General features: G+C 43.6%; 1 protein-coding gene across 1 annotated transcript; it reads left to right on the top strand.

Moving 5' to 3' along the window:
* The first annotated feature begins 44,646 nt into the window (after window positions 1-44,646).
* SLC35B4 (solute carrier family 35 member B4) lies at window positions 44,647-71,770 on the top strand. The gene is made up of 10 exons (XM_070616611.1): window positions 44,647-46,756; window positions 53,066-53,179; window positions 55,949-56,051; window positions 57,193-57,242; window positions 59,515-59,596; window positions 59,824-59,884; window positions 61,696-61,805; window positions 63,151-63,226; window positions 65,845-65,920; window positions 66,835-71,770. Exons 1-10 carry the CDS (start codon window positions 46,680-46,682, stop codon window positions 67,079-67,081), a joined length of 996 nt encoding a protein of 331 aa, XP_070472712.1. The 5' UTR covers window positions 44,647-46,679; the 3' UTR covers window positions 67,082-71,770.
* The last annotated feature ends 319 nt before the right edge of the window (window positions 71,771-72,089 follow it).

Genomic DNA, 72,089 nt, shown 5'->3' with positions numbered 1-72,089 from the left:
GTTTGGTGGACACTTCCCATGTTGGGTGATGGCTAACTGCCTCAAGCACCTGTTTCTCCAGCCTCATAATAGGAGCATGCTTAGCTTGCTCATGGGGAAGCCGGAAGTGCCAGGGAAGTAGAGTCTCAGAAGCAACTTTCAAGCCAGTAAGATGGAATTTGATGGATCAAAACCTCAGCTTCCTCTTGCCTCAGTGGGATGGTCCTGAAGTCTTATTCATGACTGCATCACTATTCATTGGCAAACTTCATTGGAATGCTTTCATTATACTTGATAAATCCATCTTCACTCTCAGCTTTATTTTATTTTATTGAGCAATGAAGTCTAACTTCAGGTTGAACTTTCTCATGCATAATCTCAGGATAAATGTAAAGGATATTTGTAAAGTTTGAATAAAATTCTGCTTACTCATTTTTAGTTAAGTGTAAAGAAAACTGATTGTATGTTTAAAAATTGAAATTGTTTATTTTGTGATTGATTCCAAGAAAGAAAAAAAACTTGAGTGTTCCTCAAGTCTCTCGGAGGACCCCAGAGGGACCGAGTCCAAGCCGCCCACAGTGACAACCCTCTCATGAACATACCCTTCATTGGCTTTCCGTCCTCCCCTCTCACTTTTCCTCTTGTTCTCCATGCTTCCTGGGATCGCTTCCCGAATAAATTACTTATACCCAGTTCCGCACTCAAGGTTTGCTTTTGAGGGAACTCAAACCAAGACATCATGTCTTCTCAAAACAATAACAGCTCATTCACATCCCATCACGGCACCCACCACCCTAAATCAATTTCTCACAAGTCCCTACAGAGAAATGTCTGCTCCAGTCACACCCCTTCCTAGCTGTTCCCTGATGTCCACCTCGTCCCATTTCACATCTGTCGTAACAGTCTTGCCTTCTCTTGAAGAGTGTCCTAGTCTTTCTTTCTGCCTAAGTCCTTCAAGACCCATAAGGCCAGTCCTCGACATTTCAGACAAACTAAGTGATTTGCCAACATTGTAAACTTCTGGTGGGTTCTTGTCATCTACTTTTCCTCATGACCATCTCTCTGTTTGTTTCATTAGATACAAGTCCATGCCAACGATCCTATCAGAAGACGCAAAAATGAAATTCACCCTTGAGTTACCCTGATGACCAGTGGCCCCTCTATATACTTCAAATGACAAAGGCTAGTAGCAAGAACACCTGCCCAGGTATAGCATGATTAAAACAAGGAAGATCATGCAGGCAGTGTGCATGACTTTCTTAGAGGAACCAATAGTGGGTTCCCATTTTCTATCTTAAAAAACTGTAAATTTTGGGGCTGGCCCCGTGGCCGAGTGGTTGGGTTCACGCGCTCTGCTGCAGGCAGCCCAGTGTTTCGTTGGTTCGAATCCTGGGTGCGGACATGGCACTGCTCATCAAACCACGCTGAGACGGCGTCCCACATGCCACAACTAGAAGGACCCACAACGAAGAATATACAACTATGTACCAGGGGGCTTTGGGGAGAAAAAGGAAAAAATAAAAAAATAAAATCTTAAAAAAACAAAAAACAAAAAAAACTGTAAATTTTACACTTATAGAACAAATAGAATTGTGACTTATGCTTCACAATTTATGTAATTGATTTCTTGGATTTTTGACAGCTCTATCACGCTTTCAACAAACATCTCTTTCCTCACTGGGAGGTTGGTCATATGGTGTTGGGAGGGGGTATTTCAGGGAGCCCTGATTATTTTCCTTTCTTTCAACTGCAAGGCAATTACTGCCTAAATCATTTATTTGGCACTTAGCAGAGGCCACCTTGCGTTTTTAATTCCTTTTTCTACCCATGGAAGGCCAGCTTCCCCAGGCAGGCAACTTACCTTGGACTTCTCCCAGGATCTGATAATTGTCAGTCATCTAAAAATAGTAAAATAATTTTTTCTTTTTATTGATGAGAATGTTGACGGTTTTCTGAAATATATTATAAAATTCTCTGCCTTCTCGAAGAAAGATTTTGGCAGAACTGGATCTCAGCGATTGCACCATACACCATTACAGTTCTACACTGGGTTTAGATTTTCTGTCTTGTCCTCAGTATCAGGCGATTAGCCAGCTCCCCCTCTCCCATGGCACCCACCTCAAATGCCTCCCTCTCCCACACTACAAGCCCAGTTGCCAGATCATAATCTGCTGCAGACTAGGAATCCAACAACCCAGATGGCATTTGGCTTGGAGTGAAGAAGAGACCAGGGGTCTGCCTTTGTCCGGCAGCTCCGTGATGGACATATCCAGTGCTCAGAGACCATTCCCCTCCTATCTCCAGGCTGGTGCTGTCAGTTGTAGAAGGCCAAGATTCCTATGGACACAAGGTCTTGGGCAGGTCTGGGTAGTGCCTGGCCCATGTTAAATGATACAGAGGAAGGAATCGTTGACACCCTAAAAGCGAGCGTGAAAACCTTTTGTGCATGGCTGTGACTCATGCAACTTCACTCCAACCCTAGTTTTCCATGATTCTGGGACTGGAAAAAAATAAGGCAACTCACTTCCTCAGAATTCAAAAACACCTATTGAGTCATCTATTGAGCCAGCTTTGCTCACACAGGTCAACCTTCCTCAGCGCTCCCCTCTATCAGTTAACTTTGCTTTGGCCCGTGGCTGGAAACCTCATCCCTTCCAGGCAACCTTGGGCAGCCATCCTGGATCCACCACAGAAACTAAATGCAACCTATGTCCGACTCAAGGTGATATGGCAGCAGTAAAGTTCACGTTCAGATGGGAAATATATATATAAAATGCTTTTTAAAAAATACTCCTATCTCTGTCTTTTCTAAAAACAAATTGTATTGGTTGTACAGGCAACCTGCTGTTGTACAAAAACAAAAGGCCTCGTCTAATTGAACAACCAATCTTGTTTCTAATACAAGATCTTGGGAAATTTGAGATAGATTGTTAGTGGGCATTGGGCTTCTCCTTTGTTCCCCCACTGCCTTTAGGATAAAGTTCAATGCCTTCATGTGGTTTACAAGGCCATGCATGTGCTCACCTTGTCTTTCCCTCTCTGTCTCATCTCTTGGTACTCTGCCCTTGAACTTCATGCCTTAGCAATATTACATGACTTGCTATTTCCTGAACTTGGAGAAAGGTCTTCAGGACTGTGTATAAGCAGTTTCATCACAACACTTCATACACACATCCCCTCCTGCAGTATCAAATCCCCACCAGAAAAGCTTGCGCTGGCAGAAAGAAAACCAAGAGCTTTGGTTCGACTTCCATGGAAATCCCAGGAAAGTTCCATTTTCATAGACATGTTAAATGTTGCACACGCCCACTGAGAAACAACCTGAGAAGTCCATGCTGTCAGCATGCTGAGAAGTTTCTGCAGCTGAGTGAGGTCAGCTAAAGAATGCTCCGTGTCAACAGTGGCCCAACCCAGGAGAACCATGGAAATCAGCAGTGAAACCAGCAATTCCTACAGAAAAATTCACCAGCTTTTTGGTAGCCTAAAAGGGTATGCGGGCATAACAGATACTCTGAGAATTCAATGTTAGGCCACGGTCTACTTGAAGATCCCTTGATGATCCTGTGACGACAAGCCAAGCCAATGAGCAATGTGGTGCCTCAGATACACCTTGTGTGGACAAAGGTGAAGCCAATGAGTCCTCACTTATTCCAAACCACCCTGTGTAGGTTCTGGGGCAGGTATTTTTTATTCTCATTTTATAAACGAGTCTCAGAAGATTAAAACAACCTGCCTGAGGTCACCCAGTTAGTAAGAATCAGTGCCAGCATTAAAACCTATGACTTTTCCACTGAAACTACACACACACTCTGAGGAAGATCCTATGTGGAAACCAAGCTTCTGGTGGTACAAATTCTTCTCCAGGGGTGATATTCAAAATATGTAGCTGCCCATATGCCAGAGTATCCACCAATTGGAAGGGAGCCAGCAGTAAATAATGTGAACAACTGCCCGGGTGCGTGTCAGCTGGATATCCGCCCCTCCTCACTCTTCCATGAACAAGATTCAGAACTGTCTGAGTGGTTGCGGAAGAGCACATGGAAGATCATTGTCATCAAAATATTTTTTTATTTCAAACAATATTTTTGGTAATAAAGAAATGTAGGTTAATTGTATAAAATTACAAAATATTTAAACGTATAAAAGAGAAAATAAAATATTGCGTGTAATTCACATACACACACACACACGCATACACTTCTGTCACAGGTAAGATATTGTCTTTTTCACTTATATCATAGACATGTTCTCATGTCATTAAAAAAACCTCTGGTGACTTTATGTTGATGGCTGCTTAATATTTCATTCTAGGGATGTAATATAACTAACTTAATCTTCCTCTTATTGCAGATTTTGAGACTTTCCAAGCTTTCATCTATATAAATAATGCTTTGATAAATATTTTTTGCCTGAAGCTATCTTTGCCCTTAAGTTTATGTCCTTAGGAAAATTCCCAGAACAGTTACTGGTAAAGATAATCACAGAGCCATCTAACATCATGAACTGGACTCTCAGCTACCAATTATTGTCTCCACTCACCTCCTCAATAGGGGAAATTTCCCTTCCACTCAATATAGTTACCACCAATACTAACAATTATCATCATCACTGTTATGCTTGTTGCCTTTATGTGATCTCTTACCCTGGATCTGATCACATTGTGTCGCACCCCTCATTTGTTCCCCCACTGCTTTTAGGATAAAGTTCAATGCCTTCGTGTGGTTTACAAGGTCATGCATGAGCTCACCTTGTCTTTCCCTCTGTCTCATCTCTTGCTATTCTGCCCTTGAACTTCATGCCTTGGCAGTATTACATGACTTGCTATTTCCTGAACTTGGAGAAAGGTCTTCAGGACCATGTATAAGCAGTTTCCCCTGCCTGGGCCACTTCTTCACCTCCAACCCCCAACTTTCCTACTAGTCTCTCCAGTTTATGCTTTGATGTTATTTTCTCTAGGAGATGTCTAAGAAAACTTACCACTGCACTGTACCTCATCCAAAGACTGGGTCACCTGCCCCTCCTCATGTCCCCATTGCTTTGTGTAGTGTCTACCCCATCACTCATTAGACTGTCCTCAGTCCTTGAAGGCAGGGACTGTGTCACACTGACTATTGTATCCCCAGAACCTTTTGCAGGTCTGGCATATGGTAAGCAGGGAATAGATATTCGTTAAATGAACAGAACACAACCTATCTTTAAAGTATGTAGTTTACTGCTCTGATTGAAAGAACCAGAGAAAGTACCCAAGAGCTGAGGAGTTGTGGATCTATGAGGAGCTGCCATTTTCTTGAAGGACTTTTTTCTGATTAGAAAATGATATGCTTCAGCAGAAATGGCAAGAAAGTCAAAGCCAAATTCATAAGGCTCTGGTTGGTGGAAAACCACAAAAAGATGAAGGAAATGCATGCATCCCTCATCCCACAGTAAGTATAGACAGTAGACCTAAATGCTAATCTCAAGTAGGAAATTCCCATGCTCATAGATTAGTAGCACAGGAATGGGTGAACGATTCCAATTTTTAAGAGCCCAGTTACAATATGGAGACATAATCCCATCATGGCCCAGGGAGCAAAAAGAACCATGTCCAGGGGAGGTGGCATCTCAGACCTGTCATAACTGCTTTCCAGACACAAAAGAGAAACGTCTTCTCATGTTTATCAACACTTGTAAATCATCCCCCTAACTTGTCTCATCACCTTTGCAAAGATTGAGATACCAGATTCCAGCACTTTCTAGAATCTTCAGAGGAGATAGGCTTGTGGTGACTTACTCTTCTGTGATCTGCCCGTGGTCTTCTCACCCACTGGGTTGATGTGTCTGTACAAATACCTCAGGGCTGGCCAGCTTCCACGCTATCAGAAGGCTCTACAGTGCAGTGGAAGAATACAAAATTCGACATCAAATGACCCTAATTCTGGTCCAAATTTTGTAATTAATTTGATTGTGTCTATTTCTTTATGAGTCAGTTTCCTCACCTGGAAACTGAGATGTCTTGGAGTCAGGCCACGTTTGAGATCCCTTCCAACTCCCAGATTTTCCTAATTCAACTCCCACATAACCCTGTGCTTGACATCGTTGGGAAATGGTGAAATGTAGAAATAATTTCAGTCCTTAGGCAAACTTATGGGAGAGAAAAGACTACCTGGAGAGGTTCACATATTCTCCTGTTTGTGTAAATGCCAAATAAAGGTTCCACCACACTGTTGGAAACAAAGGAAAGCCTTCAGGAATGGATGAGACTTGAGCTGGTGCTTGAAGTAAACCATTTAGCAAAGGCCCCTAGCAAGGAATAGCCCCTTCCGTGAGCCACAGCCAAATCACAGTGCTTGTGTTATAAAATTCAGCCCTCCACCAGAGCCCTAGAGGCTCTCTCAGAGGGGCGGGTGCTTAGTGCAGCTTGTGGGATGGCATGGGACAGGGTGTATTCATGTCCAAACTACACTTTACTGCCATACTTGCCTGTAATTCCTTATCCGGAGCCTAAGTCTCTCAGTGCTTCTCTCTGTGATACCACTGTTAATAATACTTTAAAAAAATCCTTTTAGCTCAGTATATGTATGGCATACTTGCCATGAGTCTGTGAAAATGGAGTCTTGATCTCTGACCCTTCACCTGGGAGGAAAGAGGGAGAGTGAACTAAAGGTGGCAGGCACAGAGTCCAGATTAGAGATTAGGCCACAGGGCACTCTTGTGACTTGCCCCTCCCCATTCTTTCCCCCGCAACCCTGGCTTCTTGTTATCCAAATGAGTCATCTCCTGCTCCCCTCCCTGGGGAGGTTAGCTGCCCAATGAACCATGGGGTTTTAATGGCTGAGGAATTTTCCTATGGTTCATCATGTCCACTGTTCACATAAGATCATGCTTCTCCCCTGTGTCCACCTTTGGATTTGCAAACGGAAAAGAAAAAAAGGAGCACATAGAAATGGAGGAAAGGAAAAGAGAGGAAAGAAAAGAGGTGCTCTGGAATTGTTTATCTGGCTTGGAAATAGAGGACTTGAATGAAAGCAATGGAAGAATATCTATGTGCCACTCCCACTGACCCCCACGTCCAGTCTCAGGCTTCAAGTCTCCGTGACGCACCTGGTTGCCAGCTGCAGGAGCAGGGTTACCTGTAAATCATGTAATGCAGATTCCCTTTCTTAATTGCATTTTTCATATGCTATTAAAATGAATTTGCGCTTGACCTTATTAAATGACAGGGAACTATCACAGGTCATTATCGAGGGTAACACTGGAATACAACAGCTTACATTTTGTATCTGCCAGAATCATGGCAGGAAACAAATGGCACGTTCTAACGGAGTCTTTGCAGAAAGCGCATTAAAGAGATGCTGTGTGATGGTGTGGGTGGCGTTTAGGGAAGCCCACAAGGGATCGTGCAGGAGACCCCCAAACAAGTCTGCAAGTGGACCAAGCTTCAGTTCTAGGAGACAAACGGTTGCCTGCCAGAAGCTGTGGGCTTCGGAGGAGGAACACAGAGTGGCCGGAATGGAGGGAGCTGGGAAATAACCCTGCCTCCTCTTTCCTCTCACCCTCCAGTTTCCTGTGGGTGACCAAACCCAATGTGAGGCCCAGTGAGAGGGCAAGAGAGCCCCTGGATGCCGTCCATTCAAGTCAGCTTCCCAGCCTCAGAGCAGAGAGGGGAAGTGAGGGGCTGGGTCTGCAGGGGCAAAGAGAAGATCGAGCTTACATTCGTGTAGCACATTGTGATATCCAGAGATATAGATATCTAGATATAGGTAGAGATCTAGTTTCTAATCTCATCTGATACTCACAACAACCCTGCAGGGTTTTCTTGTTTTTCAAATAAGGTAACTTGGGTTCTCAGAGATCAAATCACTGGCCCAATCAGAAGAGGTGGCAACATGAGGGCACCAGTCCAGGGTATTGACCATTATGGGTATCACTCCCTGCCTCGGTCTCTTTTCACACTCTGCCTCCCCTTCTCCTCCCCTACCCAGGGTTGAACTGTCCTTCGAGTCTAGTTCAAACCTGTCCGAGTGAAGCAACTCCATTGATCCCATCCCTCCGACAGCTGAGAGCCCTTGGTGGTGTTTAACTACACACGCCTTAGCAACTATCCATTTACTGACTTTGCATTGTTCTGGGGTTTTCGTCCCTGAGCTCCAGAGTCTATTTTCTTAAGACAAGATCAATAGAAGTTTCCTTCATCAACTCCGACAGCACTTGGCACATTCTACTGCTCAGCAGATGATTAATAAATACTTCCCAAATTTAAATCAGCAGCGTGAGAAGGCAGTCGGGAACACGCATGTGTATGTGAGTGAACATACTTGTGCCAGGCAGGGTTTGATGCAGGAACCAGAACCCACCTACCTGAAAGGGATTGAATATAGGGAACCAGACAGTCCTGAGATCACTGGGCAAACAGAAGTAAGGAGGCCACTCTTAGACTATTGGTTTCACGATCAAATTACTCCAGCTGTGATTCACAGGTCAGGAAGCTGTTATTGCTAACGACGCCAGACAATTACCCCACACCTCTCAACGAGTGACCAGGCACTGGGACGTGGAGATGGAGTCAAGCCACCACAAACATTCACCTCTGACTGACCTTCTTCTAACAGCTACAGTGCAGGCAGATGACCGCTGCCTGCTTCCCCACTATTCATGCAAGTTCAGCTCACTTGCACATGCTAAACTGCATTGAGAACCCTAGCCCTAAGAAAGAATGGGAGGGCAGTTTTTGGCTTCTCCTCCCTTGAAATATTGAAGGGAGCGTAGGAAGGAGTGGGAATGGATTCTGGGTGCCAACAGAGCATGTGCAGCACATGACTATACGTGTGCAGATGTAGAGCATCCATTTGCTGCTGTCATTCAGAAATCAAGACCATAGTCGTGGTTGAATATCTAGGAGCATCAGTGGGCTCGGCGAGGTGAATTCTTTTGAGATATTTTAGATTGAGCACTTTTCCTTGCAAGGAAGCTTGGCCCTGAGCTAACATCTATTATCAATCTTCTTTTTTTTTTTTTTCTCCCCGAAGCCCCAGTACATAGTTGTATATCTTAGTTGTAAGTCATTCTAGTTCTTCTATGTGGGATGCCACCACAGCATGGCTTGATGAGTGGTGTGTGGGTCCATGCCCAGGATCCAAACCAGCAAACCCTGGGCCTCCAAAGCAGAGCATGCAAACCCAACACTCGGCCATGAGGCCAGCCCCTAGATTGAGCACTTTTATTCCAATCAGTGAAATCTGATGGCAGCCTTCAAGACCAGCCTTGGAGAGAAAGGATGTCCAAGAAAGATGATCTGTACCGTGAAGGGGTGTGTGGAGAGGAGAGGCAACCAGCCTTCCATTGGAGCCAGCAGGGGTGCAGCAAGGTGGGGCCAGCATACCAGAGGCTTTTGGTCATGTGAACCTGTGTCTTTTGAGCACCAACTGCTCATTAAAAGCCCCCCTCTCCAGCCCTCTATTACTACCTCACCACCTCACTCCACCCCCACACACCTTGGCTACCATCTTGAGCCTTTCTTGGTAAACAGCTTCCCCTAGTGGTATAGCACAAAAGTTTGTGTTTTCTGTAGCATGGCAACAAATCAGCTTGGTTTGAACTCAACTTTTTTTTTTTTTCCCTGAGGAAGACTGGCCCTGAGCTAACATCCATGCCCATCTTCCATTACTTTATACGTGAGGTGCCTACCAAAGCATGGCTTGCCAAGCAATGCCATGTTGGCACTCGGGATCCGAACCGGTGACCCAGGGGCCGCCGAAGTAGAAGGTGCACACTTAACCGCTGTGCCACCAGACCGCCCCAAACTCAACTTTTACATGGAGGGAAAAACACAAATCTAAACTGAGACAATGAGCAAGTTGGAACTGGAACTCATAATGCTTAGCTCCCGGCAACTGGGGCAGGCTGTACCTCTTCTCCTGATGCGAGGGAGACTCTAGCTGGTCATAACTTAGACAATGGTTCCCAAATGGCGGCTGTTCTGCCCCCCAATGCACATTTGGCCATGTCTGGAGACATTTTTGATTGTCACTACTCAGAAGGGATTGCTACTGGCGTTCGGTGGGTAGAGGCCAAGATGTTCCTTCAACGTCCTACAGCGCACAGGACAGGAGAGGAGTATCTGGTTGAAAATGCCAATAGTGTCTCAGTTGAGAAATTCTGCCTTAGAAGAGGACAGTTTCCCCCCCAGGACCCTCCTCAAGATGTCACCAGGCTCAAACCGTCTGCATTGCTCACAGTTCTAAAAACTGAGACACTGAGAGAGACGCAAAAATGAAAGCATAAAAACTCACAAACCGCACACCTATTAGGATGGCTATTACAAGAAAAAGAAAATAACAAGTGTTGGTGAGGATTGGAGAAATTGAAACCCTTGTATTTTGCTGACGGGAATGCAAAATGCTACAGCCATTGTGGAACACTGTATGCATTTTCCTCAGAAAGTTAAACACAGAATTACCATGTGGCTCAGGAATCAGTACATACCCAAAAGAGCTGAAAACAGGCACTAAACGGATACTTGCACACCAATGTTCATAGAAGCATGACTCACAATAGCCAAAAGTGGAAACAACTAAAAAATCCATCAACAGAAGAATGGGTAAACAAAATGTAGTCTATATATACCATGGAATTGTATTACACTACAGCCTCAGGGAGTAACAAAATTCTGATATATGCTACAACGTGGATGGACCTTGAAAGTATTGCGCTAAGTAAAATAAGTTATATACAAAAGGACAAATACTGTGTGATTCCACTTACATGAGGGACCTACAACAGGCAAATTCATAAACACAGAAAGTAGAATGGGGGGTGACAGGGGCTGGGAGATACGGGAATAGGGAGCTAGTGTTTAATAGGTACAGAGTTTCTGTTTGGGAAGAGGAAATAGATCTAGAAATGGACAGTGCAATGCTCACACAACATTGTGACTGTACCTAATGCCCCTGAATTGTAGACTTGGAAATGGTTTAAATGGTAAATTTTATGTTATATGTATTTTATCACAGTTTAAAAAGCCAAAAGACTTGGGTTCTCAGCTCTTTTAGACCAAACAGTAGCTAAGGTCAGCAGGGTCCCCAGCTTGCCAACAGCCTCTGACATTGACCTACAAAGGCCCAAAGCAGTGTTTGCCAGGACTTATGCCAGGTCATGACATATTAGCTGAGGATTTGCTGCACATGGCTTTGATTACCCCAGGCTTATTGGATTTCATGGGACCGAGGACAGCTGGCAGCAAGGTGGCCGCCTCTTCAGCTCACCAAGAGGGCATCACATGAAAGTCTGAAACGTACTGCAAGAGGGAGCTCCTCAGATGCCCTTTGGCTTCAGTTGCAGAGTTAGCAGGACTGTCTTTCTGTGGGAAAGAAGGTAAGAGAAAGGGGCTGGAACTTGTCTGGGGAATGAGGACGTTACCGAGTCCTTCTGGCTGTCCCTGAGTCTCTGCTGCACGTATGAGATGCCAGCTCCGCTCAAGTTAAGACAAAGCTACTTTCCTTATCTTAGTTCATCTCTCTGTGGCATCTCATTCTGTGCGTATGTGTGTATGCACTCATGGGTGGTTATTTAACATTTTCCTCTAAGCTAGTGATCTCAGTCTTTAGAACAACAGGTTGATGAGTCCAAGGTTGTAGGTTCAATTCCAATTACAAACCAGCTAGCATTAAACAGTGAAAATTGGTTTGGGTCACAAAGAGCACCCTTGCCTTAGCTGGCCTGCTGGCCAGGGAAATAGGTAAAAGAAGGATGACTCTGGGCAAGCCATCCACAGCCAGCCACACCCAAGCTCTCCAGGAAACAGAAGCTTTCTAAAGCAGTGAGTGATGCTGAAAGACGTTAGTAAACGGCATGTGACATATGCTGTCTTTCACCCAGAAGATGCTGCAGACCCCAGAAATACCCCATAGGTGATAATAGTCACTTCCCATCATCTGAATCCCCAAGCAGCATGATTTCACAATTCTGTTTCTAAAGCTGCAGGTGGTGTCCACTGTGTATTCCCCAACAACCTCTTTGGGTCCCCACTGAGAGGAGTCAGCAGCCAGTGAAGGTAGGAACGGGGCGAATGCGGCTCCTCAGCTGTCAGGAGGTATCTATGTGACCAGACCAGCCCCTGCAGAATCCTCAGGCCATCAAGCCACCATCCCCGCTGGGGGCCTGGACCAGCAGTGCTGGAATTATTACGGCACCCCCCTTGGACAACCACAGAAAAGCAGTTTCACAGTGGAACTAGGTATAGGGTCAGGAAAGCCATGGATGGTCTAAAGCCTGGATGTGGGGGTAATGTGACCCCAGACCACACCCTGGGGCCAAGCAGTGCCTCTGTCCATTGCCTGCTTGTGCAGGGTTTATGATACTGTGAGAAACACCAAATTTCTTGAGTCTCTTTAGTATAACTTCCCCACCCAAAACTCAGCGTACTAATTCCCATCTTTGTTTCTGTTTCTGTTATTCTCCCTGAATAGGATGCTGCCTCATCACCACCTCTTTATTCCATTTCCCCAGGTTTTATCCATCGTTATACAACCCGTTATCTAAGCAAGTTAAGTTAAAGCAAGCCATCTTATGAAAGTGTTTTCTTCTGGAGCCTTTTATCTGCAATTCCAAAACCTGCCACCAAGTGGCGGTGGCACCTTGCGCTTTGCTATTCCGGTTCCCACCGGGAACTAACGTTTACTGGGGACCCAACACGTGGCAGGCAGTGCACGAGTCATCCCCGCGTGACCTCAGTTTATCCTACAATGACCCTAGGTATTACCATCCCCATTTTACAGACGAGGAGACTGAAATTCTGAAAGGTTAAATAACCCGTCCAAGTTCACCCCGCTCATTAAAAGCGGAGCTGACGTTTTGAACCCAGATCTGGCGGCTTTAAAAGCCCCCAGTGTTTGCATTGAGTTTTGCTCTCAGGGCGGAGTTTTCTGAAGAGCCTCATTACTAGACGCTGCCCTCTCCTCTCATTTTATGGGCCGCACAGTTTAGCCTGCAGTCAAGCCCCGCTTGTTCCTGTCCAAGTCTCTCACCCTGGGATTAGCTTGCCAGTTTCCCTGTTCCGAGCCTGCCCCGCAATCCAGGCTCAGCGAGACTGCGGAAACGGCTCAATGCATGTTGAGGGCTTGACTGGCATGAGCTCTGGGGTGTAGGGTTGGGTGCTGACTGGACTTGAACTGTGGGAGGGTGGGGCTGCAGGGCTGCCAGAGGGACAGTTAACAAGGCAGAGCTAAGTGAGGCTGTGCAGTGGGGGTTCCTCTGTCAGGGCAGCCTGAATCAGCTGTGGGTCTGAGTCCAAAGGGTGAAGTGAGGACTCACCAGGGTCCCCAACTTCCCTTGGGTGCCCATAGGTCTTGTGAGCCGTGGGACCCGTGCTTGCTAAAGCAAAAGAAGGTGCCTCCAGAGACGGGTGGACCTCCGTGGGGGAGGAAGAGAGAAAGTCTGGGGCCCTAGAGGTGTTGAGAGAAGGGCAGGTGAGGTGAGCAGGAGGAGAGCTTGGGGAGGCCTTGGCAGGACTCTAAGTGCTGCCTGGTGCACAGCCAATGGGAGCTGATTATGTCAGCTAAAGAGAAGGGGAATGGGAGAACCCAAGAGAAGGAGACAGGGGACAGGAAGAGCCAGGGATGTGTACGAAAGTGGCAGAGGTTTCAGGCAGAACCCTAGGCATGAAGAACACTGTGAGTGAGACTGCTTGGTGTTCCCAGGCCAACGATCCTCTCAGGCTCCGAGTCTCTACTTGGTTCCGAGTATCGTTCTCTGGGGATGATTCTGAACTAGCACCACTTGTTCAAATAGCCCCCTCCTCAGAGGAGGGGCAGAGAGTCAGCCAGCACGGTGCGGGCTCCTGCAAGGCTGGCAGGGAAGGTTTTTCACTAAATTTCTGGATGGTAACAAAAGCAGAGGAGCAAGTACAGCCCGGAGCCAAGATCTGAGCAGAACATAGAAATCCAGAAGGTGGCCAGCGGAGCTTACAGGCTTGCCAAACTGAAAGGGTGAGAAGCAGAGAGAAGACAGAGATGGGACCAGGAATCCACGGTCAGGGAGGCAGGAGGAGGGCGCTGAGAGGCAAGGAGGAAGGGCCCAGCCTGCCTCCAGCAGGTGCTCTTGGCCTCACCTCCTTTTAATGCACTCATGAGGCCTCTCGCCAGGGAGGGTCAGTGAAGGGTACAAGCAGGTTGGACCCCACAAATGGAAAACAAGGCTCTGGAGGTCGGCTTCTGATGGTAGCTTCCAGTCTTAGGAAGAAACCCCCAAAGCCACAGGTCAGGCTATCAGTTCTACCTGAGCCAACCCACAGCTCATGGTGCGCCTTCGTTAAAAGTGTTACATGATATGGAAGAGCACCACCAGAAAATGCTGCCGTGTTCGGAAAATAGCGTAAAATCTACTGTGCTGCTGAAGTGGTTGGGCTGGGATTTAGCAAGAATTAGATGACAGTCCAGATAGCAATTTCTCTTGTCCCTTTTGAAGTAACTGAACCCAAGGAACCAGAAGCAAGGGGAAGAGGACTCAGTGAGTCTCGGAGCTTCGAGAAAGCTCTTTAGGATATTTTGCAAGAATTCTCTGAAGAAGCAATTCTGAGGAGAGGGGAGGGACGCTGCCGGGCACAACATTCAGAGTCAGCATGTGGTCAGGAAGCCAAGGGGAAGGCACCAGAAAGGAGAAGAACATAAACACTAAACAGGACGGACAAACCCCAGCTAACTCCTGCCTGTACCATCGATGCTGTCACCTAAAGAGATGCCCCTCAGGGACCCGCAGGACCGGCCAGCCAGAGCGTCCTGCCCCTGTGACTCCCCAGCCCTTTTGCAACCAAACAGCCCTGTTGGTAGAGAAAGAATACTTGGCTCCTCTAAGAAGAATTGCTGATAAGAAACGAAACTGTCTGAGCAGCTGGAGTTGAACCATCTCTCATATCATTTTAAGATTAGGAGGAAGGGGGAAAATGACCCACACAGCTCTATGCTGCCTTGGTGATAATATTCAACCTGCAGCCTCCAGAGTCTGGGTGTGGTTGACTCCGTCTGTCTCCTGACAATTCTCAAGGCCCTTTCACGTATGTGGTCTCACCGGAGTCTCACAGCAGTCCTGAAAGGTGGGCTCGTCACCCCCATTTAATGACTGAGAAAACCGAGGCTGAGAGACTGCGAGTCGCTGGCCCCAGCCATGGAGCCGATGGGGAAGTGATCCACGACTTGGACCCATGTCTTTTAAGTCCAAATATTCCTCCCTCCACATTTTTTTTGTTGTTGTTACAGATCTGGACTAAAGGATCAAAACTAAGATCAACCTGGAGAGTTCTTTAAAAGCTAAATTTTTCATTTTAGAAGATTGTCCTGTATTCTGTGATAATTTCCTTCTTGCTTTTTTGGCATTAAAATGTCCTTTCTTTATGAAGTGATGCTGACTGTGGATAGTAGACCAACATTTTTTATTTGAGGCCTACTTGGTGAGATTAAATAAAATGACGGCCCCACGTTTGCCCCCAAGATTTCCATTGGGAGCTTCGGTAGTGTTTGACGTTGGAAAGCGCGGGAACCAGTGCCTGCAGTGCACTGTATCCACAGACCACGCAGGCCAGTAATACAGTGGGGAACCCAAGGATGCTGGGGTCCAGCCAAGCCCAAGTCCTCAGACGGTCCCTGCCGCAGTCCAGGTCAGGGATCCTGGCTCCTGCTCTTTGCTCTTCTTCTGTTCCACGGCTGGACATCGGCATTGCTGCTGATCTTAGTCTCATCGCCACCTCACAGGTGTTATTGGCAAGGAAGGACTCCACTCAGGGCAAACAGGTGATGGACTCCTTCCGGGGCTGCTGCTGCTTGCTGGGTCTTGGGAGAGAAAAAGACCTCGCCATATTTCTTCAGCAACTTTGTTCCCTAAAATATTCACTTATGCAAAATGGATTCAGCACCTCACCGTTTGGAGGAGAGGTGGTTGGTGAACCACCAGATCGCGGCTGTGCATTAGCACAGCTCTGGCCCTGAACCTTTCAATGTCTCCTCTTTGCCTACAGATTAAAATGCAAAATCCTAAACTTGGATCAAGCCCATGCACAGTCTGGTCCCATTGTCCTTTCTAGCGAACTCCAGCTACCCACCAACCATTCCCCCAGTATTCATGGAAGCCAGTCCATTCTCCAGCACCCCCTGCATTCTGCGCCAGCCCTCTCCTTCAGCTGTCTTCTCTCACTTTGATTCTGAGTGGAGAGGATGGGTGAGCTGCAGCTCACTTCCCCATTATCCAAGGACCTCTGTCATATTTGCCAACACTTAGTGTCTCCCTATCGTGATACTTACTATCCAAATTGTTGCCTGTCTTTTTTGTTTTTATGACTAAAGCTCCACCGAACTACCCCTAATCAGATATCAACATGGCCAGGGACCATTTCTAATAGAGTTGTAAAAGAGTGAATATGACTTGATTTGCTTTATGTATAAAATAAACGGTAGATGTTATGTGGGCTGCAGAATTCCCCTGCAATCCACTCTGGGCCCTTATAATGGTGACACTTGCTGGTCTAACCTTGGGATTTGTTGGGAACACTGAGAATCCCTTGGCTAAAGTCCCTCACACTGAGAATGAGACAGGAGCTATGAATTCTGTGTGGTCCCTTGGTCTGAAGACCTCACCTCTCCATGTCCTTTTGTGCAATGACTCTTCCCTCCCCAAGACGGCTGTGTTGGAGAGATGTGAGATAGCCCCTATCTGCTCTCTAGAATCTTGGTGATAGAAGACAAGACTCCAGAACTACTAACCTGTCTGCCCAAGCCCTGATGTCTCAATGCATCTCCATGGTGCCCAGATCACTGATGGCTGTCTTTGTTGAAGGAGCAAAGTCACCAAGCTCTGCTCTTTGGTATAAAACCTTCTGTGACTGTCTCTTCCACTTCCCCCTCTGGCCAGAGCTGTGGCACCTGGCCAGTCTCACCAGCACTGCCACTGGGAGAGCACACAGCCTGCAGCCCACCTCTGCTTGAGGATCTCCCGCTGCCCCACTAAAGCTGCTCCACTACTGTCCTGCTTGAGGGCGAGTGAGCCCAGTGGGGATCTTCCTGTTTTCTATTTTAGGCAAAAGGGAGAATGGACCTGAAAGTGCTGTGTCCCCCAGCACTAGAACTGATTTGGGAATCTAACAGCATCCAAGTATTTTCTGTCCTTCTGAGAACCTCAGAAGGTGGTCCCATGTTTTCGCTATCTCCCATAGGGAAATATAAGCCAGGGCCTCTCCATAGGGAGGGGCCAGAGAAACCAACTCAGCTCACCGGAAATGGGCCTTCTCAACGCCACACACAGCAGCCAAGCTGAAGGTGTCTCTTATCTTTAACAATCCACTCAGTAGAGGGGTGTCCAAATGTGCCTTTCTGATCCTCACTCCCCATGATGTGAAATGATGAACAATGTCCTCTAAAACAATTTACCTGGAATTAGCCCAACTCAAGGTTAAGGGCATAGTCCTCAAAGACTGCCAAGTCTGCACAAGACTTCTGGCACTAACTCCAAGTTTGGGGTTTTCCCAAAACCATCCTCAGTTTTGATAGTTCACTAGAATGACTCACAGAGCTCTGGAAAGTGCTGTATTTATGATTATGGTGTTGGTATAGTAAAAGGAGACAAATCAGAATCAACCAAAGAGGCACAGAGGGCAAAGTCTGGAGCTTCCAAATGTGAGGTTTCCATGTCCTCAGGGACACAGTCCCCTCCTGTCATCCATGTGTGACAATATACACTGAGGATTATCAAGCCAGGAAGTTCAAGCAAGCATCAGGGCTGTAGTTTCTATCATGTAAGCATGATTGATTGAATCATTGCCCACAGGGTTGCCCAAAGCCCTAATCCTCTACTCACATGCTTGGCCTTTCTGGCATGGCTAGCCCCACTTGGAGTCACCACGTTAACATAAACATTCAAGTGTGGTCTGAGGGGTTCAGTACAAAGAACAAGACATTCCTGCAACGTGGGAAATCCCAAGAGTTTAGAGGCTACCTCCCTGAAGCCAGAGCCGGAGCCGGGACAAAGTCCAGACCTCTGTTTGGGTAAAGTTACATCTTCACTACACACATCTCTATGATAAAGTACCGTCTCCTGGTGCTGTTTGTTCTAACGCTCCATGATGTCTCATAGACCAATGGCATAACGCTAAGCACAGCCCAAAATAATGTGGCCCAAGTGGGAGGCTTTTTAGCTCTGCCTCAATATAAGGGTAAATTTAGAGTATTTAGTAGAATAGCTGCACTGCATGCCCTAGAAGGAAAGTTCCATAAATAGAATTTCTCTCAGCTAAGCTTGTATGAGCTATTGAGTCAGTCTACACTCATGGATAACCATTGGAGAACTGGTATCTTATGTTATGGCTAAATGGCAAACCATATGCCTTAAGAGTCTGTCCAGCTAGGAGTAGCAGTGACATCCTCTGATGAACATAGAAAAGTTAACAAGCATACATACCTACAGTGACTCTCCCCACCCCAATGTGACAGGCTTTGGGATACCCTAAAACCTGAATGGATTAAAAGTATATCCCTCTTTCCAAAATCTTTGGGTATATATCGAATTAGCATCATTCTTTCTGCCAAAAGAACTTTCTAAGTCTATTTTTAAGTTGTAATACTTTGACAATTAAAGTTTTTCGGAACCCTTTAAGCTCTGGGAAACCTTGAAACTGTGAATGAAGTGATTTTTTCTTAAGTTTCAACAGCCCAAACAATATATTTTAATGAATCTCTGAAAGCATCACGCTGAGTGAAAATGGGGAGATATAGTTACCCTTGGATCCATTTTTGAACAATTGCGTCTATTCCTGGCTGCATATGATGCTTATTTAATTGGTACCCATCAATGGTGCACAGTCTAAACTACGGAAAATGGTGGGCAAGCATCCCTCAGTGGGTCATCACAGGACAGGCTTGTCGAGCCTGGATCTGAAGGCCTTGTCTACCTCACCAAATCTACATCCACTGTTATTTGGAGATGCTTATATCAACTTCCCTGATTATATCAATTTCCTCCCATGTTAATACTGGTAAGGAGCAGATCCATATAATAACATCACTTGCAAGAGTAAGTATTATGTGGTCAATGACAAGAAAAACTGGCAAAATTAACATCCTTTTGTGAAGCAGAAGTTATCAAGATAACAACTGCTCAGGCACCCCCACAAAAGCCACAAGCCCAGATCATCTCTCTGCCCTCCTTTCTTCTGGTGCCCATGGCTTCATCAGCAAATTGGCTGTGGCGCCCTCCTGTCAACTTGTCTTGCCCTAAGAGCACGGTTGCATCTAAAGGTTCATTGTCAGCCAGATTTACTTTGCCTTAAGCTTCCCACAGTCAAGAAAAGAAATGCTCAGGCCAAACTGCTTTATGACAAGTTAAGAAGCAATGTCCACCAGAGGAGTCTTTCTGGACCCTGGGCTGCTTTTGTGTTTTGTGATAATATGGCATTGTAATGTTTAGTGACACCATTGTGCCACCTTCCCAACCATGCTGGGCATATTACCAACAAATATATAAGATCCTTTTTATAAATAATCCTCAGTTCACTTTGAGTGAATATTTACATATATCTAGTTGTTATTACCTTGAAAGAGAGTTATTACATGCATTGTACATAAGTTCCATAGAACTCGGTTCTGTGCCTTACATGAAACAGGTGTGTAATAAATGTTTCACTAAATCACAGATGGTTCTAAGTCAACCAGTTATAGAATCCCCTGTGGGGGGAGTCCCTAGGAGAACTCCTTGTGATGTTAGAGTTTGGATATATTCGGAAATATTACTGGTGCAGTGTCCCTGAACTAACCGCCTTCCAGCTAAGCATGCCAAGGAGGTTTGAAGGTGATCAGAGGAGATTCTTATTGGTGAAAGAAATGAAATCATTTGAATTCCACTTGACAGTTCCAGAAATGTAGGTTACTCCTGGAGCATGTGTAGCCCTGGAAGGTTCTAGTCCTAGCACATCCTAGAACAAGTTGATGGATTCTGGCTTCAAGGTGAAAGCAGAGAAGCCAACAGAGCAGCTATAGCACCAAGTGTGTAAATAGTCAATATCATGTACGTATCAGGTGCTGTGAAATCGCCAAAAGTTTTTTTTGCTATTTTGACCAGTCATTGCTGAAAACTTGCTCAGAGCCTAGAGGAGAAGTTCTAATATTTGTAGATTTGCAGTTTGCAGAACACTTTCACATACAGTATCTTATCAAATTCTTCTAACAACCAGGTGAAATAAATATTACTTTCAGAAAAGGAAGGCTTAGAAATGTTGCAACTTGTCCAAGTTGGGTAGGAAAATTGTGTCTCAAAACCCGGATTTCTAACTCCAAAACTAGTTCTCCCCAACTATGCCATGGCTTTAGAGCATCTGACCCTAAGAAACTTACCTAAATGGATCAAAAGGATAATGTGGATTCAAACCCAATTTGATTAAAAATTATTATCTTGCACATTAGTGATTTCAGTGCATTGTGGGGTTGTTTTGATTAAAAATTATTATCTTGCACATTAGTGATTTCAGTGCATTGTGGGGTTGTTTTGTAGCCCTTATTGCATCTTTAGAGAATTCTGTCAAATTTTCAGTTTGTTTGTTTTGAGGAAGATTAGTCCTGAGCTAACATCTGCCACCAATCCTCTTCTTTTTTGCTGAGGAAGACTGGCCCTGAGCTAACATCCATGCCCATCTTCCTCTACTTTATATGTGGGTTGCCTGCCACAGCATGGCTTGACAAGCAGTGCATGGGTTCACGCTCAGGATCCAAACTGGCGAACCCTGGGCCGCTGAAGTGGAATGTATGAACTTAACTGCTGAGCCACTGGGCTGGCCCCCAAATTTTCAGTTTTGGAGGGAAGTTTCAATCCTTTTGCTGTTTACTTATAATTCATCCCCAATCAGGGGTTCCCTGTCTGCCTTATTTGTAGTTGCAAAATATTGGAACGAACAAAGTATCCAACCACAGAGGATGTGTTAGATCAACTTAAATATCTTGGCTTCTCTGCTGGAGTATAGAGGATTTCTCCCTCTTCTCTCTTTACACCCCAGTGACACTGTGGAATTCAAGTTCCTGAGCAGTGCTGGTCTCAGCCTCTAGTCTTGCTCACCCAGGCTCAACCAGGAGGCCAGGGGCCATGTGACCATGGGAGTGACAGACCCTCTGCTCAGATGCCCCTCCTCACTGATGGGTGTGGAAGCAGCCTCTTGATAGCATGTGTCACTGACACCGAATATTAAGTGCCACACAGCAAAGTGCTAATAAGAGACTAAATTGTGAAACAATAAAAACATCCATCCCCTTTACTAACTTCAGCTGTGGACAAAGGCAATCATTTTTATCCTAAGCAAGATTTCATGTGCTTTTCCTTCACTCCTCTTCTATCTCCATCTTATTATTAAAACACACACACAAACACATACACACACTCACTTCTGAGGTCCAGTCCTCCCATGGCAAGAAGGATTTAAAATGGAAAAAGATGGAGGAGGGAGGGTAGAGAAAGAGAAACAAGCTAGCTAGATTGACATGCTTCCAAATCTCTGGGGTACTGGCTAATGTTAGTGCAGCTTACAGACCGCCTAGTCATTTAATGAAACACATAGAAGAGAGAGATGCATTTGCTATTTTAAAAAGCCACAAGTCAGTGAATGCAAATGTGCCCTATTCGAGAAAACCGAATTAAAGGAACTGCTGGGAATTCTCCGCATAGTTAAGCAGAGCAATTTTCCCCTTTAAGGCCATGTTTACCCTTCCGAAATCACACACCCTTAAGCACAGAAACCTAGAAATGTGTCATTTTCAAGAAGGATGTGTTGCATTTGCCCAGCCCTGTCCTTCAAAGGAAGAAACTCAAAATCCATCACTGCCGTGGACAGCTTCTGCTGCGCTGCAGTTGCAAAGAGAGAGAACCGGCTGCAGGGCTCACATCTGACTCTGCCTTGAGGTGACAGGTGTCTGGGATGGCCAGAGCCTTGGCCTTCCTCTCGCCCACAGTCACACTCCAGCATGAAGACACCGCAAGAGATTGTGGACCAAAGAAGCGCCTTCGAAAGCCCGAGACAGGTAACTGGCAAATGAACAGGGCTGTGGAGAGCTCATGCCCCCGTTCCTGAACTTTGTTACTGGGTCAGTTGTAATGATTGACTCAAGATATATATTCTTTGCTTAAATTGCTAAGGGAACTTCTTCCAGTTGTTCTGTCTTCATCTCCAACCAGCTCATGTTGGTTTCAGGTTATGGAAACGCACAGAGCCTAGCCCAGGTTAAAAGGGTTGATGTAAGGATTCTGGGATCGCATGAGAAAACAAAACAAAATAAAACCAGAGTAGGCAGGAGCATATCTGCCTCTCTTTGGGTCTCTGTCCCTGTGTCTGGATCTCTCTCTGTTTCTCCATCACTGGCTCTATGTCTCTCCTCTTGTGGGGGTCTCTCCTCTTGTGGGGGTCTCTCCTCTTGCTTTCCCCACATTCTCTTCTCCAGCAGGAGAATCGTTCCCACAGCTCCTGGAGGACTTGTCTTCAATGCAGGCAACCAGCAAGACTGACATCATCTCTGATTCTCAAGTCCACATTCCTAGAAATAAAACTCGTGAACAAAGAGAACATACCCGCTGCCTTATGGAATTATAAGTTAGTAGAAAGAAAAAGATGCTACCAAAAATAGGCACATAAATTTATAAATTATGAAGTGAGAAGAAGGAGTATGCAAAAGCACAGCCTGCCGTGGTGGAGAAGAATGGCTGGGGGGCGTGCTGTAGACTGACTGTGTCCCCCCCACTGCATATGCTGAAACCTAAGCCACGGTGTGATGGTCTTAGGCCATGAGGCCTTTGGGAGGTGATGAGGTCATGAGGGTGAAGCCCTCATGAATGTGATCAGTGCCCTTATAAAAGGACCCCAGAGAGCTCCCTCACCCCTTCCACTAAGTGAGGATACGGTGAGAAGGTGGTCATTTATGAACCAGGAAGTGGGCTCTCACCAGATGCTAAATCTGCCAGCACCTTGAACTTGGACTTCCCAGTCTCCCAGTTCCGGACTTCCTCGTTCTCAGAACTGTGAGAAATAAATTTCTATTGTTTAAAAGCCACCCAGTCCATGGTATTCTGTTATAGCAGCCATAATGGACTAAGACTGGGGAGATTACATAGATGGGGGGTGCCAGGACCTGCTATCCTGAGGGAGTGACATTTAGGCTGAACCCTGAAAAAGAAGTAGGAATTAACCATCCAGAGGGAAGGGGGAGAAGGACATTCCAGGCCAGGGAACCCCATGAACAAAGGGCAGGGAAGAGCTGAGCTTACCTGAGGACCTTAAATGCCAGTGTGGCCAGAGGTGAATGAGCAGAGCGTGAACTGGGATGAGCTAGAGAGCTCGCAGGAGCCACACTGTGTCAGGTCTTCTAGCCAGGTTAAGAGATTTTATCGGAAGCGCAGTGGGAAGCAACGAAAGAGTTTTAAGCAGATGCATCATTTTTTTTGTTTATTTTAAGAGGTCATTCCAGTGACAACATGGACTGATAACTGGGAAGCAACAGTGGGAGCAGGGAGGCCCATTAGGAGCCCATTTGAGGGGTCCAGAGGAGAAACTATGCTGGCTTCACTGTCCCAGGTTATGACAATAGAGTGGAAAGAAGAGAAGGATTCGGGATCAATTTGGGAGATGTAAATGACAAGTGTTGGGGATGTATTTTCTGTGTGTGGGGTGGGGGGTAAAGTAGAACCAAGAATCCTCCCCAGATTTCTCATCTGAGCAACAGGGTGGATGCAGGTGCCAGTACTGAGAACAGAAACCCCGAAGCAGGAGCAGACAGGACGGAAGGGGGAACTGCTCTGTTTCAGACACGTTGCACTTCAGGTGCCTCTGAGACATCAAAGTAGAGTTGAAGAGTAGGTAACTGTGTATATGAATCCAGCGCTCAGAAGAGAGGTCTGGCCACAAATGATAAATTTGAGAGCCATCAGGATAAAGAGAGTTTTTAAAATCATGGGAATGGGTGAGGTCACCCAAGAGGGAAGTACAGAATGAAACAGGGCCTAGGACTGAGTCTGGACAACTCCAACGTCGGGAGTTTAGGTAGAGGAAAATCATGTAGGAAGTCTGAGAGGGAATGGCTGGAAAGGAATGAGGAAAACTAGGCAAGCAAGCTGTCACAAAGCAAGGAAAGAGAGGGGGTTGAGAGCTAGAACAAAAGCTGCTGAGTGATTTAGTCACCTAAACCAACACTGACCCAAGGCCTACGTGTCAGGGTGGTGCTGGTCAGTGCCCTAGAAGGAGTTAATTAGTTAATGATGGCACTAGCCCTGTTTTCCTTCCAGCCCTTTCCTGTTTCACAACTGTTCCAGGTAACCTTTTTACTCTAAACTGTAAACATCCAGTCATCCATCCATCCACCTATTCATCCATCCATCCATCCATCCACCTGTTCATTCATCCATCCATCCATGCAACCACCTATTCATCCATCCGTCTCTCCATCCCGTCTACCTATCCATCCGTCCATCCATCCATCCATCCATCCATCCATCTACCTATCCATCATCTACCTTTCCATCTATCCATCCATCCACATCCATTCATCAGTCTGTGCATCCATCCCTTCCTCTGTCCATCCATCCATCCAAGTCTGACTTTCCACTAAGGTGCACAGCACAGAAGAGTCCACAAGGAGGAGTCCTCAGTCCTCTTTCCTTTCATTTTTCCCTTTCCTTCTCTACTGGTTTTTGTTTTCTGGCTCTGAAGGAATTGTGCAAGATTTTCTCCAGACACATACGATGATAGCCATTCTGGTACTTGGTCTTGGTAAAGCACCTCAGATCCCAGTTTAATTACGTTGAGTTAGTTGTAATAATATCACTAGTAGTAACACCATGATTGGAACAATTTTCCTTTTAATGAAGAGAAGGAATATTTCTAGCTTCCAGATTACCCACACTGTTTTCACACAATCTAGATTGCTTCTAACCCATTTAAGCCAACTTTCCCTCAATTCACTCAGTTTCTTTCAATATTTGCATTTTCTTTCAGCCTGTCAGCATGAAAAACTCTCATGCAGCAATGCCTTAAAAGTCAGCGTGGTACCTTCACAAAGACTCATGAGGCTATTTGCTGTTGTGCTACACTTGATAGCGAGTTTCATTCTCTGCTTGCTGCAGACAGCCTGTCCTGGCTTAGCCAGCATTCCTGCTCGTGGGCAGCATCTTCCCTAACTGCCACCACCACTAGAACCACAAGTTCTCCCCTTCTCAGTAGGTCCTTCTTCCTACTCCCCCCTGGACTTGCCTTTTTAATAGTTCATTTATCCATGCAGCTTTCGAATGACAGTAGATTTCACTCGAGCCTCCCCCCATAGATTTACATATTTCTTAATGATCCTTTGTGACGTAAGTTACGAACTCAGACACACCAGCCCTTCCTCAAATCTTCTGCTGTGTCAGAATTTACATACTGCCAGTTTCTTCTTTCTCTAGACTGCTTCAAAGCAACTCGCAAATGGTTCTTTCACTGGGTGCCAGCTGCAGCCCCTCGGCCTCTACTCACTGCGACTCAGCCCGTTCCAATGATGCAAAGTCCAGTCCAGATTTTCACGTGCCGAGGCCGTCCTTGATCTTAGGGGCAAATACCACAGAGCACTCAGCTTTTTTACATCCTCTTTTCCCTAAACTCTGAGCCAGCTCCATCAGCAGGTTGCCTCATCCCCATTTTGGAAGTAGGTAAGGGCATAAATCCTTAGAAAAATAGATGGGCTCCATCGGCTTGCTTTTGCTGTGGCAGGTGATGAATTAGAGGGATTAAATTTCCAGCGAGGGAGAGTTGTTAACACCGCAATGGCTCCACCAAAAAGAGGTCTCCGAGTGTCCTTCCCTGGGGGTCTTTCCGAATAAAATGAGCCTGCCTCAGATGATTTAGGGGGACAGGTTAGATGACGTTTCAAAATTCCTTCCAGTCCTGAGTTTCTCCTCTTCGTCTCTCCCTGACCCTGCCCTCTGATTTCAGAACCATGAGTGAAGTTCTGTGTGGATGCACCCATCCTCCCTACTTGTGTTTTCTGTTGCCGCAATTTTATTACCGGCGTGATGTGCACTTCTTGTAAATCCATCAAAAACGTATCTGAAGCATACTCGGGAACATATTAAGCCTAGGAACCTGATGTCCTTTTATTTCTGTCCCCGAATAATGATTAGGCATCTATTCCCACACTTGACCATGTCTCGGATTTGCTGATTTGCTGATTTTCTTTGCCCGTGTTCATCTTTCCAAGTTTTGAGTGAATGGGCACTTCTCTGAGCCATTGAACGTCTCCTGAGAAATAATTAAGCCATGGAATTCCTCGCTTGAGAGGGCAACTATGAACCCAGACGCGTAGTCCTGTGAAGGCTTCTGAATTTAAAAGCCCGAGAGCATTGCCGTCTTGCTCAGCACAGATATACTGAGTGGATTAACCCGGTAGGTGCTACTCCAGCAGTTCACTCGCTCCACAAACATTACCAAGCACCCACGATGTGCTACACCGGGTGCTAGGGAGACTCCCACAGACACAGCACAGCGCTGGTGGCACAGTGGTGAGCAGAGCTGCCTTCCGAAGACATAGCACCTTCTACAGCAGAGCTGGGGGGAAAGGGGCCGGGAGAGAGAGCCCCGGCTCTGGGGCCAGGGCCACCTGTGCTTCTAACCAACCCCAGCTTCCCCACTGCACAGCTGTGTGACTTCACCCACTCTGGCGGCGCCTTGATCTTCTCCTGGAACTTTGAGAAACAAACGTTTTTTATTTAATTAAAAATAATTTTTTTAAACAATCCTCCTTAGCTTGGTTTCTTCCTCCGTGAAATGGGATAATGTAAGATTGCTGCATGGGTTAGGCGAGCAAAGGAACGTGAAGCGTTGAAGCAGTGTAACATGTCCAGGGCGAGTTTTAATCATGGGTCAGTATATTCCCTGGGGAGGAAAGCAGTGTCACTAAGCATAGTGAGGTGGAAGAGGCGTGCATTTCATCGGCTTCACAGACCCGGCAGTTACTCACCACCACATCCCACTTCACACACCCTCACCTCCCCCCATCCCCCCACCCCCCCAGCACCCCAGCCTCCCAGCAGGGCTTCAAGCAGAAGTCCCAACAGTGCAGCGGAACATCTGCAGCTCCCTCTCCGGGAGGACCTGCACATTCCCTACCCAGGCAGAAAGCATGAAAGAGACGCTATTTGGTCATGTCATGGTCACCCAGGCTCCGCACTCCCAGGCCAGGCTGACTTCCCCAAGGTCACGCTCCATCTCCAAAAAGGCACAAAGCAGGAGAGGATCTGGATTCTAAACGAAGTTGATGTGCAACGAGCCGCTGCCCAGCCCCCCATGGGGCCCCGCAGCCTCGTGGCGCTCTGAGGTTGACCTGGTTGCTGGGGAGCAGGCGTCTGGAGACACATTCAGCAGCTGCACTCTCTAACATTAAACAGACTCTTCTTAATTAACCTTGGCTCTGCTTCAATCGCATGCACTTTAAGGTGGACAGAGGGTGGCAAGAGACTGAAGTTAACTGAGTGCATTTCACGTGCCAGGAGTTTCACAAATGTAATTTTACTGACTTTTCAGAGGTATAATAGGTACATGCTATTATTCCCTCTTATGATGAAGAAATTGAAGCTGAAGGGTTTTTTTGTTTGATTTTTAAAGATTTTATTTTTCCTTTTTTTCTCCCCAAAGGCCCCCAGTACATAGTTGTGTATTTTTAGTTGTGGGTCCTTCTAGTTGTGGCGTGTGGGATGCCGCCTCAGCATGGCTTTACGAGCGGTACCATGTCCACACCCAGGATCTGAACCAGCAAAACCCTGGGCCGCCCAAGTGGAGGGCGAGAACTTAACAGCTTGGCCATGGGCTGGCCCCCTGCAGCTGAATGTTTTTAAACAACTTGTATAAGGTCATAACACCTAGTAAGAACCAGAGTCAGGTTTCAAAGTGAGATCCATCTGATTTGGAAATATCTACTTTTTCCATAACTCCACCCAGTTTCCCCTTCTTCAGTGTTTTACATTAAAATTAAAGCCCGTTACCTCTTATAGATCAACTTACAAATTCCTAAATTAAGGCTTAATAGAAAGACCCTCAAAAAACTCATTCACTTATCACTCAAAACACTGCACATACCCTGCCACTTTCATCTCTGGTTTTATTTATTTCCTGGGCGTGTTCAGAATGGACAAATGACTGTGATATCTGACATACAAGTAAAAAAATTTCTTTGCAAATGAAGGAGAAAATTCTCTTTTTGAGAACATTATGGTCCAGGCCTCACCCCAGCACAGGCTCAGAGAGTTGAAGACCATCCACTGAGTCAGCCACAATGTCCAGACCATCCTGAACAATTTTTCATGCAATGCTGTCATTCACCACTTCAGGAGCCAAAATAAGTCTATCTGTGTAATTTTTTTTTCACAAAATTTTTTACACAAAACTTTTTTTTCACTAAATTCCGCATAGACTCAAACAGCAAATAAACCCAATTCCTTCCCTTGTAAAGCACATTGTCTAAATGGGCTTCCTTTGTTCACCCAGTTAATGAACTCTCCTCACTGACAGGTGAAGAAACAAAAACAAAAAAGAAATCTTTGGGGCCGACCCCGTGGCCGAGTGGTTAAGTTCCCATGCTCCACTTCGGTGGCCCAGGGTTTCACCGGTTCAGATGCCAGGTGCGGACATGGCACCACTCATCAGGCCATGTTGAGGCTGTGTCCCACATGCCACAACTAGAAGGACCCACAACTAAAGTATACAACTATGTACTGGGGGTATTTGGGAAGAAAAACCAAAAAAAAAAAAAAAAAGATTGGCAACAGTTGTTAGCTCAGGTGCCAATCTTTAAAAAAAAAAGAAAGCTTTGATTAAAAAGAAAGAAGGGGGTCCAGCCTGGTGGCATAGTGGTTAAGTTCATGCTCTCTGCTTTGGCAGCCCAGGGTTCACAAGTTCACCTAAGTACAGACCTAGCACCGCTCATCAAGCCATGCTGTGGCAGCATCCCACATCAAATAGAGGAAGATTGGCAAAGATATTAGCTCAGTGACAATCTTCCTTAAGCAAAAAGAGGAAGATTGGCAACAGATGTTGCCTCAGGGCCAATCTTCCTCACAAAAAAAAAAAAAAAGAAAGAAAGAAAGAAGAAAGAAGAGAGGTCAGCCCTGTGGCCTAGTGGTTAAGTTGGGCACACTCTGCTTTGGCCACCTGGGTTTGGATCCCAAGCCACCTGGGTTTGGATCCCAGTCACTGGCAGCTCTCCTGTGGCTGCAACCCACACACAAAATGGAGGAAGATTGGCACAAATGTTACCTCAGGGTGAATCTTCCTCAGCAAAAAGAAAAAAGAAAGAAAGAAAGAAGAGAAGCCACTTATTCATTACCCACCTAGTCTGGAAAGTCTGTGCAGAGTGTCTGAAGTGGCTTTAGTAACGCTTTCTTTCAGAAAAGGTACTTCTTAACCTGCACCAGGCTTTTTTGCTCTTATATTTCTAACTCGACCTTCCCAAACAACATCTGGGCCTATAAAAGATGGGAGAAGGGGGGTCTCAAAGAGAAGGAATTGAGGGAAGTCAATGGGCTCCAGAATCTGTTCTTTTATCCTTTCCCCTGCCCTCATAAGTAGGACCAAGAGATCTGACCTTACTTGCTGAGATTTTGGGCAGAGTAAAGCCTTCTGCAAAAATGAAGCAAAACATCAACTCTCTGAATACAAAGGCGTGTTCAGGAGCCGGGAGAGGAGAAGCCAAGCCCAGGTGTCCTCTCTGTCACACGGCCTCACACATGTCCCTGGAGGTTGCGTTTGCGGCTGATAGCGCTGGAGTGCCCTTGGCCAGATGATTGCCCCTGAACTCCCTGCCAGTGAGAGAAGTGGTTCCGGAGGTTCCCCACATGATGACTGGTGCCACATGGCCCCACTTTCCCAGACAACAACAGTCATCATTTGTGGTTCAGCTTCTCAAATCTCCTGTGACACTGTCTTGTGAGGACTCCGCCAAGGACCATGTCTGCCTCCTCCAGGACCCCAGAGAGCTATCTGGCATATTGTTGACTCTATATTAATGACAAAAATTAAAGTGATGCTGACACCTGCCAATAAGGGAACTAGAGGGGAGAAACCTCCGAATGCTCTTGTTGCATCAGCAAATTGTGAGTTGAAGACAATCGCTGAAAACTTAGGTTGGAAAACACATTACCAGCCATGTACACAGCCATTAAGAATCTCAACCAGATGGAAGGGAGGAAAAAGCACAGCAGCCAAGCACCTCTTTCACTCTCCTAGCTACGTGGAACAGCAAAGCGCACGACCATTTGAAGTATATATTGTGCAAACGACCTGTGCCGGAGACTAGAGGCACCCATAATTAGCGGCAGAGGGAAGCTGGCCCACATTTATAGATTTCCCTATAATGAGATCATTACTTTATACACTTACCCGATTCTGCGTGAAGAGCTTCTTTATAATCCCTTTATGGCTTTCTACAAGTTTATGCAATGTAGGAGGCAAGGAACTTACACGCATAAAACTTGGACTGTAGTAGGAGATGCCCAAGGGCCCCAAGAAAGATCTGGAAGCTCAGCAGCTCTGGATTTAAATCTGGCTCCTGCAATGTAAAGTATTCCTCAACTTGTAATTTTGTGCCTCAGCTTTCCTATCTGTAAGTTGGAGAGAAGACCACTAGTGTATCCCATAGGACTATTGAAAGGGTAAGAATTTTAAGAGATTAAAAACATGCTGGAGGATGAGGAAGAGGAGAGGGTGCTGCCATTTTAGGCAGGGTGGCCTCTCTAACAATTTGGCATTTAAGAGGAAACCCAAATGAAACAAGGAAGTGAGCCCTGTGGATATTTGAGGAAGGAGCATCCTAAGCAGAGGGAGCAGCAAAATGCACAGGCTCACCCATCGCTCAGGATCACCACCATAAAAGAGACCCAGATTTGCCTCCCCTAGAGGAGGCTGGGAAAGCTGAGGGCCAGAGTGAGCATGACACCACAGAAGTCACACCGCTTGGCACTCTGGACAGGAGAGGGGCAAAGACACAGGAGGTCTGGCTACAGTCCAGCCTGCTCCATCAGGGAGCTGACAACCTGAGACTGTGTTCAGAACTCAGCAGTAGCAGCCCGCCACGGTTTTCTGAGACCCGTATTTCTCTGACTCTGAAGTGTGTGTGCCTCTGAAAATAGCAGCGGAAAACTTTGAGAGTGGTCTCCGTTATACAAAGCAACACTCTTCTCCGCCTACACTCTGCCTGTGAGCGGGCAGCAGGCGAACAAAGCCAGGGCACTCACTTCATACACAAAGTGCTCATTACCCTCTCGCTAAATATTATTTTTTGCAAAGGCTTTAGCTAAGTTACAAGCCACTTTACAGTCTGAATATACCCCACTGTAGTGTGTATATTATACTGAGCCATAAAATGTTTTGAGGTTTTTTGGGATGGGAATAGGTATGAAATTATAGTCCATTATTATTATATATTTATTTTCATTACTCTTTGTTATATTTCTTAAGTCTAACCAAAATAATTCTTACTCTGCTGACTGTTTACAACCTTCAGATCTAAGTAGATGGCCCCCAGGTTCCCCCGATCGTCATTTACAGAGGCCTACCCATTCAGCTCTTTTAATCTTTCTTCATAAATCTAGTTGTCATCCTCCATCACTCTGGTTGCTTTTCCCCCAACGCTCACCCCATTTGTCTGTACCTGGCTGGTAATTAGATGCTCAGAGCTGAGCACAGCCTTCCAGGTGGGGTCTCAGCAGGGTCGTCTGTTACTCCAAGTGTTGCTTAGCAGACCCATTTCCATTTCCTTCTGGGCCCCACATTTCACTCCAGACAGAGACAGGTCAAGAGAGCACAAAGGAGTGTAACACAAATATTACCAGACCCAGAAAATGGGTCCTGGGAGGAATGACTCCAAAGCTGGGCTGAGTTCTGTTTAGAACCCAAAGCAGGCAGAGGAAGACGGTGTAAAGAGGGCAGGGGTTCAATTTCTCCTCCATCTTCAAAGAGAATGAAAGGACTGGTTTTACACCACAGCAGACACATTTTATCTGAAGTGTCACTAAAACCTGCATGGGGCTGAGCTTTCTGGGGTTTCTCTCCTTCCGGAAGTCACTAGAAGCCTCCTCTACAGTGAGGTGAGACACAAGGAGGAGCATCCCATCCCATGAGCACACTGAGCGCACAACCCAGCAGCTCCTTCTTTCTTGGCCATGTTCCCTGTCCTCTGCACATGCCCCTTCCTCTCCTGAGTCACACAAAGGGCACTTTCCGGCTGCTCGCTCACCAAGATCTGGGATTAATTCATTTTCTCATCCGCAGGTTTATGGAAGGGGAGAAAACCACATCAGCGGATAGCTTGCATGAGTTCATGTGAGTCAGTCACAACTCTGGCAACTTTGTTAGCTCGGGTTTTCTTCATCTTATATGCCCACCCAGCCCCATGTATAACATTTATCGTAGAGTAGGTATCTGACAGATAACTTGAGAGATGGCCCAAAACAGTGGATTAGAATGTATTTTTAAAGCAGACAGTGCTGGGCTTGTTGCCTCATTCTCTTATCAATTGTGTGATTTGGGGTAGATTACCTAACTATCCCAAGCCTCAGATTCCTCATATATAAGACAGAAGCATTTCACTGGGGTTTCATGAAATGTAAGTGAGAGGGCGTAAGTAAAGTCCCTGATACCAGGCATTTATAGAATGTTAATTTTTCTCCCGGGGAGGGAAAACCTATTATGGTGGCTCACTCTGGTAGACCTCACAATCTCTCAGACTTACAAAATTTCTATAATCATTTCTACTTAGGAAAAGTTAGTGTTTGAAGGGGAAAAAAATTCAAAGAATACAGTTAGTCTAATCCATTAGCAAGACAGCGTAGAAGTTCATAACCTAGCTTTGATCTGCAATTTGGAGGAAGGAGTTTCCAGTACTTGAGGGATCATTTCTCCCCCTTGATGTGCTGTTGGAATTTAACTCCCATTAACCATTACAGGCATAATGAGTCGGCATCCAGGGGAAACAGACCCTCTAGTGCTTAATGAACACAAAATACAACATTTCCTTTTATCTTCGACATCTACCAGAGTAATTTGAATAATGATATTCATATTCATGACGCATAAAACCCTTCCATCGGCTCTGTATTGTCACTAAGGCTCCTATGGAATGCCAATAAGTACGCCAAGATCTTTTTGACGGTATTGCAGTGTGGAAGCTGCTGCTGCAGACGATTCATGGGATCCTAGATCAACACAAGGTAAAGAACATTCTACAGTAGCTGTGTCTTTCCACTCAAACCGATGGAACTTGGTGGCCTTGAAGGGTTGACCTCCAAACAGAGCATGAATCACCTTTAATAGAGCAGGGGCCTCAACACCTGATAGGATGAAACTAAAGTGGGGGCGATAATGAAGGGCATTCCGCCAAGCATGGGCTTCTGCAGGTTGCCCAGCTGGGACCAGAAGGGGCAGACTTAGGAGCTTAAAAAGGACCAGGGGTTGGCTAAAGGACCAGGGCTCAGGCTATATTATAGTGCCAAACTGAACATAGACAATCTCTATAGTGAAGCCATCTCTCTTTCTCATTATATCTGGGTGCTCCTTGAGGCAAAAGACTGTGTTATATATATCTTTGTATTCCCATCTCTTAACACAGGGGGAAGCGCGCAGCGGGCTAACAGTTTTGAAGCACTCACTCTGTGCAGGCCCTGTATTAAGCATTTTACATCATATAATCTTATTAATTTCTCATTGCAAGTCTATGTGGGAGGGAGGGAGTATTATTATTACCTTTCTACAGATTAAGAAACTGAGGTTGGTTTAGAGAATTCCAAAAACTTGCCCAAGGTCACTCAGTAGATGTCATAGCTGAGACTTGAACCCAGATCTGTGTGGTACTGTAGCCTGCGGTCCGAGCTGTACACTCCAGGCTGCTCAGAGAAATGTTCATTGAACAGCGCTGGAGTCGGGGGGGTGGGGGGGGGGGGGAGTCAGCATGCGCAAAGGCTGTGTGTCTTTTATACATGAGTCTGTGGGTACAAACAGTTATTCCAATATGGGGTAAGACTAGAGGAGGTAAATTCATTCTGTAAAGGGCCAGAGAGTCAATATTTTAAGCTTTGTCACAACTATTCAACTCTGCCGTTGTAGCATGACTAAGGCCAATAAAACTATTTACAGAAACAGGCTGTGGCTGGATCTGCATTGCCTCCCTCTGGAGTTTGCCAACAAAATCAATGGCTAAATTAAGTTGGGGAATAAGTACACAGTCTTCTGTGCTCCCCAGCGAAGACGGAGCAGAATTTGATGCTATCTCTGTCAGGGTCTCAGAGGGAAACAAATGACATACACAAAGAGTTCATCATATAGAGTTTTATGATATAATTTTCCACAGAATTGTGCACATGGATTGGAGAACCAACAAAGATGGTGAAACGTCCAGGGACTAGCAAGACTGGTAAGCAGTTACCAGCCCTGGGCCTGAAGGGACAAATGGAGGAACATTATGATTGGAGACTGGCATGAGCTATATTGATGGGAAAGGAGCCGTCTGTTAGGGGTTGTGGCCCTAGATAGAAAGATGCAGCCACTCCTAGAACCATGGCCCACGGGATGAGGGGCAGGACGAATAAAGACCCAACCTCTCTCTCTTTCTGCCTTCTGGTCTCCTGGCTCGTGACTTCCATTTGCCAAACTCAACTGGAAGCCGGTGAGAAGGGAGCCTGGGTGATGCGTTCCACAGAGCAGAATTCCCAGGGCTCAAAGCAGGACGGAGAAGGGTGGAAAAGGGATCTGGAGGGTCAGTGGAGAATAACCAGCCCAGTTTTCAGTGATCAAGTTAAGCATTGCTATTCCACTGAGATGCTGACTAATTTCTATGAGTCAATCAATATTCTTCTAAACCTCCTTTTCACCATATTTTTTAGGAAAAGACACTAGAGAAGGGCCATTTTCTGGTCAAACTATTACCAGTCCTACAGAGAGTAACTCACAGAACCACCTTACAATTTCGTCCAGAACTGTTGGAAAAGGCTCCTTATGCACAGCTGCCCAACTGCCGTCTGTCCCATATTCCAAATGCAAATTAAAACTATGTCAAACCAGGTAAAAACTGAACAACAAATACTGAGTGAATGGATACTGAGAGAGAGACACTATTGAAAAAGAAGATGCTGGAAGGTTGTGATCTCTGAGTGATTTGGGGTTTGTTTTTTTTTTTTTTTGATACTTTTCTGTATTTTCCTTTTATTCTGCGTCAATAGGAAAAAACACCCCAAAAACAGGTAAATAAGAGAAGGGAAAAGAAAGATCTGTTCTAATAACACACTTTATGGTTCAGAGGGATGTCAAGGTTTACAGATCCAGGCTCTCCCAAGAATATGTTACTGCTGCCCAAATAGAGGCATTTATTCTTGATTCACTCATTCATTTAGCAAGTATTTATTGAGCATCTATTATGAACCAAGTATTATGCTAGGCTTCCAGTGCTGAAAAGGTAGCACAGCCCTGCCTATATGGAGCCAACAGAGCAAGAAATAGATGAATAAGACACAGGCTCCTTGCCTTTGAGGTATCCCTGATTCAGATGGCCTGAGCACCCAAGAAAGTAAGTGCTGTGAGAGAGGCAGTCAGAGGAAGCCGTAAGGACCTGAGGATGGGCACCTAGCCCAGCCGGGGTTCATGGAAATGACCTGGAGGATTTAATGCCTGAACTTATATCAAGAGATATGGAAAACTGATCCAGGAGAATAGGATGGAAAGGGCAGTCCAGGCAGAGGGACCAGCACAAGCAAAGGCACAGAGGCACAAGAAGTTCCAAACCATTAGACTGTCAAAAGTAAGGCAAGAAATGGAGGTAAATGGCTCCAGAACAGTGCTGCCCAACAGAAATTTCTGTGATACTGGAAACGTTCTATAAATCCATATAATGTGGTAGCCACTGGCCACATGTGTCTGCTGAGTACTTGAAAATGGGGCTAACATGACTAAAGAACTGAATTTCTCATTTCATTTAATTCTAAATACTTTAAACTTAAATAGTCACATGGGGCTAGTGGCTTCCAAATGGGACAGTGCAGTTCTAGAGGGAAAGGTTGGGGTAGGGTTCACAGCAAGGGGCCACAGATCCAGTGCCTCGCCCTGGACCTTATTCTGTAGGCAATGGGAAGCCACTGAAGAGTATTAGTCTGGAAATGACTAGTGGTTAGATTCGTGCAGCATTGTGGAAGGTACACAAAGCATCGGGTGCTATAGGAGCTCTTAAGAGGGAGCCCCAACTCAGGATGAGTTTGGGGGGACTTCCTGGAAGAGGAGGCCACACCTGAGCAGAGCTAAAGAAATGAGCAGACATTCGCCAGGTGGCCCAAGAGGGAGGGCCCTGGAGATGGAAATAAGAGAGGCAAAGCAGCGAGGCGGGACAAAGGTGGTCCTGCTCACGCTCAGGGAGGCCCAGCCGGTTCTCATAACCACGGTCCCAGTGCAAGTGGTGTTGGGTGTGAAAACGAGGCTGGGAAGACAGAGTGTGAAGGGCCCTGGAAGGAATTTTGGATTTTTTCCCCCACAAAAATGTAGGAGATAATGACGCCTTTTAAACAGAGGAATGAGTCTTAGGTACGTGAGTTCAGGTTAACTCTCAACCTGTCTGAACTTCTATTTCATTTTTTGGCAACTGCAAACTGCGGACATGAGGTCCACCTCACAGATCTGCTTGAGGACGGGCCCCTCTCCTACGGCAGAGTAGTTTCACATACATGTTCGTTCCCTGAACTCCCCCTCCACCCCCCACTGTCTCGTCAACACTTGGCATCTTGGGGTATGCTGCAGCGTCCCTTTCTCAGCTGTCACCTCCACGGTCTTGATGCTGTGCAATCTGGAACTTCCACTTTGCAAATCCACCCAGCTCCTCTGCACCACTTCCCATACTGTTTCACGAAATTATGGGTGTTGGGGGCCTGGGGAAGGAAACCAATGCTGACTCCATAACAACGACAAAAAGAGCATCTGTGTTGTTACCGGGTTTGTTAATAAAGAAATGCCTAACTTTTATTCGTAACAAAAACCCAGACCACCACATTGGTGCCTCATGGGAAACCAAATTGATGTTAATTCTGAGATGTTTTGATTTTGCAGGAAAGAACTGCCTTCCCCTCCCCATCCCCCAGGAGCAAGCTGAAGTGAATGGCGTGTGTTCTTGAAGGTGGAATCTTCCAGGTCCACATTCAGAATCCTCTAGGATTCTCCAGCAGGAGATCAGGGCTTGAGTCTCCACTTTCCGAGGGCGCGCTGCAACTTCCAGCAATCAGAGCAGCATGAGGAAAGCAGTTTTCAGGAACAACACTTGGAGAAAACCTGTTGACGCACCATTGAAAACTTTGGAAAACATTCTGCTCAGGAGCAAGCTTTCCTTGTGTCAAAGACGTGGCAGGAACATAAAACCTTCTCTGCTTGGAGTTCCTCTGACCGCTCTCCTCATTACTGACCATAGAGTTGTTTGTTCTTTATAAGCCGTCTGTCATGGCTGAGAAAAAGTAGGGGGGGTCTGAAACATCCTGGAAGAAATCTGGTCCCGGACAAGGGGCCGTCCCAGGATCTGACCCTGATGAGGTTGTGCTGTGGAAGTTAGGCTGGAGCTTAAAAAGCCCATGATCCAGTTTTCTTCTCTGTCCTGTTAGAACTTGCTGAAATACCGACAATGCAAAATGGGAGAGAAGCTAGTTGCTGCTAACAGCTCTGGAGATAGAGACTGTAACCCTAAAAGAAAAATAAAGCTGGGGAGAATGAACTCTCAGGACACAATCCGTAGCAGAAAGAGCACGTCCAGACCCCAGCTCAGCCACTAACTGCCAGGAGCACAGGTTATCAACCTCTCTGAACTTGGGTTTCCTTATCCGTGTCTGTACAATGAGAAGAAAACGATATACCTCTCCCTTAGGGGTGTGGCAAAGTAATACATGAGATGCTGTAATTTAAAACATCTGACAAAATGGCTGACACAGAATTGCTGTTCAATATTTGTCAATTATCTTAAAGAACACTGACATGTAATAAAGTAATTCGTTCACTCAACAGGCATATATTGAGTGCAACTATGTGCCAGACACTGTTCTAGTTGCTGGAGGTACATACGAAGTCCCTGGCTTTTTGGAGTCTACTGTCTAGTGGAAGACACAGAAAATAAAAAATAAATCTGTAAAAAGATAATTAATATCATGTTAGGTAATGCTAAAATAAAGAAAATAAAGCAGGGGAGGCCAGATAGAATGTCAGGGGATGCTATTTTAGATACGGTAGTCAGGAGAGGTCTCTCTGAGGAAGTAACATTTAAGCGCAGAACCGAATGAAATGAGGGAGAAGCCCAGGTATACACCTAGGGGAAGGGTGTTCCAGGCAGAGGGAGCAGTAAGCGCAAAGGGCCTGGGGCAGGGATGTGCTCAGCATACTGCAGGAACAGCAAGGAGCCCAGTGTGGCTGGAGAGCAGGTTGCATAGGGAAGTGTGGTGGATGAATGAGAGGTAGCAGGGGCCTGGCCATGAGCTGGAGTTTCAAGAAGTCTTGGTGTTTTCATCTGTGTTTATCTTGCTTGTCTGATGAAACTGAAAATCTCTTGGGTCAGTGGAGCAGAGCAGCTATGACTGGGGTCTCTGGTATCAGATAGATCTGGGTGTTAGCTAAGCTCACAACTTTATGTCACCTTGAAAAGGTCTCTTAATCTCTCTAAACCTCAATTTCCTCATCTATAAAATGTAGATCATAATAGTGCCCATCTCATTGGATTTTTATGAATTTAAATGAGATCATTTAGGTGCCCGGCATTGAGTAAGTGCTGCATACGTTAGCCGTTATTATTGAGGGCAGCTGGACCGTGCTCTACACCTTTCCTTTATCAATCAGCAAATACACATTAAGCTCTTACCTTGTGCAAGCCTTATGAAGTATAACCCCAGACTTCCTAGTATTGTGCTGACCACATAACTCGACTCTTAATGAATTTTTGTAGACTTATGAAACAGCAATGACTTTCCAACCTAGCGGTCAGCTGACTGACAACTCCATTCAGAATCCGAGAACCAGAAGGAAAACAAAATATGTCTTTGAATTCCCAAAACACCTGTCAGAAAGTTTATGTGCTAAAGCTGTGAACCAGAATCACAGAGAGCTCCCCATTCCTCACTCATTCTTAAGCCAAATCACACACTTAGCCCGCCGGTTTCCCAGGTTACAGAGAGTTGGAAGGGACAGTGGCCAAAGGCCAACAGCTTAATGTAAAGAGAGCAAAGAGCGAAAGAAGACAAAATTAAAACTATAAAAAGTAGAGAGAAGAACTCAAAAAAGGAATACAGGAATCTATTCACTTACTCCTTCATTCGTTTATTCAATAATTCATTCACTCAACAAATATTTTTGGATGGCTACTATATGGCTAATAGGCTAGGTACTATTGTTGGGAGCTGGGTACACTAAGTGACAGGAACCTCATCCTTACCCGCACAGAGCTGACGGTGTGGTGGGGGAGGGAGGCAAGGAAGCAATTTCCATAGTGTTACGTGGTAGACCACGGGGAGCACAGGACGCTAGAGGGCGCTGGAGGAGCACCAATCAGTCTTCAGCGGGCAGATGCCGTTTCCGGGAGGAAATGGGGGCCATTTCGTAGCAGGGCACTGAGACCCGGGTTCATCCAGTAAGAATCACCACAGTGCAGTAATGGATGCTCAAAACCGCAATGTTCGGTGCACCAGATGAGGATAGCCCATGTTCTCTGTATGATATTTGATAAAGCAGGGAATTACATGAAGATTTCCATTCAAAATTATTTCAGTACAGCAATTTTCAGTTCTAACATTGATGTGTTTGGAAATTTTTGCTTACTTGGAATCTTGACCTTGTGGTACTAAGATTTTTTTCCTAGTGGTATTAGATCTATGAGGAATTATTGGTAGACTGTAGTTTTCAATGTATGAGGTATGCTACATAGTATTTTATCTTGTACATAAGTATTATATGAAGTATCTACTTTGGTCTTTTTTTTTTTTTTTAGCTGTCTGGTTATTGGGGGAAGGTTTAGGAACAAGTATCCTTAGCTATGGGAGTCCTGTAAAAGCTTGGTACTATTAATGCTACAGTTTGAATCTAAAATGAATAAGTCATTTAACTTGACTATATTTCATGGCTAAGTCATGGCCAATTGTCTAACTATTTGGCTTACTCAAAAATTCATGCCACTGATATTCACTGCAATGCTGTTTGTTAGAGCAACATATTGGAAACAACCTGAAGATCCAACAAGAAGGGACTGATTAAATAAAGGATGGCACACTCATAAATAGAATATTATGCAGTCATTAAAAAGAACAAGACAGTGCTAATATGAAACATTCCCCAAGACATATTGTTAAGGAAAAGAAATAGCATCCAAGTGGAAAAAAAAAATCCTACCTATTTTATAGTAAATGGAAGGATGCACAAAACATTAGTGACGATGGTAGCCTCTACCTAGGGGTGCTGGGTGACTGGGGTTCAGGAGTGGAAGGAAATTATTTTACACTGGTATCCTTTGTGCCTTTTGAATTTTGTATCATTTGCATGTATTACAAATTCAAAAATAAATCTAAAAAAAAAAATTTAAATGAAGAGAGAGCAAAAAGTGTCAGCAATCCTAAAGGGAACAGGTTGGGCTAAGATGGTGGAGCAAAATGAGAGATGTTAAAGGAAGGCTGTTGAAGGGCTGCCTTCCCCATTTCCGGGGTCTGTCACTTAGGGTATGATCAGGGGTCATAAGCCAGAAACTTACAGAAAAAATCTGGCTGAAAGACTGGTGTGCTCTATGCCTTAAAAATGTGTATTCAAAGGACTTGAATAGACATTTCTCCAAAGAATATATACAAATGGCCAATGAGCACATGAAAGGATGCTCAACATCACTAATCATCAGGGGAATGCAAGTGAAAACCACAATGAGATACCACCTCACACCCATTAGGATGGCTACTATCAAAAATAAAAATAAAAACAAAAACAGAAAATAACAAGTGTTGGAGAGGATATGGTGAAAAGAGAATCCTTATGTACTGCTGGTGGAAATATGAAATGTTGTGGCTGCTGTGGAAAATAGTATGATGGTTCCTCAAAAAGTTAAACATAGAATTGCCATATGATCCAGCAATTCCACTGCTGGGTATACACCCAAAAGAATTGAAAGCAGAGTCTCAAGGAGATATGTGTAAACCCATATTCATAGCAATGTTATTCACAATAGCCAAATGTGGAAGAGACCCAAGTGTCCATCGACAGATGATGGATAAACAAAATATTGTAACTACATGCAATGGAATATTATTCACCCTTAAAAAGGAAGGAAATTCTGACACATGCTACAACTTGGATGAAACTTGAGGACATTATGCTAAGTGAAATAAGCCAGACGCAAAAAGACAGATACTGAGTGATTCTGGTTATACAAGTTATCTAGAGTAGTCAAGCTCATAGAAACAGAAACAAGAATGGTGGTTGACAGGTGCTAGGGGAAAGAAGGAAGGGTGAATGATTAACGGGTACAACGTTTCAGTTTTGAAAGATGAAAAGAGTTCTGGGGATGGTGGAGAGGGTTGCACAAGAATGTAAATATATTTAATACCACTAAACTGTACACTTAAAAATGGTTAAGATGGTAAATTATATATTATATGTAAGTTACCACAATTAAAAATAAATTTTTAAAAATGTAAATTTGAATGTATCCAGACAGAGTTTACACTTTCCAATTCCCTAATAAAACTCATACGTTTTGCAGCCAGTTTCACACGTTTACCTTAAAAATCAGTTTTGCACATTTACCTTACCTTCCTGGCCCCATGTGCATTCAAATTTGTGAGCCTTAGAAAATATGTTTAACCTTTTTTGACCCTCAGATTTTCTCCTAGAAATGATAATCCCTGTCTACCTCACGTGACTGATGGAGGGGTAGATGAGCTGAGCGTGGAAGCATTTATAAACGGAAACAGTCCGACACTGTGACGCGCTGCGTCCCCCACCCCGGGAATAGATCGAAGCGTGTTTCAGCGTATGGGTTCGTAACATCTGCACATACACTCCATACCTGAGTTGGGGAAAAGGCCACAAAACCAATGTAGGAAAATTAAAATTAAATGATCCCATGGGTTTGCTTTTTTCCTTAAAATATTATCATTTATTCTGGGGGCAGGGGGAGGTGGAAGCACAGGAAATAACTTTGAGACTTATCACACTTGATGTAAAAAACTTGGTTCTCTGACATCGTTCTTTTCCTAAAGGTGGCATAACAGTGTCTTTTCCTCATAGTTAGACTTGCCACCTCAATTCAATCACACAATTTGACAAGCATGGATTCAGCAGCAATGAAAACGAACACTGTGAGGCATGTAGAACAAGTTGACGTGGTTCCTGCCGTGCCATTCGGGAGCTCACTCACAGCACCGGGCACTAAGGACTGTTTCTTTAGGTGATTACTCTTCTTAGTAGCTTCTCCCACGGCAGGTGCCATTTTCAACCTCTCTTCTCTCTTGCGTCTAAGAGTCCCTAAAAAAGGAGCTGGTTTTTCTGAAAGTCCTTCTTCCTCTTCACTCCCCTCTCCTGCATCTGTTCCTCTGTTCCTCCATTCCTTCTTTCCCACCTTCCAACCTTTACTTATTAAGCACTTACTGTGAGCCAGACACCATCAAGATGTGGAGGACATTATGACCAACAAGACAAAATCCTTGACCTTGTGCCACTAACATTCTGGTCGAGAAGGTTTCCTTCCTAGCCGAAACTCTGTGCCTTAACTACAGCACCCCAAAAAAGAACATCTTTGAATAACATCCTTGAAGAAGCTAGATTACACAAATCTATCAATACGCTGGGGCATTGCTTGAATCTGACCTATGAAACAAGCAACAGCAATATTTTGACTTTATAAATAATATCTTAAGTATATTTATAGCGCCTTTCCCATGCACAGTTCCAAGCATCTCAAGATTTATATGATAGAGAGAGGAGAAAATCATCCTCGTGTATTAGATATGGAAAACCGGTTTTAAACAACCAAGTGACAAATCTCGGTAGGATTGTCAACTTAAGGACACTTGTCAAGCAGTATCCCACAGGAGTCATCTTACTTAATTTTTTGTCAACAGCTTAGTTAAAGTGGATTTTATAAATGATTCAAAATATGTCTGAGTGGCTGGAAGTAGAAGCAAAGATGGCTTTTAAAACAACCTTGACAGCTTTTCCTGCTGACAACACGGGGGCAAGAGATGATGAACATTCCGAAAGTGATAGGTCCTTCCTCACAAGGGAAGAGGACTGTGTAAAGGTTTGAACACGTTGAGCCCAGCTTCTGTCTAAGAAGCTGCTATTCATTCAAAGATGCAATAAGTTTGAACTCGGGGGAAAAAGAAGGAAAAAAAGTCTGGGAGATGAAGCCATGCCTACACTTCATAACTTTGGTTTTATGATGAAACAATTAAAATATTGAAGTTGAAATGAACCCTGAAGAAACCCTGGCGTGTCCCAGTTGTCAATTTACAGCTTCTCAGCTCCAAATCTACCCTTCATGCCCCTGCTAGTGATGCCGGAGCTGGATCCTGCAGACATTTCTCCTCTGCCACGAGGTTCGATATGGGGCCTTGTCAGGGAGGTGCTGCAAGAACACTACAGGAGGAGGGGGCTTCTCCTCCTGGTTCTGGTGGGTTTTCCTCTCTTCTTGTTCTGGCAGCACATAGGACATCCTATGGCACTCACTCTAGTGAGTTGAGCAATACCGTTATAGGTGGTTACCAGAAAGTTCCACCAGAGCCCCAGCCAGCTTCCTAAAGAGTACAATACCCCCACCAGCAGCTTCCCAATGAGTTGGCAGGTGCCCCAGATGAATGCCAGAGGGTGGCTCACAGCGAGTTTTATCCGCACCTCACTGAACTTCTCTGCTAGCCAGAGGGCTACAGCCATGCCCTCCTCAGTAAGGCCGGAATCTCAACTTGAGAGGGAGACGTTCTTCTTCCAAATGTGTTCCTTCCTTGGGTAGTCTGCCTCAGTCCTAGGTAGTTGCTGCTCCCTGTATCTGCTATTCTTATAATCTAACCTCTTCTCATAATATAACCCTTACAGTAACTAATCCTCTGTTACTGATTAATAGTTCTTTATATTAAACTTTCCCCATTCAAACCACTGTGTTATTTCTGTTACCTGAGTGGACCTTGATTAATAAACTGATATCCACGGAAATGTGTATTTACGTTCACCAAAACTATGTGCAAGAAATTTCATAGTAGCATTATCGTAATAGCCAACTCACCCATCACCAGGAAAAGAGAGAAATAAGATGTGGTGTATTCATACAACAGGATGTGGCACAGCAATGAGAATAAATGAACTACAAACAGACACAACCTCACGGAGGAACTGACAAACATGACGTTGAGTGAAAGAAGCAGAAACTAAAGAAAATATTCTGTTTGTCCATTTATGCAAAGTCCCCAAACAGACAAAACCGATCTCTGGTGCTAGAAAGTAAGGAAGCTGGTTATTCCTCGAGGAGATTAGTGATTGGAAGAAGGCACAAGGAGCTTCTGGGATGCCAGTAATGTTCTGTTCCCTGCCTGGGGTGTGGGTTATATATCATTGTTTATGCAAATTCATTGAGCAGTACATTTTTGATGTTCATATTTTAAAAATTATGGCTGAAAAATATTACAAATTTATTGAGTTTATGAGGTGTGATTTATTTGATGAAGTCAAGCTCATTCATTCAACAAAAAATATATGCACATATTATGTACCAGTCACTGTATACGATGCTAAGGATCTAGAAATGAATTAGTTATATTGGTTCCTGTCCACAAAGGGGCACGGTCTAGAGAAAAGCTACACACAGAAAGGTGATGTCTGAGCAGGGGACCTTCCCCTGCACAATGCAGAAATGCCTACTCACCCCACTGTCCCCCATTGCCATAAAAGGATGAGTAGAAGTTGGCCAAAGAGAAATGGGTATTCCGAGCAGGCAGAACAGCATGTGCACAGATGTGAATTTTGAAAGTCACTGTGCACTCAGAGAACAGAGAGTGTTTAATGTGGCCGGAGTCCAGGTTGCACTGGAAAGGATGGCAGGAGATGAAACTGCAGAGTAAACTACAGTATACTTAGTTCACCACAGTCAACTAAGGCTTGATTGTGACGTGTTTGCATGCCTTCTACTGAGCGTGAATTTTACACGAGAAGCCAAGAGCTAGTCTTCAAAGACATCCCTCCCATACAAACACAACTGATGCCTTTGTTTGTCCCCTCCCACAAGGAATCTCGATTGGCCCTATGGAACCAACAGAATTCGGTGCAAGTGACACTGTATGACTTCTGAGACCGTTGCAGCTTATGCCTTGATTTCTTGGAACACTTGTTCTAGGGAAAGTCAGTCATCACGTAAGAAGTTCCACTATCCTGAGTCCACCATATTGTGAGGAAGCACAGCATAAGAGAGACCACGTGGAGAGAGCAGTTCATCAGCCCAGTCAAGCCTTCAGACGACTCCAGCTTCAGCTGACATCTGACCACAATGCATGAGAAGCCCCAATGGAGAGCAGACTAGCTGTGTGTTGAACATGGTCAAAATACAGAACTGTGAGAGGGAGAAAAACACTTTTGCTCTACATTATATTTTGAGTCACTACATTGTGGGTGGTTTGTTACACAGTACTAGATAATTAGAATAGACATCTTGGAATAGCAGTGTGACATAAAGAGTTTGAGTTTGTTTTTGGAAACATAGTCTGGAGACAGACTGGAGGGTGGGCTGAAGAAGGCAGAAGCTGAAGGGACGAAGAAATGTTAGGAGGCCTTTATAGGGGGATAAGCGAATGTCAATGGGAATGGAAAGGAGAGGCTGGAACCAGAGATACTAATCTACAGATTCTAGAGGCAGATCGACAGGATATAGAGATCTCAGGCCACAACGCAGGTCTAGTCAATTAGAATCTGCATTTTAACACGATCCCCAGGTGATCACAGCTTTCAACCCTCGCAACGACCAGGAAAGATAGGCATTACTGTTCCCATCTTTACCTAGTGATGAGACAGAGGCTCAAAGAAGTTGCTTGAGATAGCCGAGCTGATTACTAGCTGAGCCGAGATTCAATCCCAGAATTTCCTGAGTCCAATATTCTTTTCAAGAGGTAGAAAAGTAATTTCACAGGAATTCCTACTTTCACTCTATTCAGGAGGATTATTTCAGAAGCCGGAACATCTCCAACGAACAATCACAGGTCTGAATTTGCAGTGCCGCCAGCTATGAGCTTGTGACAGTGGTGGACGAATCTCTTTCTGAGCTCTTAGCGGCTCCGCAAGAAACGACATTGACAGAGTCCGAACTTCACTTCCCAGCAAGCCCCGCGGCCTCCCATCGCGAGAGGCATGACGGGCATCCTGCCCCACTCTGTTTTCCCGTGGAGCTACCCGGCAGACGCGGGACACGTGACAGCCTGACGTAAGGGCGCGCGGCATCCTGGGATGTGTAGTCTGGCCCGGAGTGGGACGCCCCCTCGGATGAATGGGGCCCGAGCTGACTGCGAGCTACACCCTTCAGCCGGCAGCGTTGGTGGCGGCCGCCGGGGAAGGGGAAATCGCGGCGGCCCGAGGAGAGAGCAGCGCCCCAGGACAGTGGCGATGTTCTGTGCAGCAGCCCGGCTTCCTGGGGTAGCGGTCTAGGCGGGCGCTTCCTCTACGCGCTCGCTCCCCTTCCCCTGCACCGGCCATGCGCCCGGCCATCGCGGTGGGCCTGGTGTTCGCAGGCTGCTGCAGTAACGTGATCTTCCTAGAGCTCCTGGCCCGGTGAGTGACGCCCGCGGACCGCCCCCTGGCTCCCGGGGCTGCGCCGAGGAAGTCGGAGGAGAGGCGCCCCCGCTCGCCGAACCCCGGATGCGCCCCCAGCCGCGGCGCGGGGCGGGGGTGGGACGGTTTGAGCCCCCGTCGGCTCGGGGCAGCCCGGGACCCTGCTGACCTGGCTACGTCGTCGTCTTGCGCACCCTCCGCTCTCCCGTCCAACACTTTCACAGCATACCTCTCACCGGAAGGCTTGGGGTGCTGCTGTCGTCACCTATTTTTCACAGGAGAGTTTTTCACATGACTGGTCCAAGGTCGGCAGGGAACTCGAGGCAGAAAAGTTCCTCCAGCTCTTTTCTCAATACCGTCAATGCCTCATGTTTGACTTAAGCAAAGCTTCCTGACTTATAAAGCAGTCTGATTTTGTACACGCTGCAAAGAAAGTTTTCATCTGTATTAAAGTGGCCCGCAAAGCATTTGTTTTATTGGCTTTAGAGACGATCGTGAGTGCTTTGCCCAAACACACCTCTCAGTGATGTAGTAGATTCTTGTTTATACAGAAGATCCACCCAATTGACCCCAGAGACCATTTCCAGCTTTAAGATGTTATAGTCTTTACATTGGGAAGCTTGCATTTTGAGATGTAACTTTATAAATTAAGAATGACTGTGACACATTCCCAAAGGGAAACTGGGTTAGCTTTATTGAGGTGGCATGCAAGTAATGTTGAGTAATGTGCAAAGTTCAGTGCATAGAAGCTGTTACAGGAAAGTCAACAGGTGGACTGGAAAAGGCTCAGGACTAAATATCTTAAAGATATGAATTTTAGTCTTGGCTCTGTCGTCCACTGGCTGTGTGACTTTTTTCAAGTCCCTTAGCCTCTGTGGACCTCCTTTTTCCTCTGCTGTAAAATATTATGGTGCTATCTAATGCCATGTTTCTGAATCTACACATTATTTCCATCAGAAATTATTATTGACCATCAGAACAATCTTGTGTACAAGATAGGTCAAGAGTTAAAGTCTCTGTTTTACTGAAAGTGAAACAGGTCCCAAGAAGTTAGAAGGTCTTTTACTACTTACTTGTAAGTGGCAGAGGCAGAACTGGAATCCAGGATATCTGAACTTTTAGTCCAGTATCTTTTTCAACCTCCTGATAATTTTTGAACTTGAGCAGCCCATAGGTTTTGGCCACCCAATTCCCCATGTGGTGCCTACTAGAAATGTATTTAATCAAGGATACCATTGATTAAGTCATTCTGAAGCAACCAGTTTACTTAAGGTAAACTCCATGTGGCGTTAATTTTTGCAGTTACAGAGCTTGAATTTTATTATGCAGAAAGCATTGATAAAGATCTGTTATTTGTCTTCTTGGAAATAGATGGTGAGAAATAGGAAAATGAAAAAAAATGGACCAGCCTGGTGGCCTAGTGGTTAAGTTCACCCACTCTGCTTCAGTGGCCCTGGGTTTGCAGGCCCGCATCCCGGGTGCAGACCTACACTGCCTTTCAAGCCATGCTGTTGCGGCAACTCACATACAAAACAGAGGAAGATTGGGACAGATGCTAACTCAGGGACAATCTTCTTCACACACACACAAAACGAAGATGAGGAAAAGAATGTATCTGGCTGTAAGCTAGTACACTTCAAAGGATGGTCACTTTGGAAATTGATTTAAAAATATAAAAAAGTGATAAAATCAGGCCAGCCATGGAAATGAAGGTCAGAGAATAATAGTGTAATATTCACGTTGACTATGCCATTAAATTAAATCTTGCCAAAGCCTGTATGATTTCAGAATATGCTGGCAACTGAAGGCCCTCTTTACTAGTTGTGAGCCCTTAGCTAAATTACTTGACCTCCTGTGTCTGTTCTCTCAGCTGTAAAAGCGAGGTGAGGGCTCTACCAGCCTCATAGCGTTTGGAGGATTAAATGAGGTGCATGCTCGAAGCCTCTGCTTCCCCTTCTCTCTGACAACTTTGGTTTCATACAAATATATCTTGTTTTATGAGCTGTTCCTGAAAAGTTGTGGATAAATCTAACTTTACAGAATGTTTCCATGCATGATAGCAGCTTCTATTTAGAACACTGAGTAATAAGTGAATAAATCATCACTCCTTATTTATCTTTTTATAAATCTGGATTTTGCATATAGCAATAGGTTTTCATAAAGTGGTGAGGGGTACATTTACTAATTTCCTGAATGGTACACCAGACCGAATAGCAGCTTTTTCCTGATTTGCTTGGACAACTCATGACTTCTCATGTTACACATCAATAAAATAAGCGCTGCTTGGACCAGATGGTCTTTAAGGTTCTTTGTAGATTTAGCCTTCTCATAATTTGTGACGTTATCTTGGGACACCACAGTGGAAAGCTCATAAATTTTTATAGAGCAGGAACTGTGCTTCTTGTATGGCTTCCTTGGAACCATTAGGTGCCCCAATAAGTGGCAAGAAGAACACTAAATATAAAAGGAAATGCTATTGTGACTTGCAGGGTGAAGCAAACATTTTTAGCCACTTTCCCCAAACTGGAAAACAAATTTAGGTTTTTCTTTCAGATTTTTATACCTAAAATTGGGACCCATAATAAAATATAAAGTACCATGCAGTAGGTGCAACGTAATGAATGAGTCCTTGATCTCCCTTTTGAAAGACCTTACCTTCCACCTTGGAAACAAAGTACACCCATGCCAGCTAACTAACTAGGCGAGGGGTTGCATGTCTTCTGGCAGGAAAGCAATCTGAAACATTTTCTTTATCCCCATTTTATTTTTCAATCCAGTACATAATGTTGAATCCAATGAGGAAGTTTCCTAAATCCAGAATAAGAAATACAAGAGGGATAAAGTCTGCCCAATTCTTTCTCTTCGAAGTTGGTTTTTTTAAAGGTAAAACTTTGGATTCCTGCCGAAGAGGATTAAAAGTAAGAGAAACTGCAGTTAATGATTATTAAGAGAAATAAAGTTCAAGAAAACAAGGGATTTAGGGAAAAGGATTCAAGTTTTTACTCTGAAGTTTTAAAACGAATTATTCCAGTTAAAATAAATAGTTTCATTGGTAGCCATACAACGTCTTCCTAAAAAGCTCTATAAGTTGATTTTTTTTTAATTGAATTATGTGAGTTCATTAGGGAGATTTAAAATTCCTATGGAAATGGAGTAGGAAACGAAGTAGGTTAGGGTTGTCAAGGGAGGGGGGAGGGGAAATAGGAATGACTCCTATGGGTATGAGATTTCTTTTGGAACTGTCCTAAAAGTAAATAATGGTGGTGGCTGCACAACTCTAAATATACTAAAAACCACTGAATTATAAAAATAATAACAATAATAAGGGGGTCACAAACACCATTTATTTGCCATGTGGCCCTGGGAGACTTACCCAACTCAATGCCATGTGGCCCTCAGTGTCTTTAGCGATGAAATGGGCATAATAATACCTACCTCCATAAAATAAAGATAAAATTAAAAATTATTATGATTCCTTTTAAAAAATCCTATGGAGAATACACTTATAAAGCCAGTCATTTTTTGAAATAAGTTGTTTCTTTTTATCTTTCGTACAATCCTAATATTCTAGATCATATTTGCTAAAAGTGAGGCACCTCCGCGTTCATTCTGTAGCTTGAGTGAAGTCCAGACTGTGCCCAGAGAGCGGGGCACGGAGCTGCATGAGACATGGCTGGTCCTCTGACCATCCCTGTATGGCGCTGGGTTCTCACTGTCTCATAGTCTATTTGGCTCCCTCATCCTATTGTCGTTTCCTTAAAGCCAGGGATCAGGGCTCCTTCACACTGGGCGCTCCCTCACAGCTAGCACCTAACTTTACACATAATATGTCCTTGATAATTGTTCTTTAACTGAGTTGGCCTAAGCTTTGGGTAAAAATGGAAGGGAAAGCAAGGAAACTGAATGTGTCCCTTTTTGGCTAAGTCTCATGGTTGGCACTTGACGTATATTTTCTCATTGAATCCTCACTACAAGGTTAAAAATATAGCGCTTTCATTTTATAGGTGAGAAAAATTGGACCATATGTCTTTAAAAAGGTTACTATACTTAGACTGACGACCTTTCAGGACGTAAGGTTCTAAATCCTGCTCATCCTTGTGGTTCTAGTCTTTGCCTTTTTCCCTGTGTGGCAGGCACTATGCTAAGTGCTTTTCTAGGACTGGCACGTTTACTCTGCCATAAACCAATGAGATAGACACCAACACTGTTCCCATTTTAAGAGTAAGAAAACTATAGATAGGGTAATTAACTTCCACTGTCACAGGGTGAGTGACAGAGCTGGATCCTGCATGTCCCTGTGCACGTTTAACAACAGTGGAGCACAGTGGTTCTCAACCCTGTGACGGCCACGTGAGAATGACCCGCTCATCTTCTTCACATACCTCCCCTTTCCCCAGACCTGCGCTAGTGCCTCTCAACTCCAGCTGCTCCTTAGAATCAACTGGGAAGCTTTCAAAAGTACAGATTCCAGGGCCCCACCCCAGACCAACCCTATCAGAACTGGGAGGATGAGCTCCTCGGGTGGATGGGTTTTTAAAGCGCAGCCAGTGTTGAAAAGCACTGCGCTTGGAACTTTCTAGAGCTCAAGTTCTTCCTCCTGTCCCTCATATTTAGGCTAATGGTTTTAATTAGCTCCTTGAATGAGATAGATGTTTTACACAATTGTTTATGGATTCCTGCAATGTTTAGCCCTGGCCCTTGAACGTTAGAAGTGGTAAAAGAAATGGTTGAATTGCGTATAAAGCAGTAGTTCTCAAGGAGACCTTCACAGGCAGGAATGGTAGCGACAGTCCTGCTTCAGATGGTAAGCATAGCTCGGGATGAGGATGGCTTATGCCTGGAGTTGTCTATTTTTATGCCTGATGGATGTGTTTAAGAATTTGTCTATCATGGCACTGCTTTTTAATATTAGTACCACCAATAGAGAATGGTGTTGTTTTTAATAAATAGCATTATGTTAATATATGATAATACAGTTAACTCCCTCTAATCACTGGCTTCAGGTAAATGTCTCTGGATAAGATGAAAATACAGAATATGAAGGCTGGTGAGTATTGGTAATATGGGAAATCTGGAAGCTTCAGGAAAACAAAGACAACTGCTGACTTTGTACTTCTTCCAGTGATTGAGCAGAGCCCAATAGAGGACAAGCTTTAGAAAACCACAAACATTTTTTTGTTTGTGTGAGGAAGATTGGCCCTGAGCTAACATCTGTTGCCTATCTTTCTTTTTTCGCTTGAGGAAGATTGTCGCTGAGCTAGCATTTGTGCCAATCTTCCTCTATTTTGTATGCGGGACACCACCACAGCATGGCTTGATGAGTGGTGTGCAGGTCCACAGCCGGGATCTGAACCTGTGAACCCCGGGCCACCAAAGTGGAGCACGCAAACTTAACCACTGTGCCACCAGGCCATCCTCCACAAACATTTTAAGTAACTTGAAGGATGTCAAAGGAATTTTCCACCTTCTAAATTTGTTCCTAATAGTCACTGTGGAAGACTCCCCAACTCTTACGTAGATCACTGAAGAGGTTTGATTGAATTCCAGGAACATTTGTTGAGTGTCTAATGTATTCAAAACACTGTGTTAAGGGTTGTGGGGAATAGTAGATTATAGTGGCATTTCTCAATCTTTTCTTCATTTCTGCTCCTCCCCAGCCCCGAAACACTGCTTAGACGTTTTTTTCCCTAATCACCCCACACATATACTGTATGCTGGTGTATATAGTGTGTGTATATCTGTGCTTTATACTTACAGAAAGAGTTAAAATTCCCCTCACCCCACCCCACAAGCCAATTGTTGCCCCTGGTGGGGATGCTATCTAAGGTAATGTCCCTGTCATCAACGTGGGTACGTGTCTTTGATTGACAGCAGTCTCGGAGATTCCTGGTCGGGAGAATATCTAGACATTCTAGGAAACCTGAGGATATTTCTGTCCTTGGGCTTTGCTGCCTAAGCTGACTAGGATCCTGACTAAAGCTCTCTTGGTTAAGTGAGGACCCCAACGAGAACCTGTGACCAGCTTCCTACAGTTTACTAGCAAAGTTGTGTCGTATTTCCAGGAACGAGCACATCACAGTGATTCTTCCTCATGGCCTGCTACACCGAGGCAAGAGTGACATGAGAAAGCCTGACATTCTTTGTGAGATATATTGCTAAATGAGTGTGGTCTGGGGTATGAAAACTGAGATAAAGAAGGAAAGTGGGTAATGGAAATCTTCCCTGTTATTCTGAACTATCCATATAACAAGGCTTAGTGTCCTTTATCTCAGTTTTTTGTGACTTTTTTTGTTGTTATTCACTATACAGGAAGCATCCAGGATGCGGGAACATTGTGACATTTGCGCAATTTTTATTTATCGCTGTGGAAGGCTTCCTCTTTGAAGCTGATCTGGGAAGGAAGCGGCCAGCTATCCCAATAAGGTAGGGCCCATTGAAGCCTCTTTTAGCTTTTGTTTTTTAAAAAAGTTAAGAGCTTTTCTGGTACCTACATAAAAGGAATATGACACATGCTTTTATAAGATTTGTATCAAAGATATCAGTAGAATAATAATTCATTTTCTGAATTTAATATGTTGTGAAACTCCAGGGAACCTGTTTTAAGAATAAAATTCCTGCTACAACACTTAAAATAACTATGATGGAGACAACAGTGTATACATGTGAATGTGTGTGTGTGTGTGTGTGTGTGTGTGTGTCCGTGTGTCTGTGTGCATCGTATATGGTCACTTAAAGGCCTACTGTGACCACAAAATTTTTAAATAGTTATGTATGCTATCCTCATGTTGATAAAGTTATCACGTATGCTAAGAGTGGTGTCATTGTTCGTTTTTAGAAACAAATGGCTTTTGGAAATAAATAGAGGTGGTTACACAACAGTGTGAATGTGCTAAATACCACGGAACTGTTCACTTTAAAGTGGTTGATTTTATGCTATGTGAATTTCACCTCAATTAAAAGAAAATGAATGACAAGCTAAGGCAAAACTATTGATTCCATGCGTCTGTCCATTGGTCCAGATTTGCATAACTGTACTCACGGGGCCAAATAGAAAACAGAGCTGTTCTTATAATAAACAACGTATTGAAAACTCAGCATTCTTGCTGTGAGAGACTTGAAATAAAAGTGTAATCCATCCAATTGTATTTAGTAGGATAGGGTCACTCAGTCCCTTTGAGAGGGACCTTCTGGTGCCAGTGTATCCAAGGACTGGTTAATTCTCCTCCTTGTTGGTATTATTTTGCAGCATTCCTGAGTAACCTGCTATAGAAAGTCTGGCTGAGTTTTGTTATTAATATTGTATTTTTAAATTTCCCATTGCGATGCTGAATATTCTGAATACTTTTTTTTGTTTGTTTTTCATTGGCTTTAGTATCTGCATAAAACTTCTGCTCCCAAGACTAGCGTTTTTTGATTCCTCCGACCCTTTCCCTCCTCCCTCTACTATCTCTTTCCATTCTGGCTGCCACTAGCATAGTTCAGGGACATAGTTACTCTCACCATAACTTTCATAATGGTACCCTAGCAGACGGAACACCAGCCCATCACCTCTTCATCCCTCCGTTTCAGCTTCCTACCGTTGTATGCTGGCACCCTCTCTCATAAGCACTCCAGTCACCATTAGGTTCAGAGTGAAGCCAAAGCTCCCTGCCCTTTGAGGCTCCCCATGACCTTGCCCTAACAGCCATGTTCCCGTCTGTGTCCCATTTGTGCTGGCTGTTTTATTTTCTATCTGTGAAACCATAATCAAAATCTTGCTCATGTCATTCATCCCCATGAGCAATTTCTAGGCAGCACTGTGTAGGCAGCAATGTGGAATCGTTGGAATTAATTATCCTGAAAGACCTGATGAACTCTCTTTATTTCCAAATGGCATCTTTTCAAGACAGGACTAAGAAAATTTGGCAAGAAACCTTGTGAAGTCACGAGTAGTGTATTACATAGAAGCTGTGAAATAGCTATTGCCAGTAACTTTGCATGTGTGTAACACTGTGTTCTGTATTCATTGTAAAGCTTCTCAAACTTTCCAGACTGTGTTAACTTAGCCATGGTGTGGCTGCCTACAACATATTAAAGCATATAGCTCCACACCTAACCAGCAATGAAAAATAGGTTCTTATCAGGGAAAATAATTGAGACTCATGCTGTCACATCCTTCAGATGTGCAAAGATGAAAAAGGGTGGGGATCTGTGCTCAAAGATCAACATTTCCAGAAGGATATGGAACCACCTATTTACCTTTGCCCTGCATTCTTTATTCATGTATTTCAAATATTGTTTTTTCTCTTTTTGAATGTATTAGGTTGAATCATATGAAATTGCTGATTCAACCCTTTTTGACCTACAGAAAATATATAATTTTATATGGTTTGACCTGATACATGTGAAAAGCATCTTTATTTTCCAGAGCAAAATGGGGGCATACAAATGTAAAATTATTTATTTTATTCATTTATTTGTTTATAAGTGTTCATTCCTATTTATCTCTTCATCTTTCTAAGTTATTAGGGTTACAGGATTTGTTTTTAGTTTTTGTTTTTTTATTATTTAAAGACCTATAAATGCTCCAAAACCAAGGGGCCTGATTTTAAATAGAAGTCTATACCAGTCAAACGATGTCCTCCTTAATTTGGAGGCCACTGGTTCAGAATGTGAGACAATTTTAACAGTTGCTAGGCTGAAAGTAACCCTTAACTTAGCAAATCTTTTCTTTAGAAAAAGTGAAAATTAGTAGTATAAACATGTGTTGTATTGAGGAAATATTTTAACCATTTTCAAGTTCTTTAGAGGTATGTGAAAATTATATACAAAGAACTGATACAATAATAAAAATTATCCACTTACTTTTAAAAACCTATTGATGTCTATCGGGTAACATTTTTTATAGCCTAGTTTTCAGTTGCTTGAAAAATATCAAAATAGTACATTTGAAAAATGTTTAAATAGTGTTTCTTGAAACATATTCTATGATTCAAGCTTCTTCCAAGTTAGTCTGGCTTTGCGAAGTATTTTCATATGTGCTTGACTTCACTTTACATGTATTTGACTTCACACTATAATAGTAATACAATCTTTTACTACAGCGGAAATAAGCAAAATACTTTTTAAAATAAAAATATCTATTTCCTTCTATACTTGATTTTTCTTGAAGTAATAGATTCTGTGTGCTGAGCTGTGCTGCCTGCATTTCAGGTACTACGCTGTGATGGTAACCATGTTCTTCACGGTCAGCGTGGTGAACAACTATGCGCTGAATCTCAACATCGCCATGCCCCTGCATATGATATTTCGATCTGTAAGTGCTGCCGGCTCACACGCCTATGTTACTCTGGAAGATACAGCCAAGTGGGTGGATTGTAGTAAAGACTAGGGTCTAAGAAGAGGTCTCATGGATGAGGGAACAGAGGCTGGCTTTCATCTGAGAAGTAAGGCGAAGAGAGAGAAATGTAAAAGTAAACAGTTTACTTTTATTTATCTGAAGTCTTATGGGTGATGAATAAAAAGAAAGTTAAAATTTCCCTGGGAAACAGATTTTACCTTTAATTTCCTTCATCTGGTTGATTTTGTATTTAGACTTGCTGTCAGTGTTATTTAGCTGAATTATCATCTCTTACTTTTTGTTTCTTTCTTCCATAAAATTACATTTGCTTCTAGTACATGAAACAGATACTTCTCTTTCTGTTTTTTTTTTTTTAAAGCAGAGACTTAAGATCATTAAATAAATGGAAGTTCTTGATGGAGGTAGGCTTCTCCCAGAGCAGCGAGGTTTTCTTCTTTGCATCTTGTGTGGTGGGAGAGCTGTGTTGAGTGTGGATGTAAATAAGAACAGAGTGTTGCCTGAAGAGCAGGAGAGACCTCGAGGGGGATGTGGTGAGACCTGCAGCAGAATGCAGGATGGGTGACGATCGGAATTAGAGCATTTCTCTGTGCTCTGAGATTTTTGTGAGCTCGAATGTGCTATTCCTAAAGGGACTTGCTAGAGCTAATTCTAATTACTAAGGTCACCTGCAAAGTATCGAGCACATAACAGACTTTCAATAAACTTTTGCTGCTTGAGCGACACCTTTCCAGAGAGGAGGGAGACCCCTGCATGACTTCTTTCATTAAGGCTGGGGGTGAGGAGAAGCTTATTAAAAACTCGTAAATTAGATACTAAAAAATTTGACAAAAATAAGTCTTTAATTTATTCCTGTTAGCCCTAGCTTCAGCTATGACCAGTTATTGAGAATTGATCATTTTTGTTCTCATTACCATCTTTCAAAGGTTTCCTTGTTTTACATGATAGATTTTTCTGGTTTATACTTTTTGCCATCATAAGAACACCTGAACCTTGCTAATTATTCATCAGGTGTTTGTCCCCCTTGCCCATGTCCATCTGGAATTATGTTATTGTCTTTCCGTAGTACACTAAAACTCTCTGTTGTCTCCTTTTACAGGGTTCTCTGATTGCCAACATGATTCTAGGAATTATCATTTTGAAGAAAAGGTAAAGAATGCTCTTTTATATTTTATGTATCGGAAGGATATCCTGAGCCCCAGCCATAAGCTAGCCATCTGGATTCCTCTTCTCGTAGTGGTGATACGTTTGCTCTTGGCCATCACCCTTGTTTCTTAGTTCTCTCTGTGACAATGACGTACCTTTCTGAGGCACCGGATCAGGTAAAAGGCCCCACCTGTGGCTTTGGAGCCACATTTTCTCTCTGTAGAACTAATTAGTTCTTGTCATCCTTGAATCTTTAGTACCATACTCTCCTATGAAGCCAATTGATCTGAAACTACACTGTCCCATATGGTCACCACTAGCTACATGTGACTATTTACATTTAAATTTGTTATTGAAAATTAAATACAATGAAATATTTAGTTTTTCACTCTCACTAGTCACATTTTAAGTGCTCAGTAGCCACATGTGGCTAGTGGTCATCATACTGGAGAACCCAGATATGGAACATTTCCAGCTTCACAGAAGTTCTGTGGGACAGTGCTGTCATTCAAATACTACAAAATGAACTAAAGAATAGTCATGAAAAATTATTTGTCTCCCATCTTGATTCTGAGCCTCACCCCTCACTCCCAGGGAGAGGGGCAGTGGGGAGAAACAGCACAAACAGTCTGGAACATTCCTCAGGGGAAGTTCACCCTTACTATTAAGACTAAAATTATACAAGTTAATGCCAACTTTTCACTGTATTCAATATCCACCCCCAGCATTAGAACTCTCTATACCAGCTTGGAAAGTAACCGTCAATTCAGAGGGTAAGAACCCAGAGTTTAAATAATAAAGGCTGTGTCATAAAAAGGACAATTGTCCTGTTTTACCAGGTTCCTTATCAGGAACTCTTTCTCTCCTGAGGCTTATGTATTCCCCAGATAAGGAGGATTGTAGTTGATTTCTTTGCTAGGCTCTCTGCATTTAAGCATATGTATATATTGTCAGGTTCGTTACATTGGAAGTACCCATTGTGCTTCTAGGTAGCGCAGAATTCATCTTGGGACAGACCTGTGGTCTTTCCAACCTTTGACTTAGCTCAAAGCAGGGATACAAAAGAACCTATTAAAGGAATGTATTCCACTGATAGTGCCCAAAATGTCAGGAGTGTTTCTCAGACATCTCAGTTTCCCTGAAGAACTTACCTGTCTGTCATCTTGAGTCTCTGTAAGCCTTTTTGCCTCTCTTCAGTGTAGATCACCCAGAGAGCAGGAATTTCCCTAAGGTAACTATCCAGTCCCGTGAATTAGTAACCTACTAACTCCTTTTATTTATCTTGAGTTATTGAACTTGAGAGCGCCTCAAGTTCATAGTGTGCTCCTCATTCCAGGATTTGGAGGCCAGGTCTATATTTACCTGACCCACGCCCTTCGTTATTTTTTAGGCCTGAGTTATAAACCTGTCCGTCTTGATTTTCCGTTATTTTCATATCTGCCTCCAGCAGCCTGTTTCCTCACCCGCCCCTCTTCTCTAGCTTGGGGTCTTGGCCCCTTGCTCTGCTGCTTAGCCAGTTCCCTGGGCCTTTTATGGGGTGCTGTGACCAGAACTAAACAGTATCTGAGTAGAAAATCTCGGATGGTTCATCTTGTAAGTTTAATTTCTCCTAATTCTTTCCTGAGGCCTTTTGCTTTATCTTGGAGAGGGATGTTAATGATACTATTTTAGTTAATTTGAAGTGCCACTGTTATTATTGCCAATAGTCCTGTTAGTTTTTAATGTTCCTCCCTTTATCCAGTTATGACAACATTTAAAAACAACATTTAAGTCATTCAGAGACGTTAAAAAAATACACTCCCTGAAATTGGACGGTTGAGTTATTTCCTGAGTATTGAATGCTGCTACTTGTCCCTGATACTCCATTCTTCCTCTTGTGTGGTGTGTCTCCTCACACTCAGGCGTGGGCGCCCTGAGGACAGAAAAAGCAGCAGGTGCCAGTTAAGGTCTCTGTCAGGCTTTCGTTTGGATTTCTGAGAGTGGAATGGAATGTCATGTCTGGTCTGTGTCTGTTTTTGTGTTTGTTTTCTGATGAAACAGTCTGTTTGTCCACAAACTATTGGAAACAAACTATTTTAAACAACACCATGACAGGCGTTGTTTAGAAACCAGTCAGCATCCTGATTCTTCCACGCACAGACTTACTTGGACTCTGCTGGGAAGCGACCCCTCGATCCTGTTTTGGTGGTTTGTACTCTGATGCGCCATCTGACTGTGAACATGTGGAAATTCGTATCTGTGCTTTCCTAAGGTGTTCTTGTTCTTATTTTTGCAGATACAGTATATTCAAATATACCTCCATTGCCCTGGTGTCTGTGGGGATATTTATTTGCACTTTCATGTCAGCAAAGCAGGTGGTAAGGATCGATTCACAAATCGTTTATATTCAGTACTTGCCATGAGGGCCTGGAGACCCAGGTATTTATTAATGACGCAGTAAATTTAAATGCTTGTGTAATACAGGGATTCAAATCTCTGAAAGAGACTAGTGGAGGGAAATGGGTAACATAAATATTTCCCTTGTATCTGGGCACCTTGCCTGTAGTTCCGGTCTCTGTACCTAGTATTTTTTCTTATTTCCCAGACTTCCCAGTCCAGCTCGAGTGAGAATGACGGATTCCAGGCCTTTGCATGGTGGTTACTAGGCAAGTACAGTAATTACAATAAAGTTAATTGCCTCTGCAGTTCTGTTTGCTGAGTTTCTTCCTAAGGGACATGTTTCTTGGCAAGAAGCTTCAGCTAAACAAATTATACCATGGAAGAGAGAGGCACCTGGGATCATATATCTCTGAAACTTCGTGTTCCAGAAATGAAAAAAAATGTCCACGTTCATGGAAATGTGTTCTACAGCATGCATCCACGTTTTTCTTGGTCGCCACTGGTAGAGAAAGAAAAGTACCTGACTGCTTGTCCATCTCACTCTCTGGGAGCAGTGCCGAGAGTGTCATCCATTCTTCATGATCTGTTTGCTGAGTAGAAGCTTCTACAAAAGAAGGGCACATTGCAGCAGTTGACTCTTTAAAATTTCCAAAGGTCCCATTTCTAAATCTTAAATTTATTTTCTTCATGACTTAGCTGTTCCATATGGCAGTGTTCCCAACCCCGACTGATCATCAGAATCTCCTGGGGAGTTTTTTAAAGTATAAGTATCTCTTCGTGGAGTTAATTAGACAACTGCTGTAGAGCTTTGCCTTCTCGGTGTGTGAAACGGAGGTGAAACTCTTTCCAGGTGCATTCAGTGATAGTGATAATAGATTGCGACTAACCAAGTGAAAGAGAAGGAGCAATGAAAGAACTGTATTCTTGCTTCTTGGCTCTGCAACTTTATCCCTTTAGGTTGTTATTCTTAACATAGAAGGATCTTTATGGACTATCAGAAGAATATCAAATAAAAATTTGCAAAGGATATGAACATACAATGCATGGGGGAAAAAATTAATGCTCAATAATTTTATGTTCAGCCTCATTAGTCTAGTAATCCAAGAAATGCAAATTGAAACCAAAATGCGGTCCCTTTTGATTTTTGGTCTATTATATTGGCAAGATAATAAATGATTATTCTCATTGCTGCTGAGGTGCAATAAGACAATCATTTTCATATAAACTGTTTATGGTATAAATTGACACAACCTTTCTGGAAAAAACTCTATGTATTGAGTTTTTAAAATGTCTACAACCTTTGACTCAGTAATTCCCTTATGAGAGTTTATCTGAGGGAAATAATCAACATTTTGTTTAAAGATGTGTGTATAAGAATGAACATTGATTTTAATAATGAAATAGTTGGAAGTAATGTAACTATTCTCATATTATAAGACATTTAAGTATGGTACATCCACATGATAGAATAATATGCAGCCATTAAATTATACCTTTGAAAAAAAAAAATTTTAGTGAGTGACTTGAAGGAAAATCCAGGAAAAAGATCATGGAGAAAGAAGATATAAAAGTGTATATTCATTATGAAACCATCTTAGCATAAAATATATACATAAACGTATAGAGAAAGGAGCCGGCCCCATGGCCAAGTGGTTAAGTTTGTGTGCTCCGCTTTGGTGGCCCAGGGCGTCGCCAGTTCAGATCCTGGGCGCAGATCTAGCGCCACTTATCAGGCCATGCTAAGGCGGCGTCCCACATAGCACAACTAGAAGGACCTGCAACTAGAATATACAATTATGTACTGGGGGGCTTTGGGAATAAGAAGAGGAAAGAAAAAAAGAAAAAGATTGGCAACAGACATTAGCTCAGGTGCCAATCTTTAAAGAAAAAAAAATGTAGCAAACTATTAAGGACCAGATTGTAGTATCGTGGTTGATTTTTATTTCTTTTTACAATTTTGTACATGTTCTACAATTAGTTTGTGATATTTGTAGAACTTAATGAATAAATGTTCTTTTAAGAAAACATCTGAAATGAGCACATGCAGGCCTCTTGTAACCCGACGTTCATCTTTCAGGTATTGGCGCACTCACTTTTGCTCTTCTGATGTCAGCGAGGATGGGTATTTTCCAGGAGACTCTATACAAACAATTTGGGAAACACTCCAAGGAGGCTTTGTTTTATAATGTAAGCAATTTCTTAAACCTGAGGAATATGAAAATATGTTATTATAATATGTTATTTCAAACATAATATTCCATCTTTTTGATTAGTTGAAGGATCAGTGTATTATCTGGTAAGCTGCTTTGGGCCCCACAGACTACTTTTAATGGGCTACTAATGTGTCTTCTGAGCCACGGTTCTCTACATGAGATCGTCGTGATCAGTCAATGTGAAGAAAACGAGTCTGCTAACCAGGAGCAACCCCAAGAGACAGGGAACCTTCACCCCTAATGTTCCTACAGATGAAATCAAGTTAAAACCAATATTTAAACCTGGAAAAGGAAGATAAGTTCCAAAAACAGCAGGCCCAGGGGCATATGTGCAGGAAGTCGTTGAGAGAGTTGGGGGGTTGGGGTGAGAGGTGTCTTGCCTCGTCGGGCTTTGTTCATTGGATGGAGAGTTTAATGAGTGAATCATACAGGCTTCTGCTTCTTTGTGTTAAACTGCTGACCTAGAGCCACCTCCTCTCACTTTTCTCCTCCTGCTCCCTCTTTCCTGTTGAGAGAACCCCCAAGGCACAGCCCCTCGGGGTCAGGGTCAGGGTGATGTAATTGCCTCCAGCGTCAGTGACCTCAGGGATTCCTTCACTGCCCGCTTTTTGTACTAAAGTTGCAGATGAGCAATTTGAGATATTTCATTGGAGCTAGAGTATGTGACTGGGGATTTAAGAAATAAAGGAGCATTTTGTCTGGTTCACGTCTTCCTTTTAACATAGTAGCTGGCACACAGTTAACTGTTCAGGAACTGTTAGCTGTGATTCCTGAACAGTATTGTGGTGATGGTGGGAAGTTGTCGTCAGGCTCACCAGCCTTTGCTTACCTCATGTTTCCCCTTCCTCTTCAACCTCTTTTTATTCTTGTCTTCGTTTCTTTTTCCCTGACCTTGTATGGTCCTCCAATCTTTTTTCTCATTAGTCTCCTAAACTCCCTGAAATCTGCCTTCACATTGTATGTCATTTTTAAATCCATTATATTTGCTGACCCATCCTTAAAAATAGTAAAACATAGCAAATCCTTTGGGCAAAGTGACTGTGTTTAAATTTCTCATTCCCTTTTGTTGAGGAAAGGATGCTGGCTCCGTTTTTTTGTTTTATATGTGATGACCAGCAGACTCCATAAGGGCAAGGACTGTAACTTTGTGGTTAATGTCATGCCATACAATGTCAAGTGGTCAGAAGCACTGGATACATTAAGAAGTCTAGCTTGCTTTTCTTGATACTGCTTGTCAAACAACTTGTAAAACTTTTAATCATTGTATTATTCTGTAATGTTTTTGCATTTAAATTTATGTGAACTATTTCTTCCCATAGCACGCCCTTCCACTTCCTGGTTTCATCTTCTTGGCTTCTGATATTTATGACCATGCAGTTCTGTTCAATAAGTCTGGTGAGTTTGGGGTTATCCAGAAGCATTACTGACAGTTTCTGAGGCAGAGTCTCAGTTGGGCTCTTGACTTGACCACTGCCATTTTCCTAACCTTATCCAGCTCATCCATCCCCGTCTTCCCCCTTCCAGGAATAGAGTGCCCCATTAATCTGTAGTTGCAGCAACAAAAGCTTTTACAGGCGCTTCTCAATTATTTGCAAATGAAGTAAGAGAGTATCTTCAGATTTTCTATTTTGCTTTGGAACTTCTGTGTTTGCATTTGAATGTGGAATGTTTGATGTTTTGAGAATGCAAACAAATAGTAATAACTCCCTGCAGAGACTGGAGCCATGAGAAGTTGGGCAGCAGTCCAGCTCTCTCTCTTCCTGTTCCTCCTTTTCTGCTGAGAAAGGCAGACCTGCTCGTAGATCCAGTCCAAGCAGCCTTGGAGCGAAGGGACGCAAAACTAATGACAGGGCTTCAAACAACTTACAGGGTAGACAGGCGGCAGAAATATGTAAAATTAAGTCAAATGTATACAGTGTAAGTTAGTTTTTACTTTTTAAAGTGGCTATTTAAGAAATTAGCTATAAATTGCCAGTTAACTTGAAAGAAATTACATATGTAATCTAACTATCTACTAAAAGGCCTAGTGTGTTATACAGACAAATGAACACACAAGGTACAAATAAACTTTTTAAAATTAAGGCTTTACGTCGCTCATCCCTAAAATGGAAAGTGTATTCTGTAGAAGGACGGTGGGTGCTAAGTGAACGTTAGTTTCCTATCTGAACATGAGTTACCGAGTTGTAACTGTTGTAAACTGTTGTTTGCAATGTCGCCTCTCCCATTTGCCCACCAACAAATGTGTGATGAAGGTAGTATGTAAGAAACTTGTTAAGGCTCTGAATTAATCATTTCTGATTTTTTTAATTGAGATATAATTGACATATAGCTGATCTTTGACACAGCGATTTTTAAGGTCTCTGAGAGCCCCTAGTAGCAAAGGGCTATTGAAATAAACACATAATCAAATCCCCTGGAATTGATTTTGATTTTGATTTCGTTATTAGAAAGCTGCTTCTAAAAGTTGCGGGGGGCTCGATAGTAATATAACATTTTTTTAGAATCTGCCTTCAACTTCTTCAGACTCATCTGTATGTTAAATATACATTTTTTTTTCCCCCTCTTGCTTGTCTTGAAGTCAAGTGTCTCAGATGAACCTGTTATTCTTGAATTTTCTAAGGGACCTGAATATCCATCTAAATATTTTAAGTCATACTGATTGTCTCTTTTCTCAGCAAATTAATACAGTGATGCTCTAAAGTTATTAAACAGTAATAGCATTAGTTAACTTTCTTCATTTCAATACTTGCTGAGTCTTTCAAAGACAAGAGAATACCAGATTATTGGGATTCCCCACCAGTCCAGACATACAGTTATAATAAATTATTTATGTATATAGCTTTCTATTTTTTTGCAAAAGAAAATTAATGTTCGTTTACTAACTAGATTTCAGCATCGCTTTGTTAGAATTTTCTAAGTTATGCTATATAATTCAAACTCCCAAAACAATTTAGCAATATTAAAAAACTGACCCTTTGAAGATTACTATGTCCTTATTCTCGCTGATCTTGAATATTTTATTTCCTCCCAAATATTTACTGTGCAAGCTTTCATTTTGTAAAACTAACATAAAAATGTATTTAAAGGAAGAAAAGTTATAATTCCATGACCCTACACATTAGCTAATTTCATTTTACCAGTTTCCTTCCAGATGTTGTATTCTCACCTAGTTGTAATCCTTGTTAGATATAATTTTGTACTTGCTTTTTTCATTTTCTTCTGAGTTTTTTAACGAGGCTATGTATCATCTTTATGATCTTTTTTATCGAATGTATAATGCCTCATGTAGTTCAAGGACCTTGGCTTACATAGCCATTGCTCCATCAGTGGGCATTTAGATTGATTCAGAGTTTTCCTAATTATAAATAGTACTGCAATGAATGCAGGACTTTTTTCTTCTTTTGTATTGTCTAGGATTATATTCCTAAGCAGGGTATCAATATTTTTATAGCCTCTTAATAAGTATTGTGAAATTAATTTTTTAAAAAAACACCACAATTTATACTCCCACCAACTGAATGGCTGCCAGTTCCACTACCACCTTGCCAGATTAGGATATTTATACATTTTTTATTGCTAATTTGATAGATATAAAATAGTACAATCCTATTTAATTTAGAATTCTTTGATTACAAGTAGGATTGGACATATTTCCAAATGGCATTTAGTTGCTGGTTCTTTCTTCTTGTGTTGTCAGTTAAAACCATATCATTTTGAATTTTTTTGTGCTTTACCGTCTTTCTTTGTAAAGTAGGGTCGTATTCAGGTGAATGGTTAAAAGTTTATTTTAAAATTAAAACAAATTATAATTTGTTTTAAGAAATCACTGTAATGACTCTTAAGACTGATGTAGCCTGGAATCAAGGTAAGTGAAGTGGTGTATGGTCCAAATCTGTTTGCAAAGGAAGTAAAGTTGCCATCTCTATTATGTTCAGTCTGTATTGCTTCATTCAAAAAGATGAAAACTTTGGTTGTCAAAAGTGATGTAACTGTCCCCCTCTTAATCTTTGCAGAACTCTATCAAGTTCCAGTCGTTGGTGTGACAGTGCCCATCATGTGGTTCTACCTCCTCATGAATGTCTTCACTCAGTATCCTTTCTACTCCTCTGCCGTGTGGTCTTCTCTGTGTTACTCTGGCATAGGGACGTCTGTTCTTTTCTGCTAACAGTGCAGTAACAGAGTTTTGTTTTCGCCTTGATCTCTTCTGCCGTAAGCAGAAGACAGAGAGGCCCATCCAGTGAGCTCCTTTGTGGAGGGCAAAAGAGCTGCTAGTGGTGCAGGAGGCCGCGAGTCCCAGGGCACCATGCAGGAAAGGCTCTGGGTGGAGGTGTGCCGCGAGTCCCAGGGCACCATGCGGGAAAGGCTCTGGGTGGAGGTGTGGAAGTCAGTGGAGAATTAAGGATCAGTCTATGACATGAACGTTCTGTGATTTCTACCTGGAGTTTTCCAGTATCCTAGCATATTTCACAAGCTGCCACAAATTTCTGAAAGAAATTTCAAATTAATTAAAACAATTTTTTTAAGTGGGTTCTTTTGAACAACCTTAAATCCTTTATAAAAATTATCAAATGTTTGAAACAATGAAACAGATTGGACCTCATTCTTCTGAAGTCACCTCATAGATTTGCCCTACAGTTTCTTTGCAAAGGAGAGGATGGAAGGGCTGGGGACCAGCTCAAATAAAGATGGGGTGATCTCCCTTACTGAGAGTGTGACCCTCTGTCATTACTTGGGAGGTGACCTTCACTGTAGACTGTGGGAAGAATCTAGAATAAGACTAATGGGAGGTCTTCAGGCAGTTTCGAGTTGGGATCCACAAATGGAATGGCAGGACAGGAATTCTGTAGGATATTCTACCAAGCAGGAGTCTCAGAGCAGCTGTAGCCGACCCTCATGTTTTCTGGTTCTCAGAATATGAACATTTAAGCCAAGAGCCATGTCAGAAGGTGCTCCCCACTGATCTCTCTGTAGTCTACAGGAAACCTCCTTAACGCCCCCCACAGGTACGTGTGCATCCGGGGTGTCTTCATCCTCACCACAGAATGCGCCTCCCTCACCGTCACTCTCGTCGTGACTCTACGCAAGTTTGTGAGCCTCATCTTTTCCATCCTGTACTTCCAGAACCCTTTCACTCTGTGGCACTGGCTGGGCACCTTGTTTGTCTTCATTGGGACCCTGATGTACACAGAGGTGTGGAACAACCTAGGGACCACAAAAAGCCAGCCTCAGAAGGAGGACAAGAAGAACTGAGGTCTCCCTGGAATAGAGAGACGAGTGTCATTGTCGTGAGCGAGGGTCTGGCCACCATTTCTCTCCTATTAATGCTGACTTACCCCCCAGTGTTGAACCAGCCAGGTACTAGAGAAACCTCAGGAGGAGGGGACTTCTCAGATTTCTCATAGCTCTACAGACCAACATTGGTGGACTCCCAATAGAAACTCAACCCTGAAAGAGAAAAAAGAAGTCTCTACTGCTGAGCAGCCTGTTCACTTGTTATGTCTGTCTTGTTTACCGAACTATTCAATACTGCACTTGTTTGTTGAATTCTGAGCTCCCAGCACTGCTAGTTTTATATCCGTGGTCTCGGAAAAGATTAGCCCTTTTGTTGCTGTTCTGATGATTCTCTGCCGTAGCAGTCATTATCTTCCTGTGACCTTGTCCCTTTGTCCTGTCAGCTTTCCACTCCACAGCAGCGCTTCGCAGTCAGTTGGACGCTCCAGGCGTCATCGTCAGGAACGACTGAGTGGCCAGGTGAACTGAGACACCGGTGATGTTGGGGTTGGACTTTCTCCAGCTTGTTCGGAAAGAAGCAGTGGTCTCTGTGAGCCGAGCCCTGGTGACACTGGAGCAAGACTGGTGGGAACTCTTTCCCACATTTTGCTTTTTTCTTTTCCTATGCAAAAGTCATATGCTTTCACATCTGCTGTTCCCTGTGCTTAGAACAAACCTGCAGCATATCTCTATGCAGTGTTAATAAGGAGCAAAGGCTGTGTGTGAATTGGGAAAGAGAGACTTTTTCCCTCCGTCTTCTACATGAAGCCTCTGAGCCTAGAGCTGAGCTGATGACGCCAGGATGGCCCCGGAGAAGCTGGCCCTGGTGGGTCCCCAGAGAGCCACACCTTCCCCCTTGGACCCAGCCGGGCACTCGCAGGGCTGGCTCCAGGTCGGGAGGTTAAGTCTTCGGCTTCTTAACCAAGGAGATTCAGCTCCGAGTGGCAGCTCTGATAGATTCATGACCAGCCAGGCTAATGAGGGGAGTAATAGGTACAGTGGGTGTGAGTGTGGTGTAGCAATCAAGTCAAATCACAACTAAAATGGGAAGTTTTTCTTTTTTTCCTATAGGTTTCTTACTATTCTTGAATGGGTATTTGTGGGGGTAGGGGGTTGTATGTGTTTTATTATTCATAGAAACATGCCCCCCTTTTGCTCATCATTTCAAAGGTCTGGTTTTTCTCCCATGGGATACTTTTGAGAAAGAGGACCGATGTCAGTGTAGTGTGTGTAGGTGTGTGTGCTCTCGTGTCATTTGTGTGTGATCATTCTGGAGAAGAGCATGAAAATCAGGTTTCTCTTTCCTCTCTTTTCACTCAGCTCTGGGCCTTTGTTAACGTCACACAAGTACCTGCTGTTTGGTAGGCAGTTAATTAACAGCCACTCTCTCTTTGCACACAGACAAAGGCCTTTCTCTTTGTGCTGGGTGCAGATTGCCATCTTAAATCGAGCCATGGCTTCCAGGTCCCCGGTTTGGTTTTTGGGGGGCGGTACTATTTCTCCATCTAAGTCACAGGGTTTTTAGACCAATTTGTTGTTCTGGATGTTGACAGCTTTCCAGTGCCCGTAAGGGTCTACCCTAAAAGATGCTGAATTAGGTGTGAACCCATTCACGGAATCAAAAGGTACTTTCTGTGAAGTATGTGGAGCTCCTCAGACTGATGGTGCTAGAAATAACGTGTGTTAAATACCCCCTTAAAAACAAAAACAACAAAAGCTACTTTTCTTATGGCTTAATAGAAGAATCTGTCCCTACGGGCTGTTTGATTGCTACATATCTGAGGTCTTCACAGGATAATTCTTAATAGGATAGAGCCTTACATAACATAGTTATCACTCTTTTTATGTTGATGGGAAATATTAGAATTTTTAGTAATTGAAATATGTCGATGTACACAGTCAGCATTTTCTTGGTCCATTAGATTTCAGATTCTGGTTTTAGAGAGTGTGTGTTCCTCTAAGTCTGAACGCCTCTGCTGGTCTTACTAACAAGAGGTTATGTATGGACAGAGTAGGGCACTCATACAATGAAATGAACCCCTGTGAGAACAGAATGTCTTATATGCCCTGGGAATTGATTCTTCTCTCTAGTGGTAGGATATAAGTAAATATGTCTAATGGATAATAGTTAATACTTTTTTCAACTACTTTTTTTAACCATTTATTCCCCTTGAATAACTGGTTTTTTGATCCAGGTTGAAACTGATTTCAACCTTTATTAAAGGGGCAAATAAACCCTTTTGTCAGGATTAGACTCATACATAACTGGAGGAGAAATGTCTATTAAATGCCTCTCCTTTTTCTCTGGATCAAGACCATGTAACTTTGTGCCCCAGAGAGAGAAGATATAGTTTGTTTACAAAAGAGATTGATGTTTAAGACATCCAAACTCTACCCTTAGAGCAAAGATCGAATACCAGATGACACTAGCCACAAAATGTAGTGTGTGTGCGCGCGTGTGTGTGCCCCTTGTGCCCAGCTTGACCAGTGTCATTGATAAGGTAACAGGAGAAAACAGTGGATATTTGAATTGTATTAATTTCATTTCTACATATACTTTATCACAATTCTTTTGTCACATTATAAGTGCTAGCTTTTTCATTTTTTATTAGTAATTTATTTTTGATCCTTTATTTTCTTTTTCATCTAGCTAAAACAACCATTAATGCACTTGACAAGTTTCTGTCAAGCTCTAAAGTATTTAGACCCAATCCAAATAGTTTTTTTTCCCTTCTTCCTGCCCAGTTATCCAAAATGGAATGCTACCGTACTTTAATTTGGTCAGTGGGACAAGTGAAGATAAGCCATGAAAGTGGAGTTGATCTGTGCCACTCCCAGCAAACCTCTTCTATTCTGGGAAGATCATCTGACATTGTTAAAGGATTCTAATGTCTTGTGGTCATTTCCTAGGCATGTTTCCTCCCTTCTGCCCTATTTTTTCACTTCCTAACCCCGCCCTGCACTGTCTTCACTGCAGCCTCCCTTCACTCCTGTAGTTTTCTCCTTGCGACACCGATAATCTTGTATCTGTTTATGCCTCTATTCTTTGGGGCTCTGGATATTTTTGTGGATTTTTACAGGATATTTTTACCTGTGTAGCATGTATTTTATTATACATTGTTTTAAACATTGATATTAGGAGTGTGTGTCTATAAGGATGAGAATATCTGGCAGAGTATGTAAATATATGTGTAGATGAGTATGAACATGATGGATTGATGTAAAAATATTTATATATTCTGTTACAGCTCAAAGTGGGACTAAGAATCTTTACCACTGGTCCCTTGTATATTTGGAAAGCAATAGTTTTCTTATTTTGCTCTTTTTACCTTACCTCTAGCCAACTTCACTCAACAGTACCAAATGCCTATGGTGAGGGGGAGTGGGAAGCACGAGGTCAGGAATAATTCTAAACCAATGAGTTAGCTCTGGGCTGGTGGGCATACTCCTCGGTGGGCCATCCAACATATTGGAAAATGTCGCAAAGACCTGAGCAGATAGACAATTACACATCGAAAAGAACCGCATCATCAAGATCTGAAATCAGGAGCCTACGTTTGTTGTAATTTGTTTCTCTTTGGCTTGGAGTAAATGAAATTATGAGTAATTGTGCCCTTATTAGATAAACAGAGCATCTTAGTCTCAATAGCTTTATCCTAAAAAATGTGAGTGGAACTTACCTGTGGCAGTTCACTCTTAGGCTGAAAAGAACTGTCAATATAGAAAAAATCTATTATTACTGATTGGCGTGACATCTGAAAATGAGTATAAACAATATTTGTAAGTAAAAGAACTAGCCATAAGTATTGGGATATGTTCAGTACATCCCAAGCTGGGGTGGGAGACTGTATGTGTTCTCTCTTTCCAGCAGCTTCCTCACAGGAGACACTGCAGAGAAGGGAGGGACCCGGGATCATGTCTTAGTTCTGTATTACCAGCCCCAGCACAGTGTCTGACTTGCGTCTCATGAATAAATGAATGGCTCCCAAGATCTCTTATTCCTTCAAGTTTCTGAGAAAGCTTCTAATGGTTCCTGATATCTCTTCTCACTTTTCATCAGCTGGTTGGCAAGAAAGCAGATAAGAGGAAACATTCCTAAGATTCCAAGCCAGAGAAGGAATAGAGGACAGACATCTAGGATTGCTTGGGTCTGCAGCTTTTTGCTCTCTGATTGCCTGATGGTAGGGGAAAAAGCATTATATATTTAGCACTTCACATCATTGGTGCTCAGTGCAAGGAGAGGCCTATCAGGGCAGCATTAAAGATTCCTAAACGTGTTTGAGGTAGGCTGCCTGGGGTGACCCCTACATCTCCGTGGCGGGTGTCGTTGGTTTGTATCGCCTGATGTCTGGAGTTCACCGTCTCTTAGTGTCATACTGAGACACTTCCCCTGAACTTTACCTACTTAAATCGCTGACCATCCTGCCAAATGTCCTCAATGTTAATCACATAAGGCAAGCTGCAAGGGTACCAGAGATAGCTGGTGGGGGAAGCGTGGTCTATGCCAGAAGAAATAAGACCCATAGTTTTTAAGGAAAAAGTTGTAATGATTCCTTGGCACGTTGAATTATTTGTATCTTGAGATGTAAAGAAGACTCCTGTGAACGAACGAGAGAAGCAGTAGTTATTCCCCAGCGCAATAAAAATGTCTTTGTGTATCACTTGCAATCACAAGTCATTTCTGTGCTCGTTGCTTTCATTTTAGAGAATGGCATCATCCTCCAAAAAAGAGGCTGATTTTTAAAGTCGGATTTCCTAACAGATCACGTGGCATCGTCATGGGGAGGGCCGGTGGGGATTCAATCTGTGCTGCCTCTGAGCTCTTCACTTAGTCTTAGGTTTAAGAACAAAGATGGGGGACGGGGGTCTAGACAACAGGAGTGTCTGTGGAACAGCTAAAAGGCATTAGTGAGTATTCAGATTTGGAGCTGTGTAAATATCAAACATTGCTTCCAGCCTTATGAATTATTTGAGCAGAGGGAAGGAG

Source organism: Equus przewalskii, chromosome 4, assembly GCF_037783145.1.
Source record: "Equus przewalskii isolate Varuska chromosome 4, EquPr2, whole genome shotgun sequence".
Taxonomy (NCBI): domain Eukaryota; kingdom Metazoa; phylum Chordata; class Mammalia; order Perissodactyla; family Equidae; genus Equus; species Equus przewalskii.
This window is presented reverse-complemented; position numbering and strand designations above follow the sequence as displayed.

Excerpts from the sequence above, each read along its gene's own strand:
- SLC35B4 (XM_070616611.1), top strand. The coding sequence starts at position 46,680 with ATGCGCCCGGCCATCGCGGTGGGCCTGGTGTTCGCAGGCTGCTGCAGT. Across the intron at positions 46,757-53,065 it reads TTCCTAGAGCTCCTGGCCCG|GAAGCATCCAGGATGCGGGA; the intron begins GTGAGTGACGCC and ends TTCACTATACAG. Across the intron at positions 53,180-55,948 it reads CGGCCAGCTATCCCAATAAG|GTACTACGCTGTGATGGTAA; the intron begins GTAGGGCCCATT and ends CCTGCATTTCAG.